Here is a 72,089-nt window from a genome sequence, read left to right as displayed (position 1 = left end):
CTACCTAATCATAGACTTAATGCAAGGCAAGCTGTTCCCCTAGCAGGTACCTGGCTATATTTCTAGGATTCATGAGACCTAAGGTTCAGGGCCTCTACTTTACAGAGACAGAGAACGACCAGGAATTCCTAATCTCAAAAATCTGTGTGAAGATAAAATAATGTATTTAAGTATAATATAGTAGTATACGACTTTTTATACATCAACATAAATGTTTACATTAATACAATTAGTGACAAAAACAAAGAAGAAAAGAAAAGAAAATAGGATTACTAATTAGAATGTAGATGAAAGGCAAAGATTAAGGGAAATCCATTTAATCAAATAATCGTTTTATAAATCTCCAGAAATTAGATATATGGTAAATTAAATTAATGTTTTCACCCATCATTAAAGGATTAAAAAAATCACCTTTAAAATGTTCACTGATAGATTTACCATAGGCTAACATACCCCTTCTTCGTATTTCATTCAAGCTTTCACAAACAGATAGAAGATGCTTGGTAGATGAAAGAACGTCACTACCGCAGAGCCTAGAGGTATGAGCGGTTCAAACAATGTTTACTCTATCTTACCAATTTCCCAGGAACCACCCAAGTCATAATCCTTTAATATCCCCACTGTATTTTGTTATTTGGGAAGGAACAAATATAAGAAGAGATGTTAGTTCACTTAAATCGATATTGCATTAATATATATCCTGTATAGTGTTCCTAGTTAGATTTGTATAGCTATGATAATTAACATTAATGTTGTTTGATATCAAGCGAGATCCCCAGATCCTTGCCGTACTTCATAGTCCATTGTTCTGTCTCTAAGATAGGCAGATCACAACTTATATAATAGAACAGGACAAAGGTCACATGGGTAAATACAAAAACTATTCAAATACTAATTGATTCAAATAAACGTGGAGAGGGAAGAGGCTCAGTCAGCTAACCAATTATAACATCATATTTTAATATTTATCAAAAACATCATAATTGCATAAAAATGTTTATTACATTCACACAGTAACATCCTTAAAAAACATATAAATGTATATCGACATAGAAAAAATATTCAAAAATATCAAACAATCTATCTAAAAGCGACCTAAAAGCGACTAGCAAGGCTAATTTAGATTTTAAAAAATTCTCTTTGTTTCAGGCCTTTATCAATCGGCCTCTTTCCACACTCCATTTCATTGAAGGGTACCATCTGTACCAGAGAGCAAGATGTTAAAGCCAATAAGATATTTTGGTTTTGCAGAGCAGGCACTCTATCCATGATACTGGGACATGAAAAAGGCAAGGCTGGCCCTATAGCAATGCCAATATAGATGGTCTCTGTTTTGAAGGTGCTGAGACACAAGCAATTGTCGATCATTGCATCATTAATGTTAGACATGCAGACAGATTCTGTAACAGCATTGTGGGAAGGATTGCCCAATGTTTGGACACTCTGGGTAGCATCGGTTTAAATCTAAAAGGCTCCAATGTAAGGAAAAATTAGATGTGCAAGTGGCTGAAGGTAGATGTTAAACAAGTCAATGCAAGTGCACAGAGCCTTTGGGCACTCCACAGGTGGACACTGTTGGCCTGGAGAGGAAGAGGCAAGACCTGACCTGCAGCTCCCTTTTTAAGACAGAAGGAAGATGCCCAAATAAGTGCCCAGATTTTACTCCCAGAAAATGCCTCAGACTATTGAGTAGAGTGTCATAGTTCAATGTGGCAAACTTTGAAACATTCAAGAATGATTGCTAGAGTAACGTTATTCAGAGCATGTAAAAACGTAAAGTGGATTCTGACCATTTGGTGGCTTGGAACCAAGATGCATGATTGCGTTAGGTTGTTTGCCTTGTTGTAGGCCGTCAACTGTTGGGTTTCCATTTTCTTAACTATTTCCCAAGGAATGGGGTATTGGCACTGGGGCGATAGTTAGACAGAATGCCAATGCCGAGAAAACTGTTAACAAGCTGGGCTCTAAAGACACATATCTTCTTTGAATGTGGATGCCTGGCACATAGTAACCTGTTCTGACAAATGACCATTAAAATGGTGAGCATGAATGAGCTCCTAAAAAAATAATGTTACCATTCAGAGAAAGCCTCTTCATTGACAATGGGTATCTAGCTAGCACTGAATAATTACACAAGAAGGAGTGTACGGCATATAAAGGATGGCATGCTGTATTTGACCAGCATACTGGATTTATAGCAAGACAGCTCCGCCAGCTCAAGCTGAAGCATCTGTCTCTATAACATACAGTCTAGAAATATCAGGATGAGCAGTACACAACCAAATGCAAATGCCATCTTCAGATTTAAAAGCAGACCTTTCAGCTCACTCATGGCAATTTATCCAATGTATCAAATTCACCTTTTCCAATAAGTGGGTAGCCTATGCAGCATATAGTTTTTAAATAAGTACCTATACAAATGAGAAAACACTAAAAAACAATGCACCCCACTACAAGTATGATGGTGCTGTAAAAGTATTAGCAGCAGTAACACTAGAACTGATTTACCCAACGACCATGGAAGACCATATCCTCCTAGACCAGAATAGCCCCTAGATCCTGCATGTCAGCTTCACTCATTCAAAGTTAGGTTTGCACTGCATACATTCTTCCAAATAACATCCCAAACACATGTGATGATGTTCCATGCCTTTGGACAAGAGATGGTTATAGGATGCCAGCGCAGACCCTCCAGGGCCCGCTACGGGTACCCCAAGACCCTCAGAGGCACAGGGAGCCCAATGGTGAGATCACCGTTAGGTGGAGGAAGTGTGATATTTCCTCAAAATAGACCTTATCCACTGTTGTGGGGAAGGAAGCCTTCCCTTTAAGGACATTAAGTTGCAATAATTCAGGGTCACGTGCAAAGCTGGGCAACACTTTTCTACCTTCAGCACACAAAAAAGGATAGATGTCCTATTATGAATTAAACTCGATTGATCACAGATGCAAAGTTGTGCACGAACAAAAGGAAAATGAATCACCTTGACTGTGTGAAAAAGAAAATAAAAACACACCATTCTCTGTCTAAGTCCAACGTCACAGAAGACACAATACTACGATTACTTTGTGGCAAAGAAATAACCAATGTATGAGGATCCTTGAAGGCTTACCAGTGAGCTTCTTGATTTGTAATTTACATACTGAAAAGGCTGAGGGGACCATAATGGTAAGCATACATTGAAGCAGAGACACCAGGGGAATAGAGATAGATCATACACATGGACAGGGACAGTATATAATCTAAAATGGTGGCAACGCATGATGTAAGCTTTAACCAACCACCTGTCCAAACCACTTGACTCCAAGTACATGGACTAATCAGAGGACAACCCAGCCCAACCAGCACAGGGCAACCAGTGTCCCTCAGCAACACCCAAATGGAGGAGACATCAAGTCTTAAAAGACAGCAAGTCCTCCAAGCAGTAGCGGTCAATCCATGAGTGATCTGGAAGGAGGAGAACAGTAGACCCTTAAATAACCCATTGCAGAGACCTGGGATGTGGACAGCCAAAAGATGGAGATGGGAAGGAAATAATGGTGTGCGGTGAGGTGAGATGAGTGTGGGGATGTTGTTGTAGTAAGGATAGTGATTTGTCTGTGTTTGAAAAAAGGAAGATTCTTGTAAAGAAAGTGAAATATCTTTTGGGGAGAAAAAGAAAAGGAATATGGTCTTGTTCAAGAAGGAGACAGAGAGATGGAGACAGAGAGATGTATCCTTTTGGAAGCAGGCACAGACTGGCATAGAGAGGCAAGAAAGGGGCTATCAAGATATTGGCACACGTGATTTTAAAGGGGGAAGGTAAGACCAGTTTAGAAAGGAAAAGGGAGATACCATCTGCAAGATGAGAGTGATACTTGAGCTAGAAGAGAGAATTGGAAATTTCAAGGCGGACAGTGTGATGAAGAGGGAGGAGAACTGGGGTTTCCAAATAAAAGAGAAAGCATTGCCTGCTGAAGAAGGAAAAAGGAATACACAAGAGAAAGGTGAAGGAACTCACATTTGGAATTTGTCTTTCGGAGAAGGTGAGTCCAGATATAGGGGGAGTGCATTGATGTGGACAGGACGAAAGGGTAGACTTGCAGGCAAAGGAGGATTACAAAACAAATGATAGAAGACGTCAGAGGAGAGATTATTGGCAGAAGACTTAAAATGAAAACCATCAGGTGAGAAAGAAAGATACTAGATCACTACAGAGGTGATGGACCAGGACCGTCTTCAGAATGAGGGTGAGAAAAAGAACATCCCCTTAGGCAATAAGGAGAGTGAGATTACAGAGGACCATATTGGTCGAGGGGAGAACATAGAGGCAGGAGGAGATATGAGCATTTCTCCAGCCATCCACCCACATTAATGTTGGGACCACATCTCGGGTGAAAAGTATTAATGACCCAGTCACCTAAAATGTTGATTTTACATTGGGAATATACAACTAAACAAGAACGATCGTCCTTTTCATCTGTGGTTTTGCCTTTTGTCTCTGAGAGGGATAGATTTTGATGGTTTTGATATTCTCTACTGGAATAATGGCTGAGATAATCACACTAAGCGCAAATATACCAAGCGGTCCAGATGGATTAAGATTTTTGCTGCTGCTAGGGTGGTAAAGTCATTCCTGACATGCATTATTTCATATATACTCAATGCAATATTTGTGAAATAACACGTTTTCTTACTGCATTTCTCCTTCTATTGTTCATTACAAAATGAAAACAATGAATAATATATTAAGATTTTAGGGGTGTAATAGAATATGGGATGGCAACAGTTCAAACCACTGCTATGCTGTCCCAGAAATACAAATGCTCAGAGATACCCTTCAAGTGGGTGAGACAAAGGGCATGTGGGATGCTGTGATGAATTGGATTCTACCCCACAGGAGTACAAGGAGGGGCAGGGGTAAAATGGCCCACTCAGCCCAAACGCTTCTACAAACCAAAACACAATGCAATCATGAAGGTAAAACATGGACAGTTAATAGAAATACCTCCTTCACCTTTTGTGGTAATGATATGATATGATAAGATAGTATATTTATATAGCGCCTATGCACAATGGGCCTCATTATGAGTTTGGAGGTAGCCATGCCGTTTTCAGCGGCATGGCTACCTCCAAACTCGAGTCCAGGTCCCCCAAAAGGGGACTTACCCGGCCATTCGCACCTTGGAGGGCCCGGTCATTTCCTTTTGCGGGACCCGGTACGTCCCCATTCCCATCTGAGCCCTCATGGGGCTCAATGGGAATGGGAAGGATGCTAATAACGGGCCCGTTGATAACGGGCCCGTTGTTAGCATCATGTACTACTAGCGGGTCCTGCTCTGCCAGGCGTCCAGAGCGGGACCCGCTGCAGAACTCGTAATAAGGCGGCCCGGTATGAACGGTGCCGGCCCCTTACTAGCACCGTGCATACCGTGGCCGCACATGTTGTAATGAGGCCCAATGTGTTTCAAGGCGCTCCAAGGCAAGGGAGGGAACATGGGATAATACAATGACATTTCTATAGGCCATGAACAGTAAGGATGTGAAATTAACTATTGTACTCGGTCTGACGACATTTCAGATAGTGCATGAGCTAAGACAGAGATAAGGAAGGGAGGGGGAGAGTGGTAAGGAAATGGAAACAGACAGGCGACTACCGTACTAGGCCTGGTGACATTTCTGGTAGAGCCGGAGAAAAACCAAGGGTGAGGAAGAGGGGTGGAGAAAGGAGGGGAGGAACAGAGCAAGCGACTATCGTACTAGGCCTGATGACATTTCAGGTAGTTGCAGGGTGGGGGGACAATCAAAGGGTGGGGGTGGAGACAGATGAGATTGCTATCATACTAGGTCCAGGAACAATTCTGATAGAGTAAGTCCATAGAGGAAAGTAAGGGGAGGAGGGGAAGAGATAGGAAAAGGGAGAAAGGGAGAGGAGGTGAGAACAGAGAGTAAGCATTTGGCCAGTGGGAAGGCTACACTTTCAGGAGGGGTGTGAAGGTGAACCAGTAGTGACCCAAACAATACAGTATCACAGTCCAAAATGGAATGTCCAATCAAGGTTCTCTACATATTTATACTTAAACACACCATCTGCATGAAGAATGAAAAGAGTTTATTATAACTCACTCAAAGGAAGTCCAGTGAAATCTTCAGAACAAAGGATTCTGAGCAAATCCGCTGAAGGAGTGGAAGACTCCTTCATTTAAGGGCAAGTGTCTTCAGGTGATTGGACTAAAGCTAGCCTGCGTTAGTGGTCCACTCCCTGCTCCAGGACGGAGTGGATGTTGCCCTGTTGAAGTCACACCCAAAGTACTTTGCTACAGAAGAAGTGGAGGGACAGCAAAGAGGGAAAGGGACATTGAGAATTAAAATGCTGGAAACCTTCTCCCATTGACCAGAGCTCTCCTGCCCATCATAATCCCGTTCCCTTGCCTGCATACTGAGAACAAAGGTACTTAGAGATGCAGTGCCCAGGTTTGAGGCAACTCCTTTTAGAATGGATATGCTCCATTGATGTCTGGACCTGGGACAGCTGCTTGATGTGTGGCTGTCTCATGGATGGTGTCACGGCCCCTCACAAAGGGTCTCATCCAGACATTTCGCAGGCTACATCCGGCTGACCAGAATACACATCCCCTTCCACATTGGAGCTGGCTCACAGGAGCTGACACATATGCGATATACATTGGAATGTGGCAGTCATGATCATAAGTAGCAACATGCACTATGCCTAAGCCTAGGCATAGCTTTTATTTAGAGTTTGCCCTGCCATCATCATGGTTGGCTCATGAGCATCATAGCGTTGGGTACAGAGGGGCATACAATGCCGCCTCTGTCCTGGCAGTCAAGTGGACATCCGATGACTTTGGAACCTGCTCTGTGCCTCGAGTAGAGCATTTGCCGCGGATCAGGATACTGATGCAACAGAGCACAAGTGTATTATGCGTTTACAATGGAGTCAATGGAAAAGGGGAATCTAGTTGGCAGATTACCCCTTTTGGAGACAGAGTTACCCATATCATTCTATTTGTTAATAAAAAATCAAAAAAGCCAGGGCGTTGCATCCTTTCCAGATGGCAATTCCTCACAGATGCCTATATTATCACTCCCTTTGGAGGGTCTCAAATATGTGTGTGCCATAGGTTAAACGGATGCGCTATCACACCCCCTTGACCTACATGACAATAACCTTCTGAAATGATTGCATGGGGATATTCCTGCCTCCGCTCTTTGAGGTCAGTTGAAATATGTGGTATTTTGAGATGAAAATCACCTTCATAAATAATTAGGAGTTAAGTTAAACAGCTAGTAGTGCAAGTAGCACCACATCTGTACTCTTACTGTTAATCACATAATTCGACCCAGCCTGTTCAAGAAACATCAAAGGGAAGTCGAAATAATGCACAGATAAAACAAGGGCAAACATTGAAATTCTCTGCATAGTCACTATAAGTTTTATTTCGTGTTTAATTAGTTTGCAAAGGGTAAGAAACCAGAGACCATAACGTCATTTTGTACCAGTGTGTCTTGTTCAATGGCTATTCTCTAGAGGCCCCACTCAGCTGCTGCCCAGAGCTGCACACCACCGGAAGAAGCCGCCTTTCCATCTCCTGCATACGGCGCATAATTTGTACGTTCGTTAACAGATCATTTTTAATTTTCTTAGGGACTTTTGCAGTAAGGCTCGATTTCCTCAAATTACTTTTTGTAAGAAAATAAGACATTCATAAGAAGATACATTAGAAGACTTTAGAACAATCTTCGAGATTGACATCATGACAATTCTTACTATTATCACTTTTCGCTTCCTGAGGTTTGTGTTTTTTTTTTAGACAGAGATAAGATCAAGTATTCATTTTTTTTCAGTAATACTTTGAAGATGTTGAGGAATAGTTTACAGTCAGATATAGTTCAGCATGTATAGTATACCAATGCTTTCCAGCATTGTGTAAAGCAGTGGGCTTTTCAAGACTAACTGTGCGGGAGCATGGAAGTCTAACAACCATGACGTCTGGAACAGATCAAACCCCTAAAAATGCACCAAAAATGCACCTGTAAAATATGTTCTTAGCGTCAAAAGATTCAGAACAAATGATCGGCGTGTTTGACTCTTGTAACTTAACGCTAAAACAAGTTTTTAAATTATTTATTCTGTTTAAATGTTAATAGCCCTTTTTTTATTGCAGTGACATGGCCCAAGAAAGAGCAAGGCATTTAAATAGAGCAGTATTTACGTGCTAAAACGTTTAGGAAGCATGCAGAGATGTGTGCCTAGTCGGCACAGCCTGTTTCGGCGCTGTCATTTTCGGCGCGGGCCGGTTCGGCGCGACCACTTTGCTGCAGCAGACATTACGGCACGGCCATTTCGGCGCAGAAGGCTTTCTGGCGCTGCTGATTTGGTGCGAGGGACTTTTGCATCTGCCTGACATTGCAGCCAGGTCTAAACGCCCTCATGTCAAATACAAAAGGATTACTTTTCGCAAATGCGCACGTCGACAGGTACTGTGCCTTTTAATGTGTTTCATTTGCGAGAAGTAATCCATTTTGAACATTAGGTACACAGTGTTAGATTGGACTGCTCCTGCCAACTGATTTGCTAATACACTTTTTTTTCAACGTGTTGCGCTACAAACAGACACTGCTCCTTTAGGCTCACTTTCTACATTCCTATTCCCAGCGGTTTCTTATTTACAGAAACAAAATGTTTGACCTCCATGCGTGTTCTGAATATTGAGCATCACTCTTGTCCTATTGTCTCGGTAATAACGTCGGGGTACTTCTAATCAGTGGTAGCTCTTGACAAAGAGCTACTGTATTTTAGTATCAATGTTTGCACAGCATGTAATCCCATTTTGCCCAAACTCAGTAACCGCGGTCCAGTAGCTATGTACTGGAATGTTGGGCTTTTTTGCCTGGCTCTTCTAGTAGAAATGAAGGCTGTCCCCTGCAGCTATACATCACACTCAGAGGACGCATACACTATTTGCAGGTCTGCTTTGGTGATTGTCCAAGAGCTGCGGGGGTGTCGGGGGTTCAACATATCTCTCATAATCATTATTGCTCTTTTAGGGCAGGTTCTAGGTAATATGGCACCCGGCGCAAACATCTAAAATGGGCCCACACGCCGCACGCGTTCTCTCCCATGCTGCAACCTCCCCGCTGCCCTGAAGGCACACTAAGGTCATGCCCAAGACCAGTGTGCTGTTTTTGGTTCGGTTACAAAGATGGCAGCAGATAGAGCAGCCACAGTCAAAGGCGCAAAGAACTTGGGCGAGGAGGTGACTAAATCACTTGTGCCACTGCACCCCATTCTCCTTCAATGGCCGTGCACCAGGCAACCCCCCCATCCCCACCGGAAACATACAGGAAAACATGATTTGCCTTTCCCTTTTATTAGGAATGGGTGAGGCCCACAAGAGATGATGTCATGAGCGAACCAAGGGACATGTGCACCACAAACGTGTGCAACATTACATTTAACAAGTACTGCAGTCCTTCATGCAAGAGAGAGTCTTTTGTGTAGTGCATAAGTATGTATTTTGGGCTGGAAAACTACAGGACATCCTCTCACTTGGACCTCAATTGGTGCTACTATCACTATAGCTTCATGTTTTCCCACCTCAGTCGTCTTCTAGTTTCAGAATCACTCCTCCATCTCTCCGTTTCTCGCTCACCTCTTTCCAGACTCTCACTCTCTTATGGCAGCCGTTTCTCTCTCGCCACTAACAGTCTGTTTCCCCCTGAGCTCAATACACTCCCCGATTCTTTCCCTTCTTCCCACCCTCTTCACACACACTCCCCATTTCTCTCCGTTGATTTTTCTTCCCATTTGTCCCCCTTGTGTTTCTCTATCATCTGTCACCCCATCACTCACCCCACATGCATTCTTGTTTCCTTTCAGACATGGCTTTTCGCGTCTCTGTGCCCTCTTTGCTGTTCACAGTTCATTCCCTTACTTTCATTCTCTGGCTCTGTGTTCTATCCTGGTAGCCTGGAGCTTTCTTACATTCTGACAGCATTCTCTCCTTATGTCGTCAATGCTTTTTCTTTATTCCACTCTGCCTTCCTTGTGTTTTTCATTCACTCCCCTGCTTTCCTCCTCTCTCTGTCCCCTTCTCATTTCTTTATGTGACACTTGATTCACTCCTTTTTATTCTTTGTATTGTGTCTTTCCAACCCTTCTTTCTTTCTTCAGGCGTACAGCAGTGAACAGGTTAACATCATTCGGACAGTGATTTCCAATGACCCCTCCAACCGTCCGAGTTCCCCTTCACTGACTCAAAAAACAGGATGTGTCTAACTTTTAATTATGTTGGTATACATATACTATTCTATTTAATTTTAATAATTCCCAAACATATTTCATTCCAGTCCCTACAATGGCAGATGCGGAAAACAGAGCTTAGTTTTAATTCTGACTCACTCCCTTCAACTAATCTTGTGATCATAGACAAGTCACATGTTTTGGTGTAAAGGGTTTCCACCTTTTGTGGCTGTGTCAGTATGTGCTGATGAGATGATGACTGCTGCAGAGACTCATGTTGTGGAGTGACACTAGTAGCATGTATGTTGAAATACTAACACTGCACCTGCCCCACCCAGTGCGGAGTCCCTCAGCTACTCCCTGCACTTCTGCACGTCTCATTCCGGTTTTCCATTTCCCATTCTCCGCAGCCTCCTGTGCCCCTTAAGAGATTCACTGAGGCTGGGTCCACATTGAACAGATTGTGTACATCGTGGGCGGCAGGGTGCTCTTCTGATAGCTTTGTTATGGGAAAGCTAATGGAAGGATACTGCTATGATGGCAGAAGTTCAATTGCAGGAGACTTGCACCGAACTGGCCGCGCCGAAATGACCTGCTCCGGTGCCTAGTTGAGCGGAGTACAGAATGAAGATGGTAAAACACGCTGGGGCTCATTTTCCAAGTCAGCGTAAATTGCACAGTGACCACTGCCTACGTTTCCATGTGGTGCAAACGGCTCACCCTCCATGCCGCATTTGCCATTTGCACTGTGAAGCGCAACAGGCACGTGTACAAATCAAGAGAATCGCCTATATGCCATCCTTGTGCACTTCCCGGTGCAAATTGATTGATCGACCGCTGCCGTTATTGCTGGTGTATAAAGCAGCAGGATTTCAGTGGAATCCGCAGCATGCATTCCATCATGGACAGGTCATGCTAACATAATTGCTGGAGCATGTATATGGTGGGGAGGAAGGGAGGCGGAAGCGGATATACCGCTCTGTGCACCCTTTCCACCATACAGATTCATTAAAATGGCATTTATGTAAAAATGAACGCGCAACATGTTTATGTAAGGCTTTTACGCATTCATTTTGCATTACTCCTGGGTGACAATGAGCTCCACAGTGACTCTCTGTGTTTTAACAACTCTGCCATGTTTTTTTAAAAAAAATTTATAACACATTTTGTTGGTTTTCACATGTGCGATTTTTGATGCATTTCTGCGATTTTCGATGCGATTTCTGCGATTTCTGATGCGATTTCCTCCACAGAGCGGGATGTGAAGATGGTAATCATTGTCATGCTTTCCCCACTAGATGCAGGGAATCCACTTGCATCTCAGCCGGCATCGCTATTCCCTATGTGAGCATGTGGACTCAAATCCGTTTGTATTCTGCCCGCCAATTTACGTGTGACTAAGGTAAGCACAGTATAAGTAGTCATAGTGTATTGTCAACGCCAGGGTCGGACTGGCCCATAAAATTGTCTCGGGCACCAATGAAAAAGTGGGCCACAGTTGCAAATGGCAATTCATTCCTTTTGTGACGGACTGTTTGAATAGTATCCAAAAGGCTGTTTTTTTATAGAATGTAAAGCAAACTGTGCATTTTAAAGAATATGCATTCAGCAACACTGATCAAATCTACTAGCCGCGTGGTGAAGTAACTCATCAAACTGGCCCACACTGGGAAAAAAGTACCCCACTTTTACCCAAAAAACTGGCCCCCACTCGCATTTTGCGTTTTTCTTTCGGACATTGCCCTGTTGTCTTATGGGCCCTTCTGAGGCTGGTCAACAGCATGTGTTTGCATGACAAATGCCATTTCTCAATCACCACTCTGTGCTAGCAGTGTCAACACGGAGCAGGAACCTGATATATACCCATACTCCCATTACTATTTCGGCTGTGTGTAGCCAATGATGACAATCCCTAAGAGTCCACGCTGACAACAGAAGCGAATGCAGTGCAGTCCATTCTGACAGATCATCTGCATCATCAACATACACAGTAACCGGTCAAAGTGCAACAAATGCAAGCAGGCACTCTTGGTGTTGCCAGAAAAGAATACTAAGGCACCGCAGATGGCTATGGAATGCCCTGGATCAAACAATGGCCCTCATTCCAAGTGAGCCGGTCTAGAAACAAGGTGCTGATAACAACGTTACCGGCAACTTTTCCAGACAGGCTTATGCCGAGTCTGCCGGTAAAGGGAGTGAACAACCGGCAGGCCTGACCTGCTGGTAGGTTAGGCCCCTACCAGCAGATACATCTCGGAAGAACCGGCGCTGTTAACAACAGTGCCAGTGCTTCAGTGCTCTTGTTTCCCATGGGCACTTAACGTTCTGCCGCCGCCCGTTATACCCGGGTAATACTGGGGTATCGGGCGGTGGACACAGTAAGCCAAGGTTGCCAGTAAGCTGCCCGTACTACCGGCGGCATCCGGCAACCTCATAATGAGGGTCAATGAGAAATGTTGACTGCCGGAGTGGAACCGAAGGAAAGAGTGAAACTGCTTGCACCTTCAAGCATTTGAGCATTTTCCCCACAATTCGGTAAATCTGGTTTTGTCCTTTGTTGTTGGCCATTTTATTCTGTTACCCTTAATCGCGCACTCCCGAAAAGTGAGCTCCTTGCTAAGATTGTAATGTGCAGTGGAATTCCCTGCTACATTTGCAAATGATGTAATGGAAAATTGACAATATTATAGCCTTTTTTTCTGGTGCTATAGCCAATGTAACTAATACGGACAAACTGTTCTACATAAACGAAATATTGTCCTTTTTCGACACATTTTATTTTCTGTACATGATCAAAGTGTTTGTCTAGTGGCTTGGCTGGAAAACTATACACAGGACAAGCATAGTTCGATTTCTAGGCCCGTGCATAGGGAGGGTGTTGTTAGAGCAGTCAAGGAAATTGACTTTAGTTGGGGAAGAGGTAAAAACTGAATAGGATTTAGTTGAAAGAGAAAGAGAAAAATATAACAGGCTTTACTTGAGGAATAGGTAAATATTAAAATACAGTCCTTTTTTAAAATAGTTTTTTGGTTGATTTTGAACAAACAAAAAAATGCTTTTACAATTTATATTTCCTTCCTCCAACCATATAATAGCCTTCAAAATTCCCAACCTAATTAGCGTTGAGAGCATACTCACAATTCAAACATCAATTGCATGAATAAACAGTAAAAAACAAACCTTCCTCAAAGAAGATATATAGAGAGATACTTGTGTAACAGTTAGATTTATCCAATAATTCCTTAAAAATACATTAAATGAATTTCAGTGTGGCAAGAACCATACTTGATTTTTCACCAATTAAAAACATCTCCCACCATTCAATGGCGATAGGTAATTTATCGTCACAATCCATATTTGCAAATGGCGTGTGCGAACATCCCTTAAAACACTACAAAGACTCACTAGGGGACATAAAGGTTCTGAGCCCCCACTTTTCCCACAGAACCGGCAAAACAAGTTCACTTCTAACAGCATCCCCTGGGCTAATTGAACTTTCCTAGTCGGAAGAATATTAAGGCAACATCTCATGAATATTTCTCGATAATAGGCTGAAGGGATTTTTTGTAGGTAGGAATGAATAGTATTTAAACTTCGTCCTACCTGAATGGATTTTAATGCCAGTTTATTTTTGGCATAATAGTCTTGCGTTGTTATCCAAACCCTTCCTTGCAGTCTTTTTTTCCTCTTTCAATGGATTTGCAATGATCCTATCTAAAGGAATATTACTGCTCCGAATGTGTCATACAATGAGCCTTCCAGACCGCAAACCTTCCATCCCAGGCTAACTGGTCCTTGTTTCTGAAATGGGCTTATTCATGGAATTTGTGCCCCGAAAAACGGGGATTTGTGCGCCCTTCTGGCCGCAAATCCCCATTTGTTAAACAGGGATTTGCAGGCAGAATGCTGCACAAATCCCTGTTTTTCGGCACACAGATTCCATGAATCAGCCCCAAAATGTCAAAAGGGAGTGTATTATCCACTAGAAGACACTTTTTAAGGAAGGTCATACTTTTCCATACTACAATTGACTACATCGATTGGAGTCCTAGTTCCATACAGATACAAGCCACAGAGAGCGAATTAGGTAATTGCAATATCTTCCTCCAAAAATAGCCCTCCAATAGCCCCCATACTTTTCAGATTAAGCTCAAAAAGTGACTCGGATCCATACGTAAGGATTTGGACTACTTTTTGTTAATACAAGGTTATTACCTGGAGTAATGAAATAGACCTGTAACTCCTATAAAGAGCTGCTAACCTCTTAGTTTTAAATCGCATCATCTTACAGTGGGCTTGCTCATTGATGTTTTTATTCACCATTCTACCCAAATATGTAATGGATTCTACCACTTCTAGTTTTTCCTCCCCGACCCTCCATGAGAAAGCTCCCTTAGGTTTCCTAGGTGCAGATGACAAAACAAGAACATTTGATTTTTCCACATTCACTCTCCAATTATTTAATATAAGATAACCCATAAAGGAGTCTAGCCAAAGTTGAAGTCCAATCAGGGGTTGGTCGATGAACACCAAATCATCGGCATAGAGGATCCATGGGAGGCTCATTGCTTTGATTCTTGGTGGAAATGCCTGAACTGTTTGTTGAGGTTCCCCCAAATCTGATATATTAAGATTGAAGAAAAAGGTGGCCAATGAGCACCCTTGCCTCAACCCACAATATGTAAATATTCTGCTAGAGAGAGTACCCTTAGCTGATAATCTAACCTGGATAACATTATTAGAATAGAGTGCTTTAATTGCATGAAGGAGTCCTGGGGGATATCCCCAGTACAAAGGTTTCACCCATAGCCTCTCCCTGCAAACCCCATCAAAGGCTTGGCAGGTAGATGTTAGACTTGGATCCCATAGCTGGATGCTTCAAAAGGTTCAACGGGAGCAAATTTAATGAACTACCCACTCCCTTTACAAACCCAGTCTGACGAGGGTAGGAGCGCCATAATCTAACTGCCCAATCACTTAGCTCTCGCAATAGGACAGATGCAAAAACCTTACCTAGATATTACAATCGAGCTATTCTGCCCAGAAATGTATGTTTTCTTTTATCATGGCATTCGAGAGACGATCCAGCCCATGGCCCGATTACTGCTTAACCTCCCCAATACAGTTTTAATAACTTCTAGATCAAAAAGCAGGGACCACTCGACCCCTTCAATTGCACTAACCCCTTCTTTCATATTGGTCCCTGCATCAAATAGATTGGTGAAATGCTCCACCCACCTATCTTCTGAGACTTGGCTGATGGTAGTCGCCGGGTTGAAAGGTTTTAGTATCATTGATTAGTTCCCATAGGTTTCGGGTATTTATTTTACAAAAAACCCTTTTCATATGCTCGGCATCATGTTGCAGTTTAACAGCAATAGAAGACGGGAGCCATTTACAAAACTGTTGCTTCCTCTTCTTAATAAACAAACCGCCCAAGTTGGTATTTATCTTTTTCAGTTTCCTGATGTCAGTTTGCAACAGTGTCTTAGCCTCAGCCACCTCCCCACTATATATATGTCGTGGTTTGAATGATGCTTCGCTCATCAGGCCTCTATTTACCCTAAAATCACAGAGTATCCAATCATATTCAACTCTGTTAGGAGGATTATTCAACACAAACTGGGTGAAGCACACAGCAACCACCTGGACCTCGCTAGATTTGATCTTCACTCTGTTTCTGCTCCAAGATTCCTCCATGGGGTTCGACCATGTTGCCTTAGATTCACTGTGGACCCCTTCCCAGCTAATAGCTAGCAGGCTATGGTCCCTTCCCGGAATCTCTACAACCTCAAATTTGCTAATTGGCATTAACACATTCTCTGAGATGAAGCAATAATCCAGACATGCCCGTTGTAACACTGTAGACCAAGTACATGCTCCTGCGAAATCCCCTTTCATCTGACCATTTAACATGATATAGCCACGCTCCTTCTCCTCAGTGGCCCTGGAGAGGGCTCTCTGTGATAGAGATGAGTCCATTAATACCTCTCTTTTCGTATCCAAGTAGTGAAAATTAAAATATCTGCACACGTAAATGCGTGGATTAGTCATGGCAATAAGAGTATCATCTAACAGCTCCATCATATAATCAATTAGCCCCTCTGCTGAACACATATTCACACTCCAATACATGTTTATAAGTAAATTCGTCAGCATATCATCCTCATTAGCAGTTAGCCATTCCAACAACACACTTTGAACAAAGGGATTTGGCTGGATAACTTTCTTCACCCTCATTTTGCTGTCCATTTTCACCAACGTCAATAAGCCTGGGTAGGGTCTCCATAAGAGTCCTTTGTGCGCCTTGTTAAAATATGGCTGGTAGCCATCCCACATGGGTGTGAATCACAAACATGTTTCTTGGAGGCAAATGATGTCATACTGACCCATGCCCAAGTTGTTGCTACAAATTAATGTTTGCAAAGCCTCTTGAGTTCCATGATCCAATTGTAATGACTTTAGCCAACATCTGGCACTAGCATTGACGTGGCTCCACCAAGGCAGTAGCCAGCCAAGTCCAGTCCTTAAAGGAAGCTGTTCACTGCCTCCGATACCCTTGTTTGGCATTGAGTTCTTATGCTTGATGCTCAATCAATCGTGACTGTGAGTGAAGGCAGCATTCCAGCGCCGGAGGATTGATGAGCCAGATTCCCCTTCGTCCTCTTCAGCTTAGAGCCATGTTTACCAAAAACAGCACCCTCATTGCTGACCTTCTACGTTCCAGATCACCAGGAGTCTCTTTAGAGACAGAGTAGTCACTAAGCTCAATACCAAAAGGAGCAGACGGTCACGCACCTCCAATAGAGGCATTTTTTATCAGAGCAGAGTTCAAGTGAAGATCAACGCAATCCAAACATTTCTCATTCACAAACTGCACTATGCGGATGTCATCAGGAGTTATGAAGCGCAGTTTTGGAATCTGCCGAAATAAATTCTATGATTTAAGATGGATGGATCCTCAGTTGGGAATAGAATTTCTGAATAGATTTGGTTGTCCAGATAAATACGATCGTTCATAAGTCGACTTCCATGTTGCCGCTCTTCCAATCTCAAAGGACACTTCTTTGTTTCAAATGGACTCTTATGGGATTCTGGGAGAATAACTTCAGATTGTATTACAGAACTCTTGTCTGGTATTTTCACATTCGAGAGACATTTCCTCTTTTCTTCCATACTTCTGAAGGAGAGGTTGTCCAGACCCTTAAGTCTCAATTTGTCATCATGCTCTTGATTTAACGAGAGGTGAACTGAGGGTTTGCCTGATATTTGTGTCACTTATTTATCCATCTCAACATGTTCGGAAGAACTCAAGTTTCCCCAATCATCAATTCCTTCCTCTCTGGCCATCGTATCAATTAAATCGCTCAGGCAAGACTCAGAAATCAATTCAGTGTCATTTCCTTCCAATCGATTTTGGAGATTGTTTGTTTATGTTTGTTTATTTTATTTATGTAGCGCTCCAGACCCGCAGGTAAGAGGGTGCTTAAGTAAGCGGTTAGAGTATGAATTATACATTTGGCAAGTTATACATCACATTTAAGTACATTTTACAGGTTATACATTACGTTTGAAGTAAAAAGGCAAAGATGTCCCTCTGAGGATGGATATGGAGGGATAAGGATGGTAATTGTTAGATTTTATTCAGTAGCCATGAGATGACATGTTTTCTGAATGATTGAAAGGTAGAGATGGATTTGATGTTCAGTGGTAGGGTATTCCACAGTCGGGAAACAAGGACCGTGAAGCTAGATCCTCCGGCTCTTTTTAGGATGAATCTGGGCACCAAGAGGCATAAGGTGTTAGTGGATCTTGTAGTTCTAGTAGCGGATTTCAATGTAAATCTGTTGGTAAGATAGGGGGGGCTTGGTGGTTCAAGGCTTTATATGTGAGGCAGATAGTTTTAAGGTCGATTTTTTGTTGGATGGAGAGCCAATTGCATGATTTTCTAATGGTAGAGATGTGCTCTCGCCTGGGAATGTTTAATGCCGCTTGTAGGGTGTTATTTTGGAGTACCTGCAGTTTATCGATTATGGATTGGTTTGTACCTAGGTAAAGACTGTTGCAATAGTCCAATTCGGACTGTATGAAGGCCCTGGCCAGTATGAGGCAACTCTTAGAGGGCAAGAAGGGTCTGCAAGCTCTGATCAATTTACCTGTGTAGGCAGTGGCTGAGGCAGTCATGTTGAATTGTTTAGAGAGGTTGGTGTTTGCATCAAGATAGAAACCTAAAGTTTTTACACTTTTAACAATGGGAATAGTGTTTCCATCGATGATGATGCTGTTGTAATTAGGGCTGAGTTTCTGCAGGTTATTGGGTGAGTCGCCTAGGAGGAGTTCGGTTTCAGGCAGAGGCCGTGTGTGGCCATCCATGCCTGAATGATGGTGAAGATTTCGTTGATCCGGGTAACGTCGGCATTGTAGTTACCTGATAGGGTCAGGAGTATCTGGGTGTCATCTGCATAATTGGTATAGGTGACACCCAGATGGTCCAGTTTGTCGAAGAGTGGCTTTGTAAATATGTTATACAAAGTGGGTGAAACACAGGAGCCTTGTGGGACACCACATGTGATGGGGATAGGGTCAGCTGCCGGTACCTTTGACAAGCTATAAATAGTTAAGTGGTACGATCAGTTCTAAGTCAACGTTGGAATGTCGCGTGATCCACATTGATTGTGTGGCATAAAGATCACTAAAGTAGTGCTTCTAACAATACAAACTAGGGCAGCAAATGAGGCAGAGACTTTTTGCATATGCGCTTGTAGTAGATACATATCATAAGGGCGAGGCTTAGGGTACACATCTGAGAGTGCTCCTCATAGTATGGTATGGCACGGATAAATCGGCATATTATGCAATGTCATGCTGCTGCAATGGAATAAATAGGCCATTACAGCTGTAAAATGTTTCTGGCAGGCAATTGTTATGGATGTGGATGGTGCTCGGGGCACGGCGTCTGAGACATTCTGCCTCTTACCTTAGATGGGGGACAATCAGAGCAGCGTGGGTGGCCCTACTGCCCTGGGCAGCCATGACAGGCCAAGACAGGAAGATGTCCTTAGGTGAGCGTCCTTGTGTGGGCGGTCCGGCTCACGCCTATCCGGCAGTGGGCACCGGATGTTATGCAGAAGCTGCACCAATCAGAGGCGAACTAGTAGCAGCTGTGCTAGTATCCTAGCAACCCTAGGCAGCAGGGCTGGCGGCAGCCATCTTAGGGGCAGGCCTCGTGTTGGCCCAGTTCAAAAAATGATATTGCACGTGAAACATGCTCAAATCAGATGAGCAGTGCTGAGCAGTGCGCATGGGATAGTGAGGAAGGATGAAAGCGAAGCGCAGATCAGCTACCTGATGGTGATTCTGCTTCGCTTGGAGACTTTGCTGCGATGTCTGTGGAAGGGGAGAGCAATGGGCTCCTGCCCTCCCTCGATGCAGTTGGGGGTGAAACAGGCCAAGACAGGAAGATGTCCTTAGGTGAGGGTCCTTGTGTCGGCAGACTGTTAGCAGATATCACTGCAGCATTATCTGGACACAACTCCATCAATTTGGAGGCCACCAAGATATCATTCTTGGGGCGTTTTGGATTTGGGGAAAGGAATACAGATGGAGGGGATTGCATGTTTTGCAAAAAATCCCTGGATCCATTTGATTTCCGTTTTCACCCCATTTTGATGTTTTTTTTTTTTTTTCACTTGCACAATTCCTTTTACAGGCTTAGAAGCATCATCATCATTTATTTCCTGCAATTGAAAGATAGAGAAAACATTCGAACCAGTGGTGGCCGTGGTTTTTGGTCCATCTTTTGGTTTAGTCGAGGGACCCTGCAAAGGGAGCCACACCTCCTCAATTATTTGGCATTCCAAGGAACCATTCACCTGCTGTATTGGCAATGGAGTGCTTAGAACTGGATCGCACCGACTTACTATTTCTTAGAGGAGAGACCCCCCACATTAGACTCACATTATTGGGCCCTCAGGAGGACATCTCTAAATCTTTTCTCTGCTCATGTTTAAATTGGCTTCTCATCCACTTGCAATTTTCAAGCAATGCTTCCATCAGCGTCGTCTTATCTAATTCTTCCCTTTGGGTTAAATCCCATAGTATGTTCTGCCAGTTTTCTGAAGTTTTGGCTTCTTTATCTAGCCTATCTTGGACCTTAGTCACAAAACGTTCTACATGGCCAGATTTGTTGTGAGTCATTGTTATCAAAGTGGACTGGTCTTTCAGTAAATCATTCAGGACCTTGTATACGCTTGAGAAAGGGGCCAAGAATATAGAGTGCTGCCATAATATTGTTTAGTAGTTGCGACAGGGCCGCCGTTGAAAGACCCATCTCCACCGGCCTCTCTGTAGCCTGGAACACAGAGTCCGCACATGAAGGTTGAGATGAAGTTGTTACTGTGCTACTGCTAGGAACTCGACGTGCATCTCCATTCATAGGCCTGCTGATCAAATGAGGTGCCAAACAGACATTACCAGCTTGTTCCCTGCCCTGAAAGCAGGATTCACCTCCTTCAAGTGGTGATTGAAATTCCTGAGAATGAACGTCAGAGCTTAAGTCTCTGTTCGCATTATTTGTACACTGTCCAAATTTCTCACCCAATTGTTCTTGTATGCTAGCCAGACTCAGTCTTTTTTGTGATGCAATTTGGGTTGTAAGATCTAGAATATCGCTAGATAGGCAAGTCGCCAGGTCAGAAGATTTCATTTCCTTTCGTCTTGGAGATGGCAGCTGCCTACCCTCAAGGCTTCCAACATACTCAGGAAAAGAATTCTGTCTTTCAGTCTCCAACAGAGGCAGGGCGGGATCAGTCCTATCCAAAAACATCTGGTCCATGCTAGCTATTTGCATTAAGGTCGTCCCATTTGGCCCATGAATAATACAGCCGCCGACCATGCCATCACAAGATAGCACAAGGATTTCAGTAGGTTTCAGCGAGGGACTATCATGCAGCGTCTCAGTATTTTGCAGTCTACTAAAAGAGACCAAAAGTGAACTTTGATGGGAGTTCTCGGTCAACTGCAGGTGATCATGAACTTCCATGGCCATGTGAGGGTCTTCCATATAACCTTTCCTATTTGTTGCTGAGGGGTCCATCTCATCTCCCTCCATATTAAGGCAGACCTCTTGGCCATAAACAAGCAGTGCAACAGAGGGACTCACAAGCATAGTTAGCTGGTCAGACAAGGGAGATGCTTCTTGCATTCTCACCTGTTGATGTGTCCTCACTGATATCATACCCTTTGTCATCCGGGGAGGAGAAATTGTCAGTCGGTCGCACACTCTGACAATCGCCAATGCCAAAGTCCCAGTCAAATCGCTGGCTCACAAGCAGGCACAATTCAAGAGTGTATAAGAGTGCTAAGAGTGTGAAGCCCCACGGGCTCGAGATATCTAAGCCTCAAAGCACAGAAATACTCTTGCCCACTCCACGACACTCCACGTCCTAGGAGGGTGTTTTATGTGGCAGCCAGTAGAACGTTTTAGAGAGTGGACGCAGACTCAAAGCAGGAATCCAGGAGTCAGTACAAGCACAGAAACCCTCTCGTGCTCCAGGGACAGCAGAGGCCCACCAACAGGGAGGGCTACTCCCTATCACCCCTGATGGCCTGTTTGCAACACAGTTAAACTAGTTAGAGTTGTCAGTAGTTTTACCAAAGGGCCATAAGGTGAGCTCTAATACAAATACAATCTTGTTTTCTCCAGAAGATCTATACTAGTTGCGGTGAGAAACTGCAAGGGAGGGGCTGCGGGGAAGGGAAGTGGAGGTTTCCTGCACCGGTGGCTGGGTAGGGTGCAGTCTGCACTTGTCACCTTACTGTCCAGGCTCACTTTAGAGCATGCCTCCCTCAAACTCACCTGACCTCACGCTGACCTTCAGTTTCACCTGAACTGCAAAACATGTTTGGGTTGTTTGGGTTGCGATGCAGCTCGCCACCACACACCTCACTCCTTGGTCCTCCTCCGACCTTGCCTTGTCTTGCATGGCTCTTCTCTCCAGTGGCAGCAACTGCCAGCAGACAGCAAAGTTTGAGAAAGTTTGAGAAATTAACCTATGAAACGTGTCAAAGGTATCAAGCCCACTGCTTTAGGAACACGCACGCAACAATCAGTCAGTCAAGCATCCACTTCCGAAACTCTCCCTCTCTATTTGAGAGCGAGGGAGAGCATCAAAATAAGATTATTCTAAGGGAGAAGTGGGAAATTTTGCCACCTACATTGAGGTGGCAATACCAAATAATTGTCGTAAGTTATGGAGTTGCAAATAAGAAATGTTAAAATTCAATTAAGGTGATTGAGTACATTCAATGACTGTAACTAGTCGTTTTATCTTTTTGTGGCTAGACCAAATACTAGTTGCAGAGAACCAGTTGTATATTTCTTGACAGGCAGGAGATTACATAATGTGGCTGCTAATCAGCGCACCATTTTGTAGTGGCCAGACTAAATATTTGTTGAAAGGACAAAGTGCTATATTTCACAGTAGGCAGGAGGAGATTGCATCTGGTGGTTAAAGCAGTGTGCCATATTTTAGTGGCCAGGCCAGATACTTGTTGCACGTTGCGAAGATGCAATTAACCCATCTAAAAAGTCTTTTTGGGAAGGGATACATTTAGTGCATGCAACTGAGTGTACCATTGTCTATGAAGATGCCACGTACTAGTTGCATAGAGAAAGTCTTACATTTAATTGTAGGCAGGATATTACATTCTTTCGCTGTAAGATAATGTGCTGTCTTTTATTATACAGACCAAATACTTGCGACAAGCTGTACTATAAAATAATAAATGTTTCAATTGTTTTTATAGTCAAGGCAGTTAATTCAGCATCTGTAACTGAGTATGCTACAAGCCACCCATCTTCTTGTGAGTATGGAGTAGTAGCCATTTTGAGTGGCAGCATGCTGGGAGCACCTAAACGTGGCATGGGTAGAAGGATGCATTCAGATGAGGGCCGGCACACAGTCTCTGGGTCAAATTGTGAAGAGGGGTTACAGATGGTTTCTACTGACGAGCAGGGAAATGTGCAGACGTGCAGGATGTAGGATGTTCCTGATCCTATCCACCACAACTCACATCAACTGAAGATGATTCTGATGAGGAGTCTGTAATGATGATGTTGACCAAAATAAGTTGTTGGCATATTTGCATCCAAGCCCCTGCAATACATGATTTTGGAAACTTGTGATACACAGGAGGAGACAAAAGAGGATAATGCTAAAATTACAGACTTTGAAGGAAAAGTCAAAACTACTCTTTGGTTTTTGTGCAGTGTCTTTCAAGGACAGCCTATTAGAAATATAGAACACATCACTGTGTAGCATCAACAGCACCAACTCCTAAACCACCAGCTCTGTGCCCCAAAGTGCAGAGCAGAACATGGCATCTTGCATGAAACTACATTTTTCATATTGCAAGACAAGCATACCGGCACTCAGTGCAATACAAATTTGTGTTGGGGAGGGTCTCAGATAGGAACACCTCTAATGTAGCCATCCAACGAGTAACCAGTCACCCTGGTCCCTGGGTGCATACTGTCACCTATGGTGAGTTTTAAAATATTCCCACTCTTTTCTATGGAGGGTGATACACATGGGACTGGGTTGGTCCAGACAATACCCCATGTGCCTCTCAGAAAGTGGATAGGCTTGCTCTTCTCTAAGAGAGGTGGTATTTCCTACAACCTTAAATATCTGTCTTCACTAAGTCAGTTCAGAATTGTCAGATTATAACAATATTGAAAAGGGGAACTGTAAATAAATGTTACTGTATAGGGCTGGAAGAATATTAACAGCCATGAGTGCAGAGAACTGGTACTGTGCATATTTCTGTGGTAGAAATGCAAGGTCGGCATGGTAAAAAGGTGTAAATGTATCAGCTGTGGGATTAGCCCACTAAAAACTGAGAGGGTTTCGTTGATAGCCACACAGTTCTATGCACTACGCTGGAGAATGCCCGAAATAATTGAGTTGTAAGAAAATAACATATAGGCGATCAAGTTGGGTTACAGGTAAGTATACAGGGTTTAACATTAGAGTGGGGTACTGTAAACAGGCCTCAGAGAATGCTTTTCACTAGAAATTAATTCACATTTTATTATCTTGCTCAGTAGCCCCAAAGACTGGCAGCACATTGCAAACTACACATTCTCAGGACCATGCAGTAAGAAAGGAACATGCTTTGATACTATTCGAGGTCAGAAAGCAAAGCACATGGGTGCTGGGGAAAGGTAGTGAATGCACAATCATTTAGTAATTTGGCAAATTAGTTTATGAACCTGTTCTACTGACAGTTTCAAAATTTCCCATGGCGGTTTCAAATTGCCCCTTTCCACATGTCAGCCTGGGAAGAGGTTTGAAGAGTTCCTAAGATGCAACATTAAAATGGTAGCTTGTCAGTGGTTCATGGCTCCTGCAGTGTCATGATCGGTTGTATTCCATTGAGAAATTGATGGAGATGACCGGCGGCAGATGAATAAAGAACCACTAGTCATCTCAAATGTCTCTATGTTTGGCACTATGATGTGGGAATTGTAGGTTGGACTGTGAGGTCACAGAGGTGGTCAAGGGTAGCGTGCGGTTTGCAGGACCCAATCATTACAGGATAATGTATGTCCCACTATAGGGGAATGACCAAGCTCTACCAATTTGCCTCACTTGGAGGACTAAACGAATGTTGCAGTGTGGTTTGATGCTAATTAGTTTGTATGATTATAAAAGAAACTTTAGTTTTTTTGTTGTACCTTTGACAGCACCTTTCATTCAGTTCTGTTCTGTATTCTGTGTGAATTTTGCTTTCCAAGCTGTGCCTGCACTCAGAATAAATTGTGTTACTTCGTGCTTGGTGTATACTCCTTTTTGGATTGCTTTTGTCATTTTATATTGGTCAGTTCTGAGGCAACCCGCTGTACATTTCTATAACCGCCTCCCTGTAGAACAGTGGAATATTGAAAGAAGATGAACTGCATGGGTTCACAGAATGCCGAATGCAGAGATGAGGTAGTCCATGAGAACAACAGGACAACACTGTGCCCTTCAAGCGTAGAGCAGCTCACAAGCAGGCAGAATCGAAAACCCTGTTTCCTCCCAGAACATTGAACACATCAATGCTGCATGGTCAAGCATTTTCAGTTACTAAATTCTGATGGGCCGGCCCATCTTTGAAGGCTAATCACCTACCGTTAAATAATGTGTATTCGAATTAAGACCTGACAAAAGCCAAACAAATAGAAAAAATAATAAAAAGCAATGTTAGGGAGGAAAACCCAATCAGGAAACATAAGCCAACTCATTCAATGGAATGGCCAGCCCTTGGACAGTTTAGAAAAACAGTCACTGGCCCACAACTATTAAAATGGATGGACAGTATCAGACTTGGAGAAAACAGTCAGCCTTAATGAAATGTTAAAAAACATATTAGTGTTATGTGTTGACTCATTGCTCAACATCCCCACACACCACAGAAAATGTGGTGACTTTTGCTGCATAGTTGCAGTGACTGCCTGCAGGGGTGTTGACTGCCTAGATATTGATGTCATGAGCTTTTGAACTACTACTGCTCCAGTCTTTTATGTCCTACTCCTGCTATTTTACAACCACTGTAATAAACAGAGAGACACATTTTAGCCAGAGACGTCTTTATAGGACGGCAAGAGGGGCACTTGCCCTGGGCCCCTGCCTTGGAGGGGGCCCCCAGAAGGCTGGCTTTTTAAATAAAAGTCAGTTCCCATTAGTCACCACATTTAAATATCACACCTCAGGATTTTTATGGTGTGCTGCTGAGAGGCTGTAAACCTATTGCCAATCTGCTGTTAAAAAGTACATTCTACTCTGATCTTTTCATCCTCTAATGCTATGTTGACTGTGGTATATACAAAGTTTGTGAGGTACAACATCTGTAGCATTTTCACTTTTCTGCGGGGATTATATTGATCATGTGCAATAGCCATATTTGAAATGGATATTGGTAAATATGAGTGGCCCCATGGTTAAGAGGATAGCTCAGTGTGTTAAGCACTCACTGCAGAGATCTGCGTTCATATGCAAGATTACAATACCAAATTCCAACAAGGCCGACTCAGCATTTCCAATGTATGAAGATGTTATTCCTGCATGTATATGTACTTTGTTTTTTAGCACTCCAGGTTTTCTCATCACCAATGTACCTGCAGCAGATAGCGGATGCTATAGAAACTAATATAGCGTCAGTATGGTGAAAGTCTAGAAATTAGTTTGTTCAGATGGGGAGTTGTAAAACCTACGCAGGCACCTCCAATGATGACAATAAAGTGTTGTTCCAGAGAGGTGTTTATCTATCCAAATTCCAGACTGTGGAACCAAAGCATTCATGCTTGGATCCGGCTTTGCCAGCAGACAAACAGTGATCCGAAACAAATTTTATATCACTGACATTACTGTGCTGCCTTCAATGGAAAGCTTTTCATTCTCACATACTGGTGGCATTGTTTACCAAATACCTGATCTGTCCTATTATGTAGGCCATTTGAGTGGAAGGAGTTCTAGACAGAAGAGAGCAGACTTGATATGGCAGGCTTCTGGCAAGCATATTTTAAGGTCTGCTTATGTGATAACAAAACGGTTTGCTTTTTTTTACAAATCCAAGGTTGTTCTGCATATTTTTTAAATACCATTGCACAAGGTTTTTCTGCAAGTTTTTAAATACCATTGCACAATCCTGTGTGTGGTGTGTATTTAAACCTTTAAAATACAAAAGAGAACCTATATGAAATCTTTTAACATCACATCAGTTAGTATGCTGGTACTTATATACTTCCCTAATGATGAAGACATTGAAGCTAGAATCATTCCCATTTTGTATAATATGCTTCTATAACATTTTGCTTTTAAAAATGTTTATTTTGGGTTATGTGATTTGTATATTTGCCAAGTCAGTTCTGGAAAATGGGATTATTTTAGTTTGGGGTAAGAACTAGAATAGAAAGTTGTAACGTGCATAAATTGCAGAGTGGTTGCGAATCCCAGCTTCACCTCCTAACCAATATGTGATTCTGGGTCTCTAATTTAATCCTGTATTTCCCCACCTCAGAATTGAAAGTCCCTAAACCTTTCAAAATTGTCAGCCCTTCAAAGTGATTTTGTTAAAAAAAAAAAGACTTGCTCATAGTTTCACTTGATAGATATAGTGTTGCTTTCTTTATAATAGTGAGCATTGATATATTGCACACCACAACCACTTCTTTATTTGCTCTCCAATGGCAATGCTGCTTCAAAACCATGTCCCTCTTCTAATCGCAGTCTTTCTGAATGCGGACACATTCCTCGTAGCTTCTAATCTTCATCCACTATGTATGCTATGTGTAGCTTTCTCCTTGCTTCTGATTGGACCTCGGTATCCACGCTTGAGCACTTGTTGCATTCTGCAAGGCAGCTAATCTGAGTGCACTTTTTTTCCTATGATATGTATCCTGCATATATACTATGGCCGGTGTACCTTCCTTGTGACAGCTATTGATGAAAAGTGCCCTGTCTATGCTAGCGCCCAAGTAGCCTCGTCGTAGGCTACTAATGTTGCCCTTTAAATGCTACTTGTTTATTATTTTGATTACAAGAATAAAGAGGGTAAGGAGACTGAAAAGGAGTATCCATGCCTATTTTGATCACGGCAAGGCAGCAGATCAAGCTCTGGGTTGTGATCGTGACATGGGGGTGGGTGCACTAGATATTCTATATCCCTTAATTCCTTTGGTCTGGTGGAGGGGGGCCCCAAAGGTGTCCATGCCCTGGGCCACAAAAGTGCTTAAGATGGTCCTTATTTTAGCTTGGCATACAGTTTTACCCCTGCCCAGATTTCCATTTGTCCTTCTGAAACAGGAGCTGCAAGACTTTGACCATGATGTCCTCACTATTACAAAGATGAGGATCAATGCCAGCGCTGTCACTGCTCTTGACATTCTCTTCCCCGAGGGCTTAAAGCTCCACTCCAAACCCAAGCCCAACCGGTTTGGAGGTGGAGTGACCCTGATTTTCCCTGAGTGGGTCCATGCCTCAATCATACCTACTCAATCCTACTCCTCTTTTGAAGTCCTTATCTGTAGGCTTGCTGCCTCTATTACGCTCTCTCTTACCCTCGCCACCATCTATAGGCCCCCTGGCCTGGTCTCTCTCTTCCTCTCCAAATGGGCCGACCTCACCTCTTGATCTCTATGTCTAAACCCCTCCTCCTCCTAAGAGATTTCAATATCCACCTTGCCTCTCCTGAATCAGCCACTTCACTCTCCTGTGACCTCTGTCACTCCCTCTCCCTTACCATTCTTCCTTCCAGTCCGACCCACTCAGCCAGACACACTTTGGATACCTTCATCTGTGCAGACATCCCTATCGCTAACCCACTCACTACCCCCCTTTGATGGCCCCGACTCGCATTTTGCGTTTTTCTTTCGGACATTGCCCTGTTGTCTTATGGGCCCTTCTGAGGCAGGTCAACAGCATGTGTTTGCATGACAAATGCCATTTCTCAATCACCACTCTGTGCTAGCAGTGTCAACACGGAGCAGGAACCTGATATATACCCAGACTCCCATTACTATTTCTGCTGTGTGTAGCTAATGATGACAATCCCTAAGAGTCCACGCTGACAACAGAAGCGAATGCAGTGCAGTCCATTCTGACAGATCATCTGCATCATCAACATACACAGTAACCGGTCAAAGTGCAACAAATGCAAGCAGGCACTCTTGGTGTTGCCAGAAAAGAATATAAAGGCACCGCAGATGGCTATGGAATGCCCTGGATCAAACAATGGCCCTCATTCCAAGTGAGCCGGTCTAGAAACAAGGTGCTGATAACAACGTTACCGGCAACTTTTCCGGACAGGCTTACTCCGAGTCTGCCGGTAAAGGGAGTGAACGACCGGCAGGCCTGACCTGCTGGTAGGTTAGGCCTCTACCAGCAGATACATCTCGGAAGAACCGGCGCTGTTAACAACAGTGCCAGTGCTTCAGTGCTCTCGTTTCCCATGGGCACTTAACGTTCTGCCGCCGCCCGTTATACCCGGGTAATACTGGGGTATCGGGCGGTGGACACGGTAAGCCAAGGTTGCCAGTAAGCTGCCGGTACTACCGGCGGCATACCGGCAACCTCATAATGAGGGTCAATGAAAAATGTTGACTGCCGGAGTGGAACCGAAGGAAAGAGTGAAACTGCTTGCACCTTCAAGCATTTGAGCATTTTCCCCACAATTCGGTAAATCTGGTTTTGTCCTTTATCGTTGGCCATTTTATTCTGTTACCCTTAATGGCAGCACTCCTGAAAAGTGAGCTCCTTGCTAAGATTGTAATGTGCAGTGGAATTCCCTGCTACATTTGCAAATGATGTAATGGAAAATTGACAATATTATAGCCTTTTTTTCTGGTGCTATAGCCAATGTAACTAATACGGACAAACTGTTCTACATAAACGAAATATTGTCCTATTTCGACACATTTTATTTTCTGTACATGATCAAAGTGTTTGTCTAGTGGCTTGGCTGGAAAACTATACACAGGACAAGCATAGTTCGATTTCTAGGCAGGTGCATAGGGAGGGTGTTGCTAGAGCAGTCAAGGAAATTGACTTTAGTTGGGGAAGAGGTAAAAACTGAAAAGGATTTAGTTGAAAGAGAAAGAGAAAAATATAACAGGCTTTACTTGAGGAATAGGTAAATATTAAAATACAGTCCTTTTTTTAAAATAGTTTTTTGGTTGATTTTGAACAAACAAAAACATGCTTTTACAATTTATATTTCCTTCCTCCAACCATATAATAGCCTTCAAAATTCCCAACCTAATTAGCGTTGAGAGCATACTCACAATTCAAACATCAATTGCATGAATAAACAGTAAAAAACAAACCTTCCTCAAAGAAGATATATAGAGAGATACTTGTGTAACAGTTAGATTTATCCAATAATTCCTTAAAAATACATTAAATGAATTTCAGTGTGGCAAGAACCATACTTGATTTTTCACCAATTAAAAACATCTCCCACCATTCAATGGCGATAGGTAATTTATCGTCTCAATCCATATTTGCAAATGGCGTGTGCGAACATCCCTTAATACACTACAAAGACTCACTAGGGGAAATAAAGGTTCTGAGCCCCCACTTTTCCCACAGAACCGGCAAAACAAGTTCACTTCTAACAGCATCCCCTGGGCTAATTGAACTTTCCTAGTCGGAAGAATATTAAGGCAACATCTCATGAATATTTCTCGATAATAGGCTGAAGGGATTTTTTGTAGGTAGGAATGAATAGTATTTAAACTTCTTCCTACCTGAATGGATTTTAATGCCAGTTTATTTTTGGCATAATAGTCTTGCGTTGTTATCCAAACCCTTCCTTGCAGTCTTTTTTTCCTCTTTCAATGGATTTGCAATGATCCTATCTAAAGGAATATTACTGCTCGAATGTGTCATACAATGAGCCTTCCAGACCGCAAACCTTCCATCCCAGGCTAACTGGTCCTTGTTTCTGAAATGGGCTTATTCATGGAATTTGTGCCCCGAAAAACGGGGATTTGTGCGCCCTTCTGGCCACAAATCCCCATTTGTTAAACAGGGATATTCAGGCAGAATGCTGCACAAATCCCTGTTTTTCGGCACACAGATTCCATGAATCAGCCCCAAAATGTCAAAAGGGAGTGTATTATCCACCAGAAGACACTTTTTAAGGAAGGTCATACTGTTCCATACTACAATTGACTACATCGATTGGAGTCCTAGTTCCATACAGATACAAGCCACAGAGAGCGAATTAGGTAATTGCAATATCTTCCTCCAAAAATAGCCCTCCAATAGCCCCCATACTTTTCAGATTAGGCTGAAAAAGTGACTCGGATTCATACGTAAGGATTTGGACTACTTTTTGTTAATACAAGGTTATTACCTGGAGTAATGAAATAGACCTGTAACTCCTATAAAGAGCTGCTAACCTCTTAGTTTTAAATCGCATCATCTTACAGTGGGCTTGCTCATTGATGTTTTTATTCACCACTCTACCCAAATATGTAATGGATTCTACCACTTCTAGTTTTTCCTCCCTGACCCTTCATGAGAAAGCTCCCTTAGGTTTCCTAGGTGCAGATGACAAAACAAGAACATTTGATTTTTTCACATTCACTCTCCAATTATTTAATATAAGGTAACCCATAAAGGAGTCTAGCCAAAGTTGAAGTCCAATCAGGGGTTGGTCGATGAACACCAAATCATCGGCATAGAGGATCCATGGAAGGTTCATTGCTTTGATTCTTGGTGGAAATGCCTGAACTGTTTGTTGAGGTTCCCCCAAATCTGATATATTAAGATTGAAGAAAAAGGTGGCCAATGAGCACCCTTGCCTCAACACACAATATGTAAATATTCTGCTAGAGAGAGTACCCTTAGCTGATAATCTAACCTGGATAACATTATTAGAATAGAGTGCTTTAATTGCATGAAGGAGTCCTGGGGGATATCCCCAGTACAAAGGTTTCACCCATATCCTCTCCCTGCAAACCCCATCAAAGGCTTGGCAGGTAGATGTTAGACTTGGATACCATAGCTGGATGCTTCAAAAGGTTCAACGGGAGCAAATTTAATGAGCTACCCACTCCCTTTACAAACCCAGTCTGACGAGGGTAGGAGCGCCATAATCTAACTGCCCAATCGCTTAGCTCTCGCAATAGGACAGATGCAAAAACCTTACCTAGATATTACAATCGAGCTATTCTGCCCATAAATGTATGTTTTCTTTTATCATGGCATTCGAGAGACGATCCAGCCCATGCCCCGATTACTGCTTAACCTCCCCAATACAGTTTTAATAACTTCTAGATCAAAAAGCAGGGACCACTCGACCCCTTCAATTGCACTAACCCCTTCTTTCATATTGGTCCCTGCATCAAATAGATTGGTGAAATGCTCCACCCACCTATCTTCTGAGACTTGGCTGATGGTAGTCGCCGGGTTGAAAGGTTTTAGTATCATTGATTAGTTCCCATAGGTTTCAGGTATTTATTTTACAAAAAACCCTTTTCATATGCTCGGCATCATGTTGCAGTTTAACAGCAATAGAAGACGGGAGCCATTTACAAAACTGTTGCTTCCTCTTCTTAATAAACAAACCGCCCAAGTTGGTATTTATCTTTTTCAGTTTCCTGATGTCAGTTTGCAACAGTGTCTTAGCCTCAGCCACCTCCCCACTATATATATGTCGTGGTTTGAATGATGCTTCGCTCATCAGGCCTCTATTTACCCTAAAATCACAGAGTATCCAATCATATTCAACTCTGTTAGGAGGATTATTCAACACAAACTGGGTGAAGCACACAGCAACCACCTGGACCTCGCTAGATTTGATCTTCACTCTGTTTCTGCTCCAAGATTCCTCCATGGGGTTCGACCATGTTGCCTTAGATTCACTGTGGACCCCTTCCCAGCTAATAGCTAGCAGGCTATGGTCCCTTCCCGGAATCTCTACAACCTCAAATTTGCTAATTGGCATTAACACATTCTCTGAGATGAAGCAATAATCCAGACATGCCCGTTGTAACACTGTAGACCAAGTACATGCTCCTGCGAAATCCCCTTTCATCTGACCATTTAACATTATATAGCCACGCTCCTTCTCCTCAGTGGCCCTGGAGAGGGCTCTCTGTGATAGAGATGAGTCCATTAATACCTCTCTTTTCGTATCCAAGTAGTGAAAATTAAAATATCTGCACACGTAAATGTGTGGATTAGTCATGGCAATAAGAGTATCATCTAACAGCTCCATCATATAATCAATAAGCCCCTCTGCTGAACACATATTCACACTCCAAAACATGTTTATAAGTAAATTCGTCAGCATATCATCCTCATTAGCAGTTAGCCATTCCAACAACACACTTTGAACAAAGGGATTTGGCTGGATAACTTTCTTCACCCTCATTTTGCTGTCCATTTTCACCAACGTCAATAAGCCTGGGTAGGGTCTCCATAAGAGTCCTTTGTGCGCCTTGTTAAAATATGGCTGGTAGCCATCCCACATGGGTATGAATCACAAACATGTTTCCTGGAGGCAAATGATGTCATACTGACCCATGCCCAAGTTATTGCTACAAATTAATGTTTGCAAAGCCTCTTGAGTTCCATGATCCAATTGTAATGACTTTAGCCAACATCTGGCACTAGCATTGACGTGGCCCCACCAAGGCAGTAGCCAGCCAAGTCCAGTCCTTAAAGGAAGCTGTTCACTGCCTCCGATACCCTTGTTTGGCATTGAGTTCTTATGCTTGATGCTCAATCAATCGTGACTGTGAGTGAAGGCAACATTCCAGCGCCGGAGGATTGATGAGCCAGATTCCCCTTCGTCCTCTTCAGCTTAGAGCCATGTTTACCAAAAACAGCACCCTCATTGCTGACCTTCTACGTTCCAGATCACCAGGAGTCTCTTTAGAGACAGAGTAGTCACTAAGCTCAATACCAAAAGGAGCAGACGGTCACGCACTTCCAATAGAGGCATTTTTTATCAGAGCAGAGTTCAAGTGAAGATCAACGCAATCCAAACATTTCTCATTCACAAACTGCACTATGCGGATGTCATCAGGAGTTATGAAGCGCAGTTTTGGAATCTGCCGAAATAAATTCTATGATTTAAGATGGATGGATCCTCAGTTGGGAATAGAATTTCTGAATAGATTTGGTTGTCCAGATAAATACGATCGTTCATAAGTCGACTTCCATGTTGCCGCTCTTCCAATCTCAAAGGACACTTCTTTGTTTCAAATTGACTCTTATGGGATTCTGGGAGAATAACTTCAGTTTGTATTACAGAACTCTTGTCTGGTATTTTCACATTCGAGAGACATTTCCTCTTTTCTTCCATACTTCTGAAGCAGAGGTTGTCCAGACCCTTAAGTCTCAATTTGTCATCATGCTCTTGATTTAAGGAGAGGTGAACTGAGGGTTTGCCTAATATTTGTGTCACTTATTTATCCATCTCAACATGTTCGGAAGAACTCAAGTTTCCCCAATCATCAATTCCTTCCTCTCTGGCCATCGTATCAATTAAATCGCTCAGGCAAGACTCAGAAATCAATTCAGTGTCATTTCCTTCCAATCGATTTTGGAGATTGTTTGTTTATGTTTGTTTATTTTATTTATGTAGCGCTCCAGACCTGCAGGTAAGAGGGTGCTTAAGTAAGCGGTTAGAGTATGAATTATACATTTGGCAAGTTATACATCACATTTAAGTACATTTTACAGGTTATACATCACGTTTGAAGTAAAAAGGCAAAGATGTCCCTCTGAGGATGGATATGGAGGGATAAGGATGGTAATTGTTAGATTTTATTCAGTAGCCATGAGATGACATGTTTTCTGAATGATTGAAAGGTAGAGATGGATTTGATGTTCAGTGGTAGGGTATTCCACAGTCGGGAAGCAAGGACCCCAAAGCTAGATCCTCCTGCCCTTTTTAGGATGAATCTGGGCACCAAGAGGCATAAGGTGTTAGTGGATCTTGTAGTTCTAGTAGCGGATTTCAATGTAAATTTGTTGGTAAGATAAGGGGGGCTTGGTGGTTCAAGGCTTTATATGTGTGGCAGATAGTTTTTAGGTCGATTTTTTGTTGGATGGAGAGCCAATTGCATGATTTTCTAATGGTAGAGATGTGCTCTCGCCTGGGAATGTTTAATGCCGCTTGTAGGGTGTTATTTTGGAGTACCTGCAGTTTATTGATTATGGATTGGTTTGTACCTAGGTAAAGACTGTTGCAATAATCCAATTCGGACTGTATGAAGGCCCTTGCCAGTATGAGGCAAATCCTAGAGGGCAAGAAGGGTCTGCAAGCTCTGATCAATTTACCTGTGTAGGCAGTGGCTGAGGCAGTCATGTTGAATTGTTTAGAGAGGTTGGTGTTTGCATCAAGATAGAAACCTAAAGTTTTTACACTTTTAACAATGGGAATAGTGTTTCCATCGATGATGATGCTGTTGTAATTAGGGCTGAGTTTCTGCAGGTTATTGGGTGAGCCGACTAGGAGGAGTTCGGTTTTCTCATCATTCAGGCAGAGGCCGTGTGTGGCCATCCATGCCTGAATGATGGTGAAGATTTCGTTGATCCGGGTAACGTCGGCATTGTAGTTACCTGATAGGGTCAGGAGTATCTGGGTGTCATCTGCATAATTGGTATAGGTGACACCCAGATGGTCCAGTTTGTCGAAGAGTGGCTTTGTAAATATGTTATACAAAGTGGGTGAAACACAGGAGCCTTGTGGGACACCACATGTGATGGGGATAGGGTCAGCTGCCGGTACCTTTGACAAGCTATAAATAGTTAAGTGGTACGATCAGTTCTAAGTCAACATTGGAATGTCGCATGATCCACATTGATTGTGTGGCATAAAAATCACTAAAGTAGTGCTTCTAACAATACAAAATAGGGCAGCAAATGAGGCAGAGAGTTTTTGCATATGCGCTTGTAGTAGATACATATCATAAGGGCAAGGCTTAGTAGTACACATCTGAGAGTGCTCCTCATAGTATGGTATGGCACGGATAAATCGACATATTATGCAATGTCATGCTACTGCAATGGAATAAATAGGCCATTACAGCTGTAAAATGTTTCTGGCAGGCAATTGTTATGGATGTGGATGGTGCTCGGGGCACGGCGTCTGAGACATTCCGCCTCTCACCTTAGATGGGGGACAATCAGAGCAGCGTGGGTGGCCCTACTGCCCTGGGCAGCCATGACAGGCCAAGACAGGAAGATGTCCTTAGGTGAGCGTCCTTGTGGTCAGCTGCCGGTACCTTTGACAAGCTATAAATAGTTAAGTGGTACGATCAGTTCTAAGTCAACGTTGGAATGTCGCATGATCCACATTGATTGTGTGGCATAAAAATCACTAAAGTAGTGATTCTAACAATACAAAATAGGGCAGCAAATGAGGCAGAGAGTTTTTGCATATGCGCTTGTAGTAGATACATATCATAAGGGCGAGGCTTAGTAGTACACATCTGAGAGTGCTCCTCATAGTATGGTATGGCACGGATAAATCGGCATATTATGCAATGTCATGCTGCTGCAATGGAATAAATAGGCCATTACAGCTGTAAAATGTTTCTGGCAGGCAATTGTTATGGATGTGGATGGTGCTCGGGGCACGGTGTCTGAGACATTCCGCCTCTCACCTTAGATGGGGGACAATCAGAGCAGCGTGGGTGGCCCTACTGCCCTGGGCAGCCATGACAGGCCAAGACAGGAAGATGTCCTTAGGTGAGCGTCCTTGTGTGGGCGGTCCGGCTCACGCCTATCCGGCAGTGGGCACCGGATGTTATGCAGAAGCTGCACCAATCAGAGGCGAACTAGTAGCAGCTGTGCTAGTAGCCTAGCAACCCTAGGCAGCAGGGCTGGCGGCAGCCATTTTAGGGGCAGGCCTCGTGTTGTCCCAGTTCAAAAAATGATATTGCACGTGAAACATGCTCAAATCAGATGAGCAGTGCTGAGCAGTGCGCATGGGATAGTGAGGAAGGATGAAAGCGAAGCGCAGATCAGCTACCTGATGGTGATTCTGCTTCGCTTGGAGACTTTGCTGCGATGTCTGTGGAAGGGGAGAGCGATGGGCTCCTGCCCTCCCTCGATGCAGTTGGGGTGAAACAGGCCAAGACAGGAAGATGTCCTTAGGTGAGGGTCCTTGTGTCGGCAGACTGTTAGCAGATATCACTGCAGCATTATCTGGCCACAACTCCATCAATTTGGAGGCCACCAAGATATCATTCTTGGGGCGTTTTGGATTTGGGGAAAGGGATACAGATGGAGGGGATTGCATGTTTTGCAAAAAATCCCTGGATCCATTTGATTTCCGTTTTCACCCCATTTTGATGTTTTTTTTTTTTTCTTCACTTGCACAATTCCTTTTACAGGCTTAGAAGCATCATCACCATTTATTTCCTGCAATTGAAATATAGAGAAAACATTCGAACCAGTGGTGGCCGTGGTTTGTGGTCCATCTTTTGGTTTAGTCGAGGGACCCTGCAAAGGGAGCCACACCTCCTCAATTATTTGGCATTCCAAGGAACCATTCACCTGCTGTATTGGCAATGGAGTGCTTAGAACTGGATCGCACCGACTTACTATTTCTTAGAGGAGAGACCCCCCACATTAGACTCACATTATTGGGCCCTCAGGAGGACATCTCTAAATCTTTTCTCTGCTCATGTTTAAATTGGCTTCTCATCCACTTGCAATTTTCAAGCAATGCTTCCATCAGCGTCGTTTTATCTAATTCTTCCCTTTGGGTTAAATCCCATAGTATGTTCTGCCAGTTTTCTGAAGTTTTGGCTTCTTTATCTAGCCTATCTTGGACCTTAGTCACAAAACGTTCTACATGGCCAAGTTTGTTGTGAGTCATTGTTATCAAAGGGAACTGGTCTTTCAGTAAATCATTCAGGACCTTGTATACGCTTGAGAAAGGGGCCAAGAATATATAGTGCTGCCATAATATTGTTTAGTAGTTGTGACAGGGCCGCCGTTGAAAGACCCATCTCCACCGGCCTCTCTGTAGCCTGGAACACAGAGTCCCCACATGAAGGTTGAGATGAAGTTGTTACTGTGCTACTGCTAGGAACTCGACGCGCATCTCCATTCATAGACCTGCCGATCAAATGAGGTGCCAAACAGACATTACCAGCTTGTTCCCTGCCCTGAAAGCAGGATTCCCCTCCTTCAAGTGGTGATTGAAATTCCTGAGAATGAACGTCAGAGCTTAAGTCTCTGTTCGCATTATTTGTACACTGTCCAAATTTCTCACCCAATTGTTCTTGTATACTAGCCAGACTCAGTCTTTTTTGTGATGCAATTTGGGTTGTAAGATCTAGAATATCGCTAGATAGGCAAGTCGCCAGGTCAGAAGATTTCATTTCCTTTCGTCTTGGAGATGGCAGCTGCCTACCCTCAAGGCTTCCAACATACTCAGGAAAAGAATTCTGTCGTTCAGTCTCCAACAGAGGCAGGGCGGGATCAGTCCTATCCAAAAACATCTGGTCCATGCTAGCTATTTGCATTAAGGTCGTCCCATTTGGCCCATGAATAATACAGCCGCCGACCATGCCATCACAAGATAGCACAAGGATTTTAGTAGGTTTCAGCGAGGGACTATCATGCAGCGTCTCAGTATTTTGCAGTCTACTAAAAGAGACCAAAAGTGAACTTTGATGGGAGTTCTCGGTCAACTGCAGGTGATCATGAACTTCCATGGCCATGTGAGGGTCTTCCATATGTCCTTTCCTATTTGTTGCTGAGGGGTCCATCTCATCTCCCTCCATATTAAGGCAGACCTCTTGGCCATAAACAAGCAGTGCAACAGAGGGACTCACAAGCATAGTTAGTTGGTCAGACAAGGGAGATGCTTCTTGCATTCTCACCTGTTGATGTGTCCTCACTGATATCATACCCGTTGTCATCCGGGGAGGAGAAATTGTCAGTCGGTCGCACACTCTGATAATCGCCAATGCCAAAGTCCCAGTCAAATCGCTGGCTCACAAGCAGGCAAAATTCAAGAGTGTATAAGAGTGCTAAGAGTGTGAAACCCCACAGGCTCGAGATATCTAAGCCTCGAAGCACAGAAATACTCTTGCCCACTCCACGACACTCCACGTCCTAGGAGGGTGTTTTATGTGGCAGCCAGTAGAACGTTTTAGAGAGTGGACGCAGACTCAAAGCAGGAATCCAGGAGTCAGTACAAGCACAGAAACCCTCTCGTGCTCCAGGGACAGCAGAGGCCCACCAACAGGGAGGGCTACTCCCTATCACCCCTGATGGCCTGTTTGGTACACAGTTAAACTAGTTAGAGTTGTCAGTAGTTTTACCAAAGGGCCATAAGGTGAGCTCTAATACAAATACAATCTTGTTTTCTCCAGAAGATCTATACAAGTTGCGGTGAGAAACTGCAAGGGAGGGGCTGCGGGGAAGGGAAGTGGAGGTTTCCTGCACCGGTGGCTGGGTAGGGTGCAGTCTGCACTTGTCACCTTACTGTCCAGGCTCACTTTAGAGCATACCTCCCTCGAACTCACCTGACCTCACGCTGACCTTCAGTTTCACCTGAACTGCAAAACATGTTTGGGTTGTTTGGGTTGCGATGCAGCTCGCCACCACACACCTCACTCCTTGGTCCTCCTCCGACCTTGCCTTGTCTTGCATGGCTCTTCTCTCCAGTGGCAGCAACTGCCAGCAGACAGCAAAGTTTGAGAAAATTTGAGAAATTAACCTATGAAACGTGTCAAAGGTATCAAGACCACTGCTTTAGGAACACGCACGCAACAATCAGTCAGTCAAGCATCTACTTCCGAAACTCTCCCTCTCTATTTGAGAGTGAGGGAGAGCATCAAAATAAGATTATTCTAAGGGAGAAGTGGGAAATTTTGCCACCTACATTTAGGTGGCAATACCAAATAATTGTCGTAAGTTATGGAGTTGCAAATAAGAAATGTTAAAATTCAATTAAGGTGATTGAGTACATTCAAGGACTGTAACTAGTCGTTTTATCTTTTTGTGGCTAGACCAAATACTAGTTGCAGAGAACTAGTTGTATATTTCTTGACAGGCAGGAGATTACATCATGTGGCTGCTAATCAGCGCACCATTTTGTAGTGGCCAGACTAAATATTTGTTGAAAGGACAAAGTGCTATATTTCACAGTAGGCAGGAGGAGATTGCATCTGGTGGTTAAAGCAGTGTGCCATATTTTAGTGGCCAGGCCAAATACTTGTTGCACATTGCGAAGATGCAATTAACCCATCTAAAAAGTGTTTTTGGGAAGGGATACATTTAGTGCATGCAACTGAGTGTACCATTGTCTATGAAGATGCCACGTACTAGTTGCATAGAGAAAGTCTTACATTTCATTGTAGGCAGGATATTACATTCTTTCGCTGTAAGATAATGTGCTGTCTTTTATTATACAGACCAAATACTTGCGACAAGCTGTACTATAAAATAATAAATGTTTCAATTGTTTTTGTTTTAGTCAAGGCAGTTAATTCAGCATCTGTAACTGAGTATGCTACAAGCCACCCATCTTCTTGTGAGCATGGAGTAGTAGCCATTTTGAGTGGCAGCATGCTGGGAGCACCTAAACGTGGCATGGGTAGAAGCATGCATTCAGATGAGGGCCGGCCCACAGTCTCTGGGTCAAATTGTGAAGAGGGGTTACAGATGGTTTCTACTGACGAGCAGGGAAAAGTGCAGACGTGCAGGATGTAGGATGTTCCTGATCCCATCCACCACAACTCACATCAACTGAAGATGATTCTGATGAGGAATCTATAATGATGATGTTGACCAAAATAAGTTGTTGGCATATTTGGATCCAAGCCCCTGCAATACATGATTTTGGAAACTTGTGATACACAGGAGGAGACAAAAGAGGATAATGCTAAAATTACAGACTTTGAAGGAAAAGTCAAAACTACTCTTTGGTTTTTGTGCAGTGTCTTTCAAGGACAGCCTATTAGAAATATAGAACACATCACTGTGTAGCATCAACAGCACCAACTCCTAAACCACCAGCTCTGTGCCCCAAAGTGCAGAGCAGAACATGGCATCTTGCATGAAACTACATTTTTCATATTGCAAGACAAGCATACCGGCACTCAGTGCAATACAAATTTGTGTTGGGGAGGGTCTCAGATAGGAACACCTCTAATGTAGCCATCCAACGAGTAACCAGTCACCCTGGTCCCTGGGTGCATACTGTCACCTATGGTGAGTTTTAAAATATTCCCACTCTTTTCTATGGGAGGGTGATACACATGGGACTGGGTTGGTCCAGACAATACCCCATGTGCCTCTCAGAAAGTGGATAGGCTTGCTCTTCTCTAAGAGAGGTGGTATTTCCTACAACCTTAAATATCTGTCTTCACTAAGTCAGTTCAGAATTGTCAGATTATAACAATATTGAAAACGGGAACTGTAAATAAATGTTACTGTATAGGGCTGGAAGAATATTAACAGCCATGAGTGCAGAGAACTGGTACTGTGCATATTTCTGTAGTAGAACTGCAAGGTCGGCATGGTAAAAAGGTGTAAATGTATCAGCTGTGGGATTAGCCCACTTAAAACTGAGAGGGTTTCGTTGATAGCCACACAGTTCTATGCACTACGCTGGAGAATGCCCTAAATAATTGAGTTGTAAGAAAATAACATATAGGCGATCAAGTTGGGTTACAGGTAAGTACACAGGGTTTAACATTAGAGTGGGGTACTGTAAACAGGCCTCAGAGAATGCTTTTCACTAGAAATTAATTCACATTTTATTATCTTGCTCAGTAGCCCCAAAGACTGGCAGCACATTGCAAACTACACATTCTCAGGACCATGCAGTAAGAAAGGAACATGCTTTGATACTATTCGAGGTCAGGAAGCAAAGCACATGGGTGCTGGGGAAAGGTAGTGAATGCACAATCATTTAATAATTTGGCAAATTAGTTTATGAACCTGTTCTACTGACAGTTTCAAAATTTCCCATGGCGGTTTCAAATTGCCCCTTTCCACATGTCAGCCTGGGAAGAGGTTTGAAGAGTTCCTAAGATGCAACATTAAAATGGTAGCTTGTCAGTGGTTCATGGCTCCTGCAGTGTCATGATCGGTTGTATTCCATTGAGAAGTTGATGGAGATGACCGGCGGCAGATGAATAAAGAACCACTAGTCATCTCAAATGTCTCTATGTTTGGCACTATGATGTGGGAATTGTAGGTTGGACTGTGATGCCACAGAGGTGGTCAAGGGTAGCGTGGCAAGGTTTGCAGGACCCAATCATTACAGGATAATGTATGTCCCACTATAGGGGAATGACCAAGCTCTACCAATTTGTCTCACTTGGAGGACTAAACAAATGTTGCAGTGTGGTTTGATGCTAATTAGTTTGTATGATTATAAAAGAAACTTTAGTTTTTTTGTTGTACCTTTGACAGCACCTTTCATTCAGTTCTGTTCTGTATTCTGTGTGAATTTTGCTTTCCAAGCTGTGCCTGCACTCAGAATAAATTGTGTTACTTCGTGCTTGGTGTATACTCCTTTTTGGATTGCTTTTGTCATTTTATATTGGTCAGTTCTGAGGCAACCCGCTGTACATTTCTATAACCGCCTCCCTGTAGAACAGTGGAATATTGAAAGAAGATGAACTGCACGGGTTCACAGAATGCCGAATGCAGAGATGAGGTAGTCCATGAGAACAACAGGACAACACTGTGCCCTTCAAGCGTAGAGCCGCTCACAAGCAGGCAGAATCGAAAACCCTGTTTCCTCCCAGAACATTGAACACATCAATGCTGCATGGTCAAGCATTTTCAGTTACTAAATTCTTATGGGCCGGCCCATCTTTGAAGGCTAATCACCTACCGTTAAATAATGTGTATTCGAATTAAGACCTGACAAAAGCCAAACAAATAGAAAAAATAATAAAAAGCAATGTTAGGGAGGAAAACCCAATCAGGAAACATAAGCCAACTCATTCAATGGAATGGCCAGCCCTTGGACAGTTTAGAAAAACAGTCACTGGCCCACAACTATTAAAATGGATGGACAGTATCAGACTTGGAGAAAACAGTCAGCCTTAATGAAATGTTAAAAAACATATTAGTGTTATGTGTTGACTCATTGCTCAACATCCCCACACACCACAGAAAATGTGGTGACCTTTGCTGCATAGTTGCAGTGACTGCCTGCAGGGATGTTGACTGCCTAGATATTGATGTCATGAGCTTTTGAACTACTACTGTTCCGGTCTTTTATGTCCTACTCCTGCTATTTTACAACCACTGTAATAAACAGAGAGACACATTTTAGCCAGAGACGTCTTTATGGGAGGGCAAGAGGGGCACTTGCCCTGGGCCCCTGCCTTGGAGGGGGCCCCCAGAAGGCTGGCTTTTTAAATAAAAGTCAGTTCCCATTAGTCACCACATTTAAATATCACACCTCAGGATTTTTATGGTGTGCTGCTGAGAGGCTCTAAACCTATTGCCAATCTGCTGTTAAAAAGTACATTCTACTCTGATCTTTTCATCCTCTAATGCTATGTTGACTGTGGTATATACAAAGTTTGTGAGGTACAACATCTGTAGCATTTTCACTTTTCTGTGGGGATTATATTGATCATGTGCAATAGCCATATTTGAAATGGATATTGGTAAATATGAGTGGCCCCATGGTTAAGAGGATAGCTCAGTGTGTTAAGCACTCACTGCAGAGATCTGCGTTCATATGCAAGATTACAATACCAAATTCCAACAAGGCCGACTCAGCATTTCCAATGTATGAAGATGTTATTCCTGCATGTATATGTACTTTGTTTTTTAGCACTCCAGGTTTTCTCATCACCAATGTACCTGCAGCAGATAGCGGGTGCTATAGAAACTAATATAGCGCCAGTATGGTGAAAGTCTAGAAATTAGTTTGTTCAGATGGGGAGTTGTAAAACCTACGCAGGCACCTCCAATGATGACAATAAAGTGTTGTTCCAGAGAGGTGTTTATCTATATTATTCCAGACTGTGGAACCAAAGCATTCATGCTTGGATTCGGCTTTGCCAGCAGACAAACAGTGATCTGAAACAAATTTTATATCACTGACATTACTGTGCTGCCTTCAATGGAAAGCTTTTCATTCTCACATACTGGTGGCATTGTTTACCAAATACCTGATCTGTCCTATTATGTAGGCCATTTGAGTGGAAGGAGTTCTAGACAGAAGAGAGCAGACTTGATATGGCAGGCTTCTGGCAAGCATATTTTAAGGTCTGCTTATGTGATAACAAAACGGTTTGCTTTTTTTTACAAATCCAAGGTTGTTCTGCATATTTTTTAAATACCATTGCACAAGGTTTTTCTGCAAGTTTTTAAATACCATTGCACAATCCTGTGTGTGGTGTGTATTTAAACCTTTAAAATACAAAAGAGAACCTATATGAAATCTTTTAACATCACATCAGTTAGTATGCTGGTACTTATATATTTCCCTAATGATGAAGACATTGAAGCTAGAATCATTCCCATTTTGTATAATATGCTTCTATAACATTTTGCTTTTAAAAATGTTTATTTTGGGTTATGTGATTTGTATATTTACCAAGTCAGTTCTGTAAAATGGGATTATTTTAGTTTGGGGTAAGAACTAGAATAGAAAGTCGTAAAGTGCATAAATTGCAGAGTGGGTGCGAATCCCAGCTTCACCTCCTAACCAATGTGTGATTCTGGGTCACTAATTTAATCCTGTATTTCCCCACCTCAAAATTGCAAGTCCCTAAACCTTTCAAAATTGTCAGCCCTTCAAAGTGATTTTGTTAAAAAAAAAAAGACTTGCTCATAGTTTCACTTGATAGATATAGTGTTGCTTTCTTTATAATAGTGAGCATTGATATATTACACACCACAACCACTTCTTTATTTGCTCTCCAATGGCAATGCTGCTTCAAAACCATGTCCCTCTTCTAATCGCAGTCTTTCTGAATGCGGACACATTCCTCGTAGCTTCTAATCTTCATCCAGTATGTATGCTATGTGTAGCTTTCTCCTTGCTTCTGATTGGACCTCGGTATCCACGCTTGAGCACTTGTTGCATTCTGCAAGGCAGCTAATCTGAGTGCACTTTTTTTCCTATGGTATGTATCCTGCATATATACTATGGCCGGTGTACCTTCCTTGTGACAGCTATTGATGAAAAGTGCCCTGTCTATGCTAGCGCCCAAGTAGCCTCGTCGTAGGCTACTAATGTTGCCCTTTAAATGCTACTTGTTTATTATTTTGATTACAAGAATGAAGAGGGTAAGGAGACTGAAAAGGAGTATCCATGCCTATTTTGATCACGGCAAGGCAGCAGATCAAGCTCTGGGTTGTGATCGTGACATGGGGGTGGGTGCACTAGATATTCTATATCCCTTAATTCCTTTGGTCTGGTGGAGGGGGGCCTCAAAGGTGTCCATGCCCTGGGCCACAAAAGTGCTTAAGATGGTCCTTATTTTAGCTTGGCATACAGTTTTACCCCTGCCCAGCTTTCCATGTGTCCTTCTAAAACAGGAGCTGCAAGACTTTGACCCTGATGTCCTCACTATTACAAAGATGAGGATCAATGCCAGCTCTGTCACTGCTCTTGACATTCTCTTCCCCGAGGGCTTAAAGCTCCACTCCAAACCCAAGCCCAACCGGTTTGGAGGTGGAGTGACCCTGATTTTCCGTGAGTGTGTCCATGCCTCAATCATACCTACTCAATCCTACTCCTCTTTTGAAGTCCTTATCTGTAGGCTTGCTGCCTCTATTACGCTCTCTCTTACCCTCGCCACCATCTATAGGCCCCGTGGCCTGGTCTCTCTCTTCCTCTCCAAATGGGCCGACCTCACCTCTTGATCTCTATGTCTAAACTCCTCCTCCTCCTAAGAGATTTCAATATCCACCTTGCCTCTCCTGAATCAGCCACTTCACTCTCCTGTGACCTCTGTCACTCCCTCTCCCTTACCATTCTTCCTTCCAGTCCGACCCACTCAGCCAGACACACTTTGGATACCTTCATCTGTGCAGACATCCCTATCGCTAACCCACTCACTACCCCCCTTTGATGGTCTGACCGCTCTCTACTTTCCTCCCGCTTGGGGCCCCTCGGCTCCCTGGTCAAGCCACTTCCTGCACTGCCAGTCTCCTTCACCGTCACTAAACCGATGAAGCGAGTGTCAGTTGTTACTTTTGCCGTCACCTTCATCCCCCCTCCTATCCCTGCTATCGACTCTTCCACTGACTCTGTCATTGCTAATCTACACCTCTCCATCTCTAATACCCCCGACATCCTGGACCCTGTCAGGATGATCCGCATGAAGCCTGCCTCCAAGAGTTACGGCTGGTATGACTCTGATCTAGCTTCCCTGAAACGTAAGTCGCCCTCTCCAAAGACAACATCCTTTTTCTATCCACTCCAAGAAGAGTGCCCACATTCAAGCCTGCATCTCTGGAGCCAATAACAACACTGCTGAACTTATAAAAATATGTAAGGAACACGCCCATCCAATGGCAGCCTCTACCTCACCCCTTCTTTTCCAGGCTCTCTGCACTGCACTGTCCTCCCATTTCACATCTAAAACTCAGGACATCCTGTCCTCATTCTGCACCTCCCCCACCTCCACTCCCCCTCCTGCTCTCTTGCCTTCCTTGTCCCCCCTCCAGCTCTCCATGCACACTTAGTCTTCTTGCCTATAGCACCTGATGAGGTCTCTAAAGTTGTCCGCTCTATCAAGGTCTCATCCAAACAGGTGCTCCCCTACTCTTCCAGAACTATTAAGGACAATATCTCCTCTCTCGCCCCCTCTCTAGCCGATTTCTGTAACCACTCCTTTGCTTATGGCTCTTTCCCTCCATCCCTCAAGCACTCCCTTGTGCAACCTCTTACAAAAAAGCCATCTGCTGACCCTTCCTGCCCTCCTAACTTTTACCCTATCTCTACCACCCCCTTCCTGGGCAAACTCCTGGTGAAGTTGGTCTTCCCCACAACTGATCCATCATACCAAACTTGCTAGTTGTCTCCATGACCATCAATCTGGATGTCGGGCATCCAGAGGCATGGAAAGTGCTCTCCTGAACACCCTCGAAGATCTGCTCTCTAATCTTGATTTCAACTCTCCTGCTGTTCGCATTCTCCTCCATCTCTCCTCGGCCTTTGACACGCTCAACCATTCTATCCTCATAAAACGGCTCTGTGATACCCTCTGCATCATGGACTGGGCACTGGATTGGCAGACCTCCTTCCTAACTTACCATCCTTCCCAGGTATAACTGGGTAATTTCTCCTCCATCACCTCACTGTCTTCCTGCAGCGTTCCCTTTTGCCATGGCTTTTCAATATATACCCTGCCCCTCTTGCCCACCTGATATCCACCCTCTCTCTGCATTTCCAGTGTTATGCTGATGACACACAGCTTCCACTACCTCCTCTTCCTCCCCTTTCTTTCCAGATTGTCTGACTGTCATTCAGCACCTTAATGCGAGTAGGTCTGAGATCCTTCTTATTGGGACACCTGTGCCCTGTTTCACTCCTGTCCTCTGGCCACCCTCCTTGCCCCTCTACCCTCACCATCTACTGAGGTCAACAATTTGGGGTCATCTTCGACTTCTCTATCTCCTTCTCCCCTCACATCTTGGTCATTGTCAAGAAGGCCCACTTTCCTTAGAGGCATTCCCCCTTTCCCCCTTTCCTCACCTTCCCACAGAAGTGCAATTTCTCCAGAGCTCTGGTCCTCTCCAGGCTGGACTACTACAACAGCCTCATCCTCAATCTGCCCCTTTCCTCCCTTCGCCCCCCTCAACTAATTAAGAATAGGGCCAGCAAGACTCATCTTTGGCTTCAAGCCCAGGGACCATATCTCTCCAATCCTAAAATCTCTGCACTGGCTGGGCGTGAGGATCAAATTCAAGACCCTCTGCAACATCCACAAGTCTTTCTGGGGCCTGGGACTCTGCTATCTCCAACTTTCTCTCCCTAAATATCTCCTTGCTAGAGCCCTCTGCTCTTCTAGCTCCAACTCTCTGTAGATCAAATGCTTCTCTAAGCAGAGAATGTGGGCTAGGTCTCTATCTTTGGCTGGTGCCTTCCTTTGGAACAATCTCCCTGCCCCTCTCAGACTTGAGCCAGATCTCCTTAAGTTTGGTAACTTCTCAAAACACTTCTTTTCTTTACCTCTTCCTCTCCTTCCCCTGCTAATTTCCTCACTGCTGCTGAGACTGGCTTCCTGGTCCTTCATGCGTCTAAAAGGTTACCAAGCCCTTTGCTCAGCCGTCACCAGACCCCACGCCCTCAGCACTGCCTTCTGAGCCCCCCGCCGGGCAGATGTGAACCCTCCCCTCTTAGGACACCTTCCCCCTAGAACTTAGCCAGTGGCCTCCTCCCATGGCACTTCCACTCCTGGGCTCCTATTAGCACTTGCCCATACATTGTTCCCTCCTACCCTCTCCTCTCATGAACTTCTCGTCACTGCACTTGCATGTCTGAATGGCACAAGGCCTAGTGGCACTGTGATTGCTTATTTATTGTTTTTGCTATTCTTTATTTCATCCACTTGTTCCCTCCCCACTTTTGTCTTGTGGTGCCTGGAAACTCCATTTTGTTGTATAGGCGCCTTACAAATACTCAATAAATAAAAATAAATCAAATAAACAAAACAAGATTTTTTGGCCTGCTCAAGTGATTTATGAGAGCGTCACTACAGAAAGCAGGCATGTTTCAATTGCAATAATTTGCATTGGTGCATTTTCATGTATTATTGCATTACTTGCTTTCTTTTGATTTTCCAAAATTGTAAAACATCCAAACAGTTGCTTTTAGAAGCATACCATCAACATCAAGACATCAATGACAATAAGGTGGAAAATTAGCAGAACTAACCAATCATGAAATTCGAAGTCTTGCCAGCCAATAATTTACGCAATATCACCATATCATCTTCATGTCATTTATTTTTGACTTCTACTGTATTCAGCCAAGAGTATATTGACATTAAATTCAGTGGTGGCTTGATGTGTTTTCTATTTGTCCCCACCTTTGTCCCCTGTAATTATTTTTCTCTATGTGCATCAATTAAAATGTTTGTGTATGCACTTGTTTGGCTATGTGCACAACATCGTGCTGACATCAGTGGGGTGGAAGAAGCTACCAACCCTAAATGAGAAATGGTAGACATTTTGAAATGAATTGCCAAAAACGGACACATTTTTGTAGCTTTGTTGGCTACAATACATACAGGCATACTTCTGAAAGTAAGCTATTGAAATAATCCAAAATATAAAGATATGCCATATCTGCAAGGAATGCTATACAAAATACACACTTTTGTTACATGAGACAAGTCATGCCCACCTGTAAACCAATGAAAGCTCAAATATTGAGGAGTAGAACGTATCTGCCCTTCATACATTCAGTGATAAGGGTTTAACAAGAACAAAATGTTTGTTTTAATTTATTAGTCTGGGGAATATGTCAATTAGAGATGAGTATGCCATAGATTGAGGCAGCTGAAATGCTTCTGCTAACGTTGTGCCCATCAGAGATGCTGTGATCAGAAAGAGCACAATATCATAGTTTTTGTTGGAAAATGCAATACATTAAAAACAACTTATATTTGTAACACTGTTTAAATATATGCAATACATGAACAAATTTGTCTCTCCAGAGAAGGAAAATATTGGTTACTTTGGTAGCCATTTATTTGTCTTTGAGTTACTCTGCATGTAATGACTGTATACACCGAACACCCAGACATACCGACCTGAGTATCAACCATGAACCCTTGGTGCTTCACACCTTAGCTGACCACCTGAACCAGGTCCCTCGGGCTCCACATTGACAAACACCTCTCCTTCAAGACACACATAGCTAAGAAAACTCAGATGCTTGGTATCAGCTCTCCCTTCTGCGGAAAGTCAAGCACTTCCTTCCCCCCGGACAGCTTTAGATCCACGATCAAGCACTGGTCCTATTCCACCAGGATGGTGGCAATGCCTTCCTCAAAGGACTCCCAATGTCCTCCTTTGTGCCCCTGAGAAGTTTCCTACATGCGGCCGCACACCTATCAAGAGTCAACGCAGATACAACCACATCACCGGGCCCTCATCGACCTTCACTGATTCCCACTGTACGCACAAATCACCTTCAAGTCATGCTGCATCATATATAAGGCAGTAGCCCTCAAGTCATCCAACTACCTTGCAAAGAAACTCAGCATCTCCAACAGAAAGTGCACCACCAGAAACTAGGACACGTGCAGATTTTAAACCAGCTGCTGCAAAAAGGAAAGGACCAGAAAACAAGCCTTCCCTGCCTACACCCCAAGACTATGTAAACTCCTCCCCTTCAGCATCACTCACCCCCACTCTCCTACAATTCAGAAAAGAACTCAAGACTCACCTCTTCAAAGAGTCTCTCCTCTTCAACAATTAGACCATTATGTTTCCCCTGCGCCACATGTCTTGCAAGACGCCATCCTCCCCTTTCCTCCCTGTGACCCTGTACAGTTTTACCCCTCATCTGTGCTCCTCTGTTCCAACCACCGCTATATACCTCTGGAAAAGTGCTCATTTATGCATCTGTACTGTTGTAAATCTCTGTGAAGTGCTCTGTTGTGTATCTGTATTGTTGCATACCTCTGCAAAGCTCTCTGTTGCTTCTCGAAGTTAGGTCCGCACTCAATAAAAACCATAAAAATAATAATAATAATAAAAATTGCTTATCAGCTACTTTGACACCGTACACTCTTGCCAATGCATTTCTACTCCAGCGAATTCCGGATGATAAGGTACTGTGCTACCAAATTCCTATCAGTTATTATACCACCGGATGCCTGACCATCAGTTATCAGGACTCTGAATGACTGATTACCAGTTACTATGCCCATAATGCCTGACTATCAGTTACTATACCACCAGATGACATACCATCAGTTACTATATTCCCAAGTGCCTAACCACTAATTGTTACACCACCTGACCATAAGTTACTATAATAATGACTGCCTGGCCAGAAAACACTGCATCATTGGATGACTGTATTTTAGTCATTGTGCCAAAGAAGTCTGGACTGTAATTTGCTGTGTTACTCAGCCCCCTCTTCCACTTATTTGGTTTGAGAACTGTAGCTCATTAGGTACTATTGGCACAGATAAATTACCCATCACTTCCTCTACAGTATTGCCCATCCATTAGTAATGGGGTCATAGAATTCCATTCCATCAGTTATTGTGTCACAAAATGAATGCCCATCAGTTTTGATGCCACAGAATACCTACACTGAGGTTACTGTATTAGAGATGGTGAACCAGTAACATATACTTTACAGTAAAAAAACAAAATAACGCACTCAGAGAATGCCTGGCCCATTGCTAACAGGTCTACAAAATTGCTATCCCCAGTGCTTCCTTCTTAACTGCTGCTTCAGTACAGTAGTCTGTCACCATTTCCTGCTCCTTCTCTTCCTCAGTATAACATGGTGTTCCTTTCTTTCATTCTTTTCCGGTTTCGTTCGCAGCTTACTCCCCGCCTCCCACTCAATCACTCTTTGAAACTCACTCGCTAACTTCCATCTCTCTGATGATGTTAGTTCTCTTCTCTCGCACGCACACTCACAGCGTTCCCATTCACGAATATTTGCTCACTCAATCACATTTTCTCAATCTCCCTCTCACCCTGATTCACTGTGATGTGGTTAGAAAGAAATACATACATGTGGCAGAAATAAACGCTGTACAGACCTGATTGATTGTGATATTACAGCATTGAAAACATTGTATAGTGTGTAATCCAAAACATACACAAGCTGGACAGACAAGTGTAAAATAGTGTAGTGGTGAAAACACAAGGCTGATCATTTGTTTCAAGCAAGAATGGCAGAATACAAGTTAAAGGGGAAATCAAAAGCAATACAATGTTGCCATTCCAAGTAGTGGTACCTCCACGTGACTTCCACCGTAACCAACAACAAGCTACAGTTGTGGTGCTGGTAATGGGGCCAAGCAGCAGTAGGTGGATGCTGCTAATGGGCTAATGGTGTAGTGTGATGGGAGGGAACTGGTGCTTGGGGCGGCTAAGAGTTGAGGTGTTGAGAGGTGCTTGTACCACTGAGTCTGGGACCTGTGATGAGCAGGTCTGTCCTTGTCCAGTGAGGACACTACCTCATTGATGTACCTACTGCTGAACGGTGCTTTGGCAGAAAGGTCTGTGAAATCTGATAAGCTTGTATTTGAATTACTCAGACCATGCTTTCATTTCACGTGATTGTACATTGTAGGAACAACAATTCTTTGGTGTACACTGCTTGACTTGCGTATGTTGCAAATCACAGTGACGTCCTGTCCCCTCAAATTCTTCACCTGTGGCAAGCTAAAGTGGTCAGGGGCCTGAGACAGGGTGGCCAATACCCTACCCCACCTGAATCTTGACAAGTGACGCCTGTTGCTGCCATGCCCCTTTTGCACAAACAAGAACAGGTGTGGTTGCGTGGGTCTCCTATTCATCTTGACACAACAGCAGGATGACAATCTCCTTACCACAATCTCCTGTTCAGCTACAACTGCATTTAGTTTACTTGCAACTACAATGCCCTTTTCCAAAATTAAAGGATAGTTCCGTGACTTTTTTTTTATTGTCCCTACAGTTCGGCCATGTGTTTTTAAGCATAAATCGGTAGATCGTAGAAAACTTTCCTATGGACCTTACCCGATTTTTCGTCCATTAACGCACTCGAAATCAGCCGCCATTTTCTGATAATCCTATCATTTCCCCCCATCGACCTGGCTCACCTGCGTTTGCGGCACTAAATCATATCCCCCGCCCCCTGAAACAGACTTTATCAAAACATTCATATTCCCCGCCTCTATCCGAGACGTGACTGTGCTGCGTAGGCAAACGCGCCCAGGCGTCTTCTACGCGACTCCACACAGAACCCGGAAACCAACACAGATCAGCTCACAACACAGCGCGCCACAATTCGGAATATGAAACTGTACTTTTAAATCAAACCGCAAGATTGTAAATTTGGTAAAGTACATTTATTTGACATCAAATGTTTAGAGAATATTCAGCGATTTGCATTTTTCTTTGCTCTCGATCCAAAATAGTTAGTCTTGAGGCAAGCGATGTTCGTGTGCAGTACACAGGGTGTTGGTTTACGATAAAATAAGCTCTTCGGTCGCACTGATAATCGCATGGCTGTTCCAACAACGAGGCACTAGGCCACCACAACGGTATGTATGTTGCATCTAGCCGTTAGTACCGCGTAAGGGCATACTTGTACTTGGCGATCGTCCCATAAAATGGTCAGGGTGGTAACGTTGTTCACGCGGAGAAGCAACTGGCGGTTGTAAAAGCCATCCGCCGGTGTCTGGTACTCGTGACACATACAATAATGAAGGATGTACCTGTTTTAAAAACATAAAAAAAGAAATTAGTCTCACCATCAGATCTTTATTAAAATTATTCATTTTATATATTAGGTCGGGAAATTATTTCATAGCTAGGACAGTGCAACTGGGTATTATACGTCATTTCCAGTAACCCACCCCCTCTCCTCCGCCTTTTTCAGAGCCGCCTGAGCGCCAGTGGACCACTTCGTCACTGATATGATATAATATGGCATTTGCAACGCGCCTATACACAAGTGTTTCAAGGCGTGGCGAGGCAGGGAGGGGGGGGAACAAGGAGAAGACAGACAACGATCCTACTAGGCCAGGTGTCATTCAGATCGCGCAAGTGCAGGGGTAGGGGGAAGGTAAAAGTGCAAGGGGAAGGGGAGGGGGGAAGTGGAGTACAGGGTAAGTAGCATAAAATAATAAATACATAGGGCCAGCTGGTGGCGAGTGCAAGGTAAGTGCAGAACAAGTGCTGGGAAGGGGGGGCTGTAGGATACTGAGACAGTCCCCCAGTGCAGGGGTTGACAGGGAGGCAGTGCAGGTGGAGAGTGGAAGGGCCCAGGAGCGAGGTCGCAGACAGTGGACCAGTTGTAGCAGGGGAGAGGGAGAGAGAAAGCAGAAGCAAAGAGTAAGGTTTTGAGGTGCTTCCGTAAAAGGAGATGGTTCTCCTCAAGATAGTGCGCGGTACAAAACAATATGCCACATAGAACGAACAAGTACAACTTAACCCGTCTTTAAAGCTACTGTATAGTAATTAAATTGCGGTATAAACTCATCTAAAGAGTTACTTACATTATATTTGCATTTTCCATTGTGTCTGTGCGTAGGGCAGCCCCGAAATACCACTCCTTCTATGCCGACGTTATTTCTTCTAATGAACGAACATTAAATGGCTTTCGTTTCTGAAATTATATTCATTATCGTTTCTTACGTTATTGCACCACACCCCCAAAAAGAAGTCTTTCGGGATGGTCCCGGCCTGTCAAGGTCAAATAACAATAGAACCTTATACTGAGTCGTGGGCCATTCCGGCACCCGAGCAAAAAATCAAAGCAGCTGACCTTCACTTTGAACGAGCACACATTCCTAGTTAGCTACATTCAGTGTAAGGCCATCTCACAGGACTTGAAATTTACACTCCATCTTTGCATTTTGTCTGCATGCATTTGCAGCCCCAGCGAACCATAAATACGGAGACATTCTATATTTTTTGAAAAATGATTTATATTACTGTTTGGTTTAATTTAATGCGCAAATGAACAAGGGTGGAGAGACACATTGCATGTACACTGAGCAATCACTTTTATTTACACAATACATAGCTACACATATTCAATGGGCCTGCGACATGAGGAGACTCCAGAGCAAAGTCACAGGTGACACCCGGGTGGTTCGCACTACTGCACGGTGAAGGGAGGGGCAAGGGTGGAGAGACACATTGCATGTACACTGAGCAATCACTTTTATTTACACATTACATAGATACACATATTCAATGGGCCTGCAACATGAGGAGACTCGAGAGAACAGACAATCAAATTACAATCATTTAAACCGTGATGTGTATTTCTCAATGAGCTCTGCTTTAGGTGGACATGGAACAGAGGCAATGTTGGGTGGCAATGCAGTTGTCCCCTGCACAGGTTCGTTCACAACTCCATGTATGTGCCTATCTAGGACATCAACAATAAGTCTCTCAATAAACTCATATTGCATATCCTCAAACACTGGTTTGATCACCCATTGTTTACTTCTTTTAGTGAAGGCCTTATTGTAGCGAAGCGTCCCTAAAGTTCCGGTCGTCCTACTTTGTTGACGGCCAACATTATGGTTATGTGCCAAGACCGCCAGAAGAGTCCGATTTATCATGCCCTCCATGCCAAAATGCAATCGTTTTGGCCTGTACTTTAGGCACATATTGTGGAACACCTCCAAATCTCCTGTGTGGCAGAATTCCGTGAGTCCCCTCAAATCTCTTGTTATAGTTTTATCAAATACAATCTTTTCAATGGCTTTGTGAGTGGGTGATGAAGGAATCAACCACTTCTTCTTCCGTGCCTCCTCTGTGGACAAATGGCCATGTTCACAATTGTGGAAATGTTGGTTTGTGGTCCAGCGGTGAACGTTTCTACAGTGTAGCATTACTGACCGCCATTTTTCCAGTAGAATTTCCAACGACCCTCCACATGTTTTTGAGCTCCACCAAAGATGGTTGCTGATTGACTTGGACCACTGTGAAATACCTTGCATATCTTTTTTTTTACCTGCAGCCGACATTTTTTTATTGATTGTTTTTGCAAGATGCCATACGTCAAATTGGTGATTTATATTTTTGTACTCTTCTCTCATTGTCTTGGCAATTGAAACGTGTCTGTCCGTGGCTATCAGGTCGATCACCATTCCCCGCGATTGTAGTTCTTGCAATGATGCTACAAAGCCAACTTTCTCCATGGCCACTGAGGATGTACTTTGTGACACCTGCACGACCACCGAACTCACAATTTTCTTACTTTCCATGTCCTGAAAGTGGTAGGTGCAGTACTTGGCTGAAAATCCTGGGCTGTCGCACTGTCCATCACCGGCTAGCCTGAACCGTTTGCCCGCGAATGTACTATCAATAGACATTTTTTCCATTCTCCAAGCTTCGCTAATGGCTGGAAATAGATAATCGGTTTGGTATTTGTAGAACTGAGTTTTCGCGATGAAATGGATTTCCACAAACTGAAAGAAATACTCTAACTTTTTAAAACTTGAACCACTAAAAAGTGCGGCCGCTGCACAAAGTAGATTGCCTGCTGGCAGTTGCCCCAGCATGGGTTGTGCAGACCATGAGAAAGGATGATATTTTGTACAGGTGGCATGTATTTTAAGGTTAGTGCCTCGAATTGCACGAGTCACATTAATCAATGGCTCCCCACATACTTCCCCACCAACCGAATGCCCACATTTCATCCTAATAATAATATCAATCAAACAACTATCGAATACAATGAATTTGGCCTCTTTCCTTATACTGTCACTCTGCATCCCAGCTGGTTCGGCCTGTAACGTTGAGGACATGTCACTCACATGAAAGGTAGAATCTCTGATATCGTCTTCCGCTATGTTCAGTGATATTGATGGTGTTTCATTGTCGTCCACTTCATTCTCTTCCATTGCAACATCTGTTCCTTCTCCGGCGATGGGTGAATACAACAATTTCTTCAACTTTCTTGCGGTCTTAGTTTTTGCGGGTGTGGATTCTGTGAATTGATCTCCGACTGCATCCGAACTACCAGGAGGACATTCACTATCAATGGCTGGTGGTGGTATAGCTCCGTTGTCAATCACTTCATATTCTTCCCATTGGCACGATGCATCTCCAGTCTCAAGTCCCTGCCAAAAGGTTTGACAAGCAACATCTCTCGTTCGCTTCACTGTCTGTGTAGATCTAGTTCGTACACCCACTCGCAACTAGAGGACAGATTGGAAAAGGGATGTTCAGTTTAAACACAACTTACAGTATTGAACTATTAACAGTGAAAAACAACATAATATAGTGACCAGGACACTAACCTTCTTTTGCTTTCTTTTCTTTGAAACTTTCTTGCCTCGAACTTCAACATCAGGACGCTGTTGCTCCGACTCGTGTGTGCATGTCTCCACTTCCTCTTGCGCTGCAACGACTATATTTTCATGATAAGCACATCCATCACGCACTGACGCTCCATCGACTCCCTGAAACATAGAACTTTCATTAGTATGTATAATAATATTGAAAACACAAAATGTACTTGGGGACCAATACCCACGTACATCTCAATAGCAAAACACGAATGAACGCTTTGTGTAGAACATTCAAACGACAATTATTCACGCATTGTTGATCTAGTTAGATGGAACTGTCAAGATCCATACCTCGGGCTCCTCATAGACTTCCATTGATGATATTATTGAAGATGACGCTTCAGCAACTCCCTGAAACACAGTAATTGCATTAGTATGGTTTTCTATTTTGTTAGAAAGAACATAAACTTTGTGCAGGCGTCAACGGCTCATCTAAATAGACCTGCACAAATGATCAGTTGTCTAAAATAAATAATGGATATCTAAATATGATTCGATTTGCTCGATCGTTGGAAGTGTCACCACCCAGAGATCTGCATCAACTACTAGGGGTGATGTTCTTGTAGAAGAAGCTCCGTCATCTCCCTGAAACATAGTACTTGCGTTAATAAAGAAGGAAGTATAGCGGATGTAATCACGTCATATGATTTCGCTTGATCGAACTGTTAGTATCCATACCTCGAAATGCATAAGAACATCAAGGGACGCTGTAACTGCGGTGCACACTTCTGCAAGCTGTTGCGCCGACCCGTAACTGCATGCTCCCCCTTCTTCTTGGACTAATGCTCCATCGACTCCCTGAAACATAGGACTTTCATTAGTAATGAACACAATATTGAAAAAAGAAGACACATAGGAGGACGACGACAGAAGGACATATCAATGGCTAAAAACGAAAGAAACATTGTGTGTAACAATCACGCTACAAGAATGCAAGATCTGATGATCTCCATCGATGGAACTGTCCGGAAACGTACCTCGAGCATCTGAGTGACATCAACGGTTGTCGTCAATGCGTTGGACTCCTCAGCATCTCCCTGAAAGACAGTACTTGCATTATTTTGGATAACAATAATTATAACTGAAAACAAAGACTAGAGGACGAGTACAAGGGTGTACCATTAGGTAAAATAATTACACGATAAATTAAAACTATTGATTTACATGCCTAAAACAAGTCAGTGGCAGAATAGCTAAGTAAGATTACCCGATAGGCGCTTGAAGTGGCTGATGACTGCAATAACGACACGGATGGAGAATCTTCTGCCTTCATATTGAGTGGATACATAAATGGGGAAATTATTGTTAGCTAATGCTACACACTACCGCAAGGCCGAGAGCTAAATACGTAAACTTGACTCACCAGTGGAGGGATGTGGACGAATAGACTGGGAATAGCGGTTGAGAGCAATTTTCGCTTCGCTCGCGGTGTGTTCTTCTTTATTAGCAATGATGTGGAGTACATGTCTGAGCTAAAGTGCCTGCTGCAGATGCGGTATCGATCACCCCTCTTGTCCACAAAGACTTCTAGGACTCTACTTTCAAGCTCAGACGGTGGATATCCGCAATATTGGACCCATTCTCTTATCTGATCTATTGTCTTAGGGAAAACATGCATTATAGTACCTTCAGATTTTTTATGGGTCTTCGAAGGGCAACCGCCAATGGAACAGGCAGGCATTGTGGAAAGTTCTGAAAAGTAAAGATCAACAATTCTATATGAATACCAATGTGTTAAAAAATTAAATGACACATAAAAGGTTCAATGCAAGGTTCGTTTTGGTTCTTGGAACTATACACGTTATTCACATGCGGTTAAGTATTTGAATAACTTTAAAAAAATAGAAAAATAATTTGACTAAACTCAGAACATGTGACTAGTTCCTTGCATGTACTGTCTTGAACGAAAAGAAATTGGACGCAAAATGATTATGGTACATGGCCTTACCTTGATGAACAAACAGATGCAGGGATCAGAGTAGTTTCTTGTCGTAGAACAGGGAGCAGTTCACAGGTTGCAAACTGACGAGTTTGCTCGAAGTGGTCACGGAAATTCACAGAGACGAAGAGCAGATAACCAGCACCTTCACGGGTTGACTAGCAAAGCGCAAAGAAGTTCTCATTAGAAATATGAAGTGGGTTATAAAGAATTCGAAACAGGGGTGTGTTTGTGAATGAATGACGTGTATATGTCGTGGCATTATGTGGATTGCAGGGGGGCGTCCAGCGTGAGGGGGGATGCTTGGCAGGAGACACGGGGTCTGGAGGTAGGCATGGGAACAACAACCCATGCTCTATAGACCACTTTGAAGTGTACATGGTCTTTGGCACCTCTTGGCCTTTATCGCTCCCTGACAGCTCCACTTGCCAGCACAAGTACCCCGGTGCGAACTGCCTTTGATAGGGCGGGGGGGTGGATTGGGGCGGTGGTCGTGCAGACAAGACACAGGAAGACTTGTGAATGGAGACACACTTATGTGGATTGCAGGGGGGCGTCCAGCGTGAGGGGGGATGCTTGGCAGGAGACACGGGGTCTGGAGGTAGACATGGGAACAACAACCCATGCTCTATAGACCACTTTGAAGTGTACATGGTCTTTGGCACCTCTTGACCTTTATCGCTCCCTGACAGCTCCACTTGCCAGCGCAAGTACCCCGGTGCGAACTGCCTTTGATAGGGCGGGGGGTGGATTGGGGCGGTGGTCGTGCAGACAAGACTCGTTTGACGCAGGGCCTCACCAAGGAGAGGCCATCTAACTGCATGTAAGAGGCAGGCTGCAGGATCTAGTACATGGAAGGCAGGGGGGTGAGTTTATAAATACCTCACCCTCCCAGGAGAATATATGGGTGCAGTTCACCCTGGAGACCCTGGATGCCTAGGCAGTTAGTCAGCAGCAGGCTGGCCTGTGGTGGCAAGGCGGCACGGGCCAGAGGGGGTCATCTCTGTACCCGGTGCCCAAAAGGATGATTTATTATGATCAACCATATTGATTATTTACCTATAACCGTGTTTTGTATCAATAAAATCCAACGGCCTTTTATTGCCAACGCTTGAACAAAGTGGTGTGGTAAGTATTTTTGGGAGAGGAGGCAAGGCCGGGAGGCTTGATGCCAACCCGCAAAATAACATATGTATGTCTGCTGCATATGGGTTCAACGGGTATGTGGATTGAAGGTGGGCGGCCAGCGTGAGGGAGGATGCTGGCCGGAGACATGTGGTGTGACAAGACAAGGCACAGGAAGACTATTCAATGGAGACACACTAGATTCATTTAAAAAATCAAAACAACCATTGTTAAAATATATGTTGGGTTTTATTTTGGATCTTAATTTCAATTGAACATAAATAATAAACATTACACATTGTAAAGTTCCGGTTGCAGCACATCCAGGGAAAATCCGCGGTATTGTCCACTGTCGCTGGGGAAATGTTGTCTAATGGCAAGTACCGCAGAGGCAGGTATTACTCTCCGAACGCGGTGTCCGAGCCTCCCGTGAAGCCACCAAGTGAAGCAACGATAGGCCACCAGCCTGTACCACCTGTGAAAATGAAAGATGCAAACTGTATTAAAATGACAAAACTTTCTTATCAATGTCGATTCAGGTAAAAAATGTCATTCTGCTTTGAAAAAAATTCTATCTAGAAAATGCACAATATGGAACCAATTTACATGCATTCGAATGATATGTAGATGTAATTTTATATGTGTTAGACGACCATGAAATAGTAGTGGCATCACTGACATCACAACCAGAGTATACTTACTCGTTACTCGGATTACGCGGACGAACAGTGCCGCGAATTTGTGCATAAGCACCATCATCATCCTCAACACGGTCCGTGAGAGGCAGGCTTCCCTGAACTCTGGCAGCTCGGTGATGCATTGCGGACTTGGCTCGCCTTCCGAAATGTAGGCCAAGCACCCGGAATTTTCACGGCAGCAGCAGTTCTCCTCCTCAGTTGGCATTAGCTCGCACCGATTGCACGTGCACCAGGTGGAGACGCCGTCCATGCGACATGGTCCAGGCTCTTCATCCGTTGACTGGTCCTCCCAACTGCCGTCCGAATCCCCATCGTTTTCGCGTGCTTGCCTTTCCAGTAGTTCTTCCTCGGTGTACTCGGGCTCGTACATATACGGCATTATTGTAGCCATTGTGTGGTAAAGAAAGTAAAATAATTTACAGAGATGGTACAGGTGTTCACAAGGCCTAGAAGCGGCGAAGGTAGCTGACCAGAGCACAGAAACGAGTCACAGAATACTCAAAGTAACACAGAGAGAGTAATGGAATTGAAAATCTGCTGCTGTGTGTTGTGAAACGGTGTGTTTATACTTATTGAGGAAAGAGGCGTCCTGCCATTTCCATGGCGACACTTCATTAGCTGAGGCGCAGCGAATGTTGACACGAAACGTGCTTTGGCGTTGGGAAATGGGCGGTACGCGTCTGCTGATGTCAGGATCAGGGGCGGGGGATTTGATTTAGTGCCACAAACGCAGGTGAGCCAGGTCGATGGGGGGAAATGATAGGATTATCAGAAAATGGCGGCTGATTTCGAGTGCGTTAATGGACGAAAAGTCGGGTAAGGTCCATAGGAAAGTTTTCTACGATCTACCGATTTATGCTTAAAAACACATGGCCGAACCGTAGGGACAATAAAAAAAAGTCCCGGAACTATCCTTTAAGTCAACTATTTGCACCCCGCCATCCTCAGACATATCCAACATCTCTGATGTAAGGATTCAGTGCATGAGCACTGCCTCCTCCAACTCGCCCTCTCCTATCTCCTCTTGTGGGAGTGGCAGATCCTTTGTTGTCGGCCTTGCCTCCTCATCTGCCTTCTCCCGCCCCTTGCATGGGAGTGGTAAATTCTTAATATTGTGGTCAGTCCTGCCTCTTCTTCATGAGTAGTCCCCCACTGACTCTCAAAGATCAAGCAACACCTGCTCTAGCTTTGCGCACGTGTCCCCTGAAGGGCCCACAACCAAGAGAAGCATGCCATTCTCCTGCGAGAACACCATTGGGCAGTTATCAATCTTGTCACATAAAAAGGAAACCTCTTCTTCCCGCTCCAACTCTGCCTCCTCCAAATACAAATCTCTAAATAGCATCATGATTTCCTTTACTTTCTTAGAGTGGAGGTACACTGGGCAATAACAACAGAGACGGTCAAACAAACAGACTCACACATGGTGTGTGATGAATCCAGGGAATTTGTTCCCTCTTCCCAAAGGGGAGCCACCCCTTTGGGACTAGGGAGGTGAGCCTGCTAACCTTAATACCCCTAGGGGACATGGCAAGTGAGATCCCAATGGGGGAGACCCCCCAATTAGAGAACAGGAGGTCCCTAAGAAGGGACAGCAATTATCCTCCCTATCCCAAAGATTCCAACGCTACCTTTGTTGGTTAAATGGGAATCATGAATTGGCACAGCTATATTTGTCATCCAAAATCAAGGTCTATCAACCTACACAGTGTTCACAATCTTTAGATCAGGGCCTGTTTCTGATTGCTTCATCAAAGACTATCTTGGGGGGATAGACGCTTTTCGGTGGCTGGCCCTCAGGCCTGGAATTAACTATCTCTTTATCTCCGACAGAATGAATCTATGGTCATTTTTAGGAAGAAATTGAAAACCTATCTGTTCATATAAATTTGAAATATTTCATTATATGGTTATGCTATTATGATGTGATCTGCACCTAGATGCAGTTTGCTGTTTGGTTCCTATGGATATGCACAATATACAATTCCCAAAAAACAACATAACATATCAAAAGGTCTAATAAAGGAATTAACCTATAGGGATGCTTAGTGTCATTTCTCATCCTCTGTGTATACAGGATCAGTTGGGATTGAGCAAGCCATGGGCAAGTCCTACCCGCAGACAGGGGATAAAGAGCCAATTAATGCCGGAAGAGGAGAGAAACATCCACACAGCTGGGCATGCATGGAACCCTCCCCAAGGGTGGTGTGGCAAGTGGTAGAGAGCTCACAACAGACGTGACAGGCCAGGGAAAGACCAAGCCTGCTGTACGCTGATGCATCTTCCAGAGGAGAAACCAGGAACGCCTACACAGGAGCATTGCTGAACTCCAGTTGGATAACAGCAGGTGGACCAAAGGATGGGAGCTGCGTCATCAGAGGAAGCCAAAAGTGAGATGTGCAAGCTCTGCCTAAGGCTGAGATCACAAGAGATGCAGAGGATTAAACATGGAAGTTCACCTAAGCTGAACTTCCACATCTACTTGTGGATAGCCTCAAGCAGGTTAAAGGTACACAGCAGTGCTGGGGGAGGAGGGAGGCAAGGGCCAACCATACCCCAGTGCAGGGTGCACGACTACATACCCCACAGAGGGGTGAGAGCAACCTTACCCCTAGGCTGGGTGAGAGAAACCAAAGTCTAAACTGGGCTTCAAGAAACCATACCCCAAGGTGGGGTGTAAGAAACCGTACCCCAGGGTGGGGTGAGAGCAACCATACCTTTAGGAGTGACAGAAGCCAAAGCCCAAGTAGGGTATGACAAACCATGTCACAAGGCGGGTGTACAGAACCTGGGCAAACCCATAAAACCATATCCCAGTGTGGGGTAAGATTTACTATATGCCAAGGCATGAAGAGTGCAGCAGGACCCCAAGGTGGGTCACGAGAAACAAAACCCCAGGGCGGAGTAATCAAAACCCAGCATCTGGGTGGGACGAGAGATGCAATACCCCAAGACACGGTAACAGAACAAATACCCCAAGGTGGGGTGACGAGAACCAAAACTAAAGGCTGCCTGAATTCAAGAGCTGCCTCATGGGCCAGAAAACCTGGAACTTTCCTGGTAAATGATACCAGGGGTACCCTTCTTGCTGAAGGGGGGAAAAGGACACAGTGCAGATGGTCCCCAGAGGGGACTAAACGTAAACAGAGACAATTATGTGGTCCTGTTGGAAAACATAAAAGAAATAACGACTGGGAAAGACACACCATTCCATGGCAAGAGCCAAGGGCCTAAGGGAATCTTTTGTTGATTTACTCGTTTCTTTGTAATAGTGGTAGGGACAGAGTTTAGATTAGGGCAGTTTTGGGCGCCGACATCCCGACGAGCACCTTTCTTGGAGATCTTTCATTTTCTTTACATTACAATCTCAAACGCAGGGATAGTTCAGGTTGGCTTCCTTTTCATGAGAAATAAAGGATGGTACTCACGATGCCACCTTGTCTGTCTCTTGTTTCTGACCTACCACAGGTTCTTGGAAACACAAAGGAAGGAACAAAAATCAGGAAGGATTCATGGTACTTCTATGTTTGGGGGTTGAATTAGGGCAAGGGAAACACATGGAAGATGTGCCACAAGAACCAGTATGCCAAAAACACGTCCAAATGGGATTAGGATATGAAAAGAAAATGGCTCTGTTATTGCTTTTTTAAACCTTTTAGAGTGACGCAAAGGGAATAGAGAAAGGGGAGGGAAAATATTTTTGGGGTGTTATTTTATGATGAAAAGTAATGATAACAAGAAAAGATGAAATAGATGCCCTAATGAACAAACAAACAGACACATGGTGATAAATAGATGAGCACATCACTCAAGTATAATGTTCTGGAAAAAAAGGTACCCGATGGAAAGCCACCAGAGCCAATCGAAAACACTTTTTGTTATTTCATTGTACACACCTGTTCCTTCATACTAAGAAAACTCATAAATAGAACGTGAACGTGATCTGCTCCTTTTATACTGCGTCTTGGAGAGCACAACACATGTCCCTGGGATAGTCTTTGATGCTGGCCTGCTGAACTGAACACTCTATGCCCCAATCCACGGCACTGGTTAAGGCACCATGATTGACTGCTGTAATCTCGACGCCAAGGTCTTAGGATCAGTCTCTTTGGTGAAGGCAACAAAAAAAGTTACTAGATTGGATCCATTTGAGCCCACAGATTGCCTCTCTGTCATGAACAAATCTGCCAGTTAATCGCAGTCTCTGGAGCTTTGAGTAGGGCTTCACGAAATTGCCGGACTTTGGGCCTCATTACGACCTCGGCGGTAGCCATGGCGCTATTGGCGGGATGGCTGCCGCCGAAATCGCGTCCGGGTGCGGGTCCTGGTTCCCAGAATGGGGAATTACCAGGCCATTCGGAGTTTGGAGGGCCCGGTTATTCCTCCCTCCAGGAACCCGGCCTGGACCTTCTCCATTCCCATTTCAGCCCCCATAGGGATGAATGGGAATGGGAGAGGGAGCAAACAACGGGCGATTACGAGTGGCCCATTGTTTGCTCCCTCTTCCCCTCGCGGGACCTAGTAATGATGCCTGGTTTTACCAGGCGTCCTTACCGGGTTCCGCGAGGGGACCTCATAATGTGGCGGAACGAGTTTAACGGGTCCGCCTCCTTTTGCGGAGCCCATTAACCCGTTCCGCCAGGGTCGTAATGAGGCCCTTTGACTTTGCACCTCTTGAAGTTTAACACAAACCTGGATATCTGTACGAAGTTCTGAAGTGTATTGATGGCCCCATTAAATGATCACAAATTGGGTAATGTGGACAAAAAAGTATGCATTTGTGATTATTAGAACAATAAAGAGTGATTGGGGATTGTTTCATTTTTTCTGCTCCACAATTTAGGTTATCGTAAAACAAATTCATCTATCCTTGCACGCCAAAAGAAAGTCAGTGCAGAAAAACATTCCCGTAAAACACTGTTTGCTGGAACAATTTTTCACAAACCTATTACTTCTGTGTCAAATGGATGATAGAGCTGAGCATGACAGACAGTGCAGGCTGCAAGTATGCTAGACAGTGCAGCACTTCCAGGCTCGGTTTTCCTCTGTTGACTGTCCAGGGAGTGAGTTTAAGTACATCCTTTTGACTAGAATAATTCGGATGCAGCTTTTGGTTTGATGTGTGTTTGTCACGTTATGTTTCATGTGAAAACACAGCTAAGTATGTTCATCACAACTGTTTCCATGATTATTGGGATTTTTTTCAAAACCTTTTTCTAAATTCTGGCTTGGATCGTTGTCCGTGGAGGTGGCCATGGCCCCAAAAATGTTGATGCAATTTTATCTTTGCAAAATAATTCGTTTTTGTGGGTTCGCAGTGCACAACACCACAGAAGCAGTTCCAATCACGAATTAGAATCCGGCGGAATCGCATCCCAGGAAAAAACCCTGGGACTGCCCTATACTTAACAAGAGGTAGAACATCAGCAACAAGACCTACCATCAAAGATGTACAGAAATCTAACCATCTAATTAACACCTCTGAGTCACAAGAAATCATTTGATCACTTTATATGCATAGTCACCTCCTGAAGAACCACTGAATTCAAAATGGGAAAACACGTGTTGAGGGCAAAAAAAAAAAAAAAATTATTCTTTTTTGATTATGTAAAAGAATATCAGAAATTTTTTCAACAACAAAAGACAAATAAAACATTCATCTCGGAGCGCCTGTCAAACAGTGTTTGGACTTTTTTCTTTGTCGCAACACCACAGAAGAGGCAGGAGGAGATGTAAGACATTGGTATTAGCAGAGACGGTGCTTTAGATCCGCTGCAGCAGGCAGCAAATTCGTTTGCTCAGCCAAGTCTTTGTGCGACACTAAGAAGCATCTTCAAGTAAAAATCACAGCCCTCGGTAGCCAAACACAATCCATCCAATAAATAAAGGCACCACTTCCTCTTGAATACAGGTTATAAAGGCAGCAAAGAAGAAAAAAAGAGAAGACAAACGAGGGATACGACGATGTTGGTAAATACATCAATGTATAAAGTTCCTTAAAGGCATCCGAAATGTCTCTATTTTCCAATAAGTCGCCCTTCCATGGGTGCTGCTCTATCTGTTTTGTCGATTGCAGAGCCATTGCACCCAGCCACATCTCCACCAGAATGTCCATTTTAGGAATCGTCAGGGCTCTTTATAGTCAACCCTTTTGTGTCTGGGCAGATGACCTGCTTATCCATGATGGCGAAGTTACATTTGAACATTGCCAACCCATACGTCACAGTAAACATGTCTCCATGCCGACATATTAGCACAGAACAGACTCTAGCAGCTCAGATTAGTACATTCTGCGGGGTCCAATAGCTCCTGAACATGATCCTCTACTGACTGAACTGCGAGTGCATGTCCAACATCTCCACCTGGGCTAGTCCACAGACCATATCCCACTGAGTGGCAGATATTTGGCTGGCAAGTTCCACAGGCCATGTCTCTTTCATTTTCTTTTCGCTCTCCCCTAGGCATGGGCTGTCTGTTGTAAGTTTCCTCATAGTGTAGGCAGAGGATTTCGAAGATGATAGTAGCATGCACAGTTTGGGATGGGCAGCAATACCATCAGAAATCCACAGGACCATGCTTTCCATCAGAAAACTCAAGTTCAGATACCTAGCCCTCTCTCTGTGTCCCAACCTATGCTTAAAATGCTGGTCGGTGTACCCAAATGTCCCTAACCTCGAGGATTCCTGCCCTGGACAGCTGTGCCAAAAAACTGGGTACCCCTCATTACAGCGGCATAAAGATACTAGAAATCATTTCCATTAGGGAGGAATTCTTTGCCTTGCTATCGTTACTGCCAGGGGCGTTGCTAGGTCTGGAAAAGATAAGGGGCTAAGCTCATGTCGGGACAGGCAGGATTCGGGGCTAGCTATATCCTTTTGGTTGTAGCCCCTGAGCTTCTATCCGGGGCTACAACCAAAAGACCCGGGCTATAGCTCCCTTAACCCCCCCAACAACGCCTCTGGTTGCTGCATAAGCAACAATTGGGAGGAAAGGAGGCCATCTAGACAATTAATTGGATCTAAATCCCTGAGTGGACCATGAAGTCACAATCCATTAAGTGAGCGCTGAAACATAACTTCAACATGAGAAAGGCCTCAGACTTTAGGGATCAAAGTATTTACTGCCTCCCTTATTTAAACAGGAAGGCACTGCGATGTAATGCACTCATTGAATAGATCGGTCAAAAACAAGTTTAAACACCACATTTTTATGATTGTCCCAAAATACACCAATAAAGAGATAAACACTCAATAAAAGAGTAGCTCCAGGTGCACAAGAAAACCCAGTTTTATTCCAAATCCAGATGGCCGCTGGGAGAGCGTACAAAAGACAATCTCAAAATGGATTAAGACCAACACATTTTTAAAGGAAACATCTCCTTAATTGACGTCATGGTTAATACGATCACAACAAACTTCTATTCTCATTCTTGATTCGCTGATAGAGTATATAACGTAAAGTTATCAATAGTGAACCTTTGTATAATTGGTTCTTCTACAACTAATAACTCCTCCTAGTGTCAACCCTCTACAGATAATACTTTTCAATCTAACATATTATTGGTTAACATTCTACTTCACTAGTCGATAAGAGGAACATTGTATAATTGGCCAGTCATTAGCTCATTGGCCTCTGCACTTTTATGAGGTTCCAAAATATGTGGTGGGGAAGCAGAGATGGGCAAACTGATATGATCTATTTTCATAAAAGATACTCCCTACTCGCTCGCAAGGCCAGGGCTTTCACTGCCAGTCCTGCTCGTGGCCTTGGTGTGCCGCCTCAGTGTCTGGATGTGCTAGGAAAGTGGCAGGTGGACTATCTAATTTGCATTGGAATAAATGACCATTGTTTCAGTCACCTGGTAGAGGACCACTGTTCAGAGCCCAATTTCATGTATTTGTTGTTTTAACGAGTGTGTGCTTTCTTGCGGTTTCCACTTGGGGCGCTATATATTAGTTTGTTAGGGGATCAATTGGCACAGTAGCTGGTTGCACCTGGCATTCAGGAATATGTTTATTTTTCACTGTACCAACATAAACTATTTAACTTTAATAATAATGTACTGTATGCCCTGGTAACCGCTATCTAGGGTGGTTTCCGCTTGCTAAGCTGTACTCCCCTCAGTGCACTGACCTTGATGTCTGGGGCTCATCTGTGCACTTTGAGGCCTGGAACCTTGTTTATGCAATGTTCTGTCTGGCTGCAGCATTTTAAAATTGAGACCTTGCAGAGTGTGGTCTAAGTAATAACCGTACTTCTGTTCATTATCCAATATATTGTTCATCATGTTCTTTATGTCTAGGTGTGAGTGTTCTTCATGTCTGTGTGTGAATGTGCTCCATGTCTAAGTGTGAGTGTCGTTCAAGTCTGTCATGGTCTTCTCCTCTGTTGTGTGTACTTTGTGTGAGCGTGTCACCATTTAATTATCCCTGGTTTACATACAAGTACCTATTGCCCTGTCACACAATCTATCCAAATCTTAACAATCTTAGTATTTTGATGATGGCGAACTGAACCTTCCTCAGCTTATACCTTTGTTCATGATTGGGAACATGTGGAGCGATTGGAGGCACACAGGAGCCATCTGGCCCTGTAGATTTGCCTACAGACATTTCTCCAGTCGCATCCTGCACTTCCTCCACTAATGTTGTAATGTCCATCACTGAGAGATGTTAAGTGTAGCTCATCAAAACATTTATTGAAAGAGTACCAATCTGGGAAGGCAGTGTCTTCATAAAGATCTTCATACAAGTCTCGTAAGCAACAGTTAATTGCATCATTAGCATTTACCAAGGTCACATCTTTGGTGAAAAATGTATGTATTGCAACTTTGACAATTCTGCAGTTTCCATGCAAGGAGCTTCCCACGCCTGTCTCCTTATTCCCAGTATAGAAGTGTACTGTAAAACACTGCTTTTTCAACTTGAGCTGCATAATAGCTGTTCAATAATCTGTTAGGGTTTTCCTGTTTCAACCAGTCAGCGTTTCCTGAGATCCAGGCATCCATTGCCCCCACATCCTTAATTCTTTTCATGAACACCTTACACCTTCTTGTTTGACCTATCGTGTTTCTTCACATCAGCAGACACAATTTCACCCGTAAAAAGTGGGTTTCAACACATGCCAGACCATCTGAATGCCAACCATCCTGTTGTTATCTCTAAGGAACAATTATATCCTGAATTCCATCCACCGACAAAACATGCGATCTAAAGATAGAAAAACACCACGTTTTCCCTATCCATGACCCCATGTCCCAACCATCTCAATAGGTACACCTAGTTCCCAAAAACGGGTAAACAAGTGTAAAAAGGTACATTGTGCTAACAGTCTGCCCCCCACATGTCCCCCAACTGAAAAACGGAATGAAAGAGAAGCCCACAACAGATGACTTGAGCTTATGCAGATACCCTACTTCAACAAAAGCCATCAAAATCCGAACGCTGTTCTGGGACATAGTAAAAGGCACGTTCAAACTGTGGGGTTGGAGCTAGCATAGGGTCAAAGTCAGCAATGTCGTCCCCTCGCATGTTTCAACACCAAGCAGAGGTTGGATCCAGTGGATCGCAAACTATGCAGTTTCATACCAGTAGCCCAGTGACAATATATGCATGCACCTAGCCCAGGCCATGCTGTGCAAAAGTTATTTAGTCTTTGCAATGTATGATTTGTTTGTGGATCTACATTATACTACACGACAGAGGAGGCACAGGTAGAGGGGAAATACCAGACAGAGGGTAGGGGGCAAAGGGGAAAGGCAAAGAGGGGGAATTATGAATTGGGGCTGCTGGAACTGGAAGCCATTTTGCTTGCACAGGTATTTCTTTGTTTAGTGGGTTCAGAGACTAGCCACTGCCAGGATCTTTATTTTCCATTTTGGGAGGATGGGGACAGAAGACATGAGAGGCTTGAAATTAAAACACAAAACTATTGAGGTGTATCAGAATGAAACATTTAATAATACACTTCACATACATCATTAGAACTTGTTTGTAAAACATTGTGAATCGTTTACAATTTAATTTAATTGTGCAAGTTACTAAAAATGTGTACAACAATATACATGTGATGTGGACAAGCACCAGGTGTGGCACGAAACATGTAATACGGACGAACAACGTTTGCCTGTCTTGAAATGAAGACGTTACAAAAAGGATTATGCTTTATTCCGGACCGACTACCTAAAGTGTTTATATATATATATATATATATATATATATATATATATATATATATATATATATATATATATATATATATATTCACAGAGTGACAAAAAACGTTGTTAAGGGACGTTATGGTTAAGTTGCACTAGTAAAAACCTATGCAATTCAATGGACAAACGTTGTTACAGGGACGGTATGGTTACAGGTAAAACCGAAAACCCCCAGAAATTCACCAGTTCTGGTCATGTGCGCAACCATAACTTGCACTACCACTGTGCACTGCATGGACTAACACCTATGACCTCACAAATGTCATTGATGACATCACTGATGCCATCAGATGTCTTACTCACTCTTTTTATGTTCACTGACATATGTAGGGCAGGTGGTTTTCTTCACTGACAGGAAGTAAACCTTCAAAAGGTACTATATTTGTAGACCTTACCCTTCTCATATGTCCTTACACTCCTTTCCTAAGGGTTCAGTCACATCGTATGATACATATACATAGGGGAAGGAGCAGGTGCTGCAGTGTACAATATTACAGGAGCATAACGTGTCTTTGTAACGCAGCAATGGCAAGCACCTTAAAGTGGCAGGAAGAACATTTCCCTCATGACGCAATGACTTAATGTAGTAAACCCCTTGGTAGGCACAGTAGTGTGAACCATACATTATGTAATATATATTGCTTTATGTACACCAAACTCATTCTCTTTTCGATAAGAGAACATATTGGAAAGGAAAGCAAGGCAGAACAAGCAGCAACCCTTCCACAAGCGAAAGTAGACAAATTGGTGAACAAATGTGCCACTTTAAAGATTGCATACAGCGATATATTTTGGACAAAGTGAAACAGCACTGGCACACCTGCCCATGTACTCATTCCCCATGTCAGAGGCCACCATCCCCTCAAATACGTGTGATGGGAGACGTTACGATGATACATCAATCTCTTCCTCCACTCACAACCAAGTTGTGCAAATCCCCATTTCCCCACAATAGGTATTCACCTCTACTACCCCTTCCCTTTTGCTAAAGGTGTGTATGAATGTGTACAAGTAAAATGTTGCTGAGTGTATTTGTGGTATTGCTTTTTTCCTGAAATGCTGTTCTGACTCAGCGGCACACAGTCCTTGTTACAAGACCGCAATTAACAAAAAGGTAGGTGTCCTATGGACACCGCAGCTGCTCGGCCTATCCACAATGACAATGGAGACATCCGTACGACGACAGCAGGCTCTGCATGTCCACATGTTGTCCACTTTTCAAAAAGTATGACTCAAAAGCAGCAGTGCAAGCACATTACGAACTTCAAACAAATACATATAGGTCATACCCAGGATGCCTGCCCTTTACCTTGCACACTTCCACTGTAGCCTTCTGCACTTCTTTGTACAGAGA

This window comes from Ambystoma mexicanum, chromosome 2q (genome assembly GCF_040938575.1).
Source record: "Ambystoma mexicanum isolate Mex_15411 chromosome 2q, UKY_AmexF1_1, whole genome shotgun sequence".
NCBI lineage: Eukaryota > Metazoa > Chordata > Amphibia > Caudata > Ambystomatidae > Ambystoma > Ambystoma mexicanum.
Note: the sequence above shows the minus strand (reverse complement) of the source record.